Raw genomic sequence first — 69,303 nt, 5'->3', positions numbered from 1 at the left:
AAATGACAGCTGTGCAGTGTTGCTGCAATCGGTGGCCTCATCCACCATAACTGCGACAAACTTGGTGTTGTTAATCTCTTTTTTGATGGAATCATTTAGCACCTCAGCAACAGCATTTATGAGATCGCTCTGAAGTTTCGCCTATGTTCCCATTAAAACGGTGGCCATGGCAAGGTAGTGTTGCAAGTCAGCATCGTATTCTGATAGCAGAGACAGTAACTCCAAGTAATTACCTTGATTCAGGGACTCATTCCCCTCATCATGTCCCCTGAAAGACAATTCTTGCTGTCCCAAAAAGATGAAATAGTATGTCTCGGTTTTTCTTCACTCTCTCATTGTGCAGGCTTGTCTCTCGTCTCCACTGGTCATCCAGCTGAAAATCCACCCTGGACTCACCAAAGGTCTTCAAATGTACCACCGTTGTGAGGTGACGCTCAGATGCCTGGTGTTTGACAGCTGCCTTGAAGCTATTAAGGCTGTTAAAACCCATGCTGTTCCATGTTCCCTCACTTGTATTAAAAAGCAAACACGGCCAGCAAAATAGCTTGTTCCGCTCAGTGCTAGCTGTTAGCCAGTCATAATGGTCGTAGTTACCCTCAGTGAAGTGCCGCACAAAACCTTTTCCAGCCTTGGTCAGCCCATGTAGCTCAGGTGTAGATCTACCTTTTGAAATGATCTCTTTCTTCTCTCCAAACGAATGCCTTGAAAAAGACAAACGAAGGAGATCGAAAACGGGATCGGTAAGAGGTGTGAAGGCAGTGGCTCAGTTCACTGACATCGCTCACAAACGGTTGATGACATCAGCGGGGGCTAGCGCCGACACATCGCTGAGCCCCTGGGGCTTTCTGTCACTGCGCATCAAAACTTGATTGGCTAATTATACACGTCAGTCAAAGTTATGACCAAATGTAAAATGGCAGCTTCAACGGAAGGCTAGCTATACTAATAGTGCTGGTCCACGGAGTTGTGATGCGTTTAGATGACATACGGAAAATCCAGCTCAGCCTCACAAAAAAATAACCATATTCTTTCTGGAAATATAATCGTAAAAATTAAAATATATATTTTAGATTTTGACAGGGCCAGCAGAGAAGGCCTTGACAGCCCACCTCTGCATATACTTGGATATTTATATGAGCAATATCAAGCTCATTGCCATGCAAAATGGCTCTATATCTTTATCAGACGGGTTGCAACGTTGATTTTGTGTGCAAAGATTGTTTTATCGATAAAATTACACACTAATTTCACATATATTGTTGTTGAAAAAGTGCAAGCCATTAATACATACTTTTTTTAATAACTATGATTGTATTCGTCTGAAAGAAGTACCGTATGCCATATACACCTAGGATGCCTTGAGGGTGAGTAAATCATGGGCTAATTTTCATTTTTGGGTGAACTATTCCTTTAATAACCCCAATCCAGCCAGTACGGTTAGGCCCACCTGGGGGGCCTGTGGTGGTTAAGACAAGACTCGGCTGGACACTTCAAGGCCCAACCAAGTGCTTACCACAGCAGAATGGAACCCAAACATGTTTGTTCACCACAACACTCTCCCCATCAGCTGAGCTGCATCACAATGTGGAAAAGCTTTGGCAGCTCGACATCTTGCATACAAGAGTGAAAAGCTGGTGACAAGGTCTCGACAGGATCAGACTGCAATGGAACTCTTGCAGACGAAGACAGTTCGAGTGAACATAAACGGAGTTCAGCGATATGCCACACCTTTACTAAGGGTGCAGTCCATGCCAACTTTGTCTGCCTCACCAACTTCAGTCCTTGCCAATCTGTGGAGTACAGAGAAGCACCTCCTCTGGGATCCAGACCAAGCTTGAACAGGCTGGATACACCACAAAAGTGAGTCAAGAAATGTGGGAGTCATCTAGAGAGTCATGGTTCATCCCGCGTCATATGGTGACTCACAATGAGAAACAGAATTGTTCACCTGTTCCTTTACCCATCAAGCAAACAATTGTAATGAATTGATCCTGCCTGGTCCCAACTTAAAGGGATAGTTTGCCCAAAAATGAAAATTCTGTCATCATTTACTCACCCTCAAGTTGTTTCAAACCTGTATGAATTTCTTTTTTCTGCTGAACACAAAAGAAGATATTTTGAAAAATGTCGGTAACCAAACAGTTGATGGACCCCATTGACTTCCATAGTATTTTTTTTTCCTACTATGGAAGTCAATGGGGTCCATCAACTGTTTGGTTACCGACATTTTTCAAAATATCTTCTTTTGTGTTCAGCAGAAGAAAGAAATTCATACAGGTTTGAAACAACTTGAGGGTGAGTAAATGATGACAGTATTTTCATTTTTGGGCGAACTATCCCTTTAAGCTCTTCTCTGCTAGGCGTCCTGCTGTGATTCAGAGAACATTCCACAGCTGTCAGCAGTGACTTTAAAGGTATGTTTCATCAGGCGAGGCTACTCCCGAGGACAGACCACCCTTACGGTTCCTGTCGCGTGATATGCAGAGAGACAACCCTCCTAGTGTATACGAATGGCAAGTCCTGCCATTTGGGACAACTTGCTCTCCATGCTGTGCAACATATGCACTTCAGAGGCACGTCACTGATCACAGTCAAGAAGGAGATGATGTGTGGGATGCTTTTGAAAGACACTTTTATGTGGACAATTGGCTCCAGAGCTTCTCTTCCCCTAAATCAGCTAAAGCAGCAGTCAACAAGGTAAGTCTACTGGCTAGTGGAGGCTTTAAATTAAGGCAATGGGCAAGTAAAATCTTAGATTTCATAAGGCACCTTCCCCCAGAAATACTGTCCCAAGATAGTGACCATTGGCTTAACCAAAGTCAAATGGACCCACAGGTACCTGCTCTGGGACTACGCTGGAGGTGTAGGTCAGATCCCCCTGACATACAAGTCCCATCTGCAAGAAGCAAGCCCTACAACAATGAGAAATATCTACAGGGTGCTGGCCAGCCAGTATGACCCACTTGGGTTCATCCCCCCTTTCACAACAAGGGCCAAGATTCTTGTTCAACTGTTGTGGAATAATAAGAGATGATGGGATGACCCACTGCTCCCTGGTGTTATTCTTGAAGCTTGGAAAAGCGAACTCCAACATCTGGAAAAACTCAGTTTGCCTCACTATTATGTAAGCCTCAAACTAGACCACCCCAGCTGCAACAATGAAGTCCCCATCTTTTGTGATGCTTCAGAGTGGGCCTACAGGTGTGTTGTATACCTGTGTGCTGAGGATCCACGCGGCCAAGTTGAGGTGGCATTCATTACTGCCAGATCGCAAGTAGCTCCCAAGAAACAACTTTCAATGCCCAGGCTGGAGCTGTGTGCCGCCCTCACTGGTGCTCAACTTGCCCAATTTTTCCAGAGGGAACTAACAGTGAACATTGCCTAGATTATCCTGTGGACAGACTCAACGACTGTTCTTAACTGGCTCCAGTCTGATCCCAGCCGCTTCAAGGTATTTGTAGGGACACAAGTTGCTGAGATCCAGGAGCTGACTAATACCAGAAACTGGCGTTATGTTGACTCCTTGAACAACCCAGCTGATGACATCACAAGAGGAAAGACCCTAGTGGAGCGTTTCACAGATATAGTGAAGGCCACTGCAGAGTACCTACACAAGGTAACCGTATTCACAAAGTCCTACGGCTGAAACTTATCAGAAAGCAGAATTGGAGGTCCTATGAGCTGCTCAACGAGAGAGTTTTCCAGTCTTACTGTTGGTAAATCAGTATCATCATCACGCCGTTTAGCAATGCTGGCACCTGAACTTGAAAAAGAAGTGCACATCATTCGTGTTGGTGGCAGACTATGTAGATGTAACCAGTTGGAACCAGAAATAGTTAATCCGATTGTTCTGGTTTCAAAGCACTCAGTAGCTAGAATGCTCATTCAGCATGTTGACAATAACTTAAAACACCCTGGTTCTGAATGACTTTTGGGGAATTACGGCACAAGTACTGGATATTTCGGGCTTGTGAAGCTGTTCGGAAAGAGCAATGTGCCTGTCTGGAGTGCCAGAGATGGAGAGCCCACCCAGTCCTTCCTCGGATGGCAGATCTAACTCCTGCCCACCTCTGTTTGCAGTGCCCTGCATTCTTCTCTACTGAAATAGACTGCTTTGGCCTTTTCTTAGTTAAAAAAAGGTTGCCGCAACAAAAAGAGATGGGGATCCTATTTAAATGTTTAACTACTAGTCCACATTGTAGTCATGACCAGTCTAGACTCCTTTCTAATTGCATTGAGGAGGTTCATTTCTCGCAGATTCAAGCCTGCTGAATTACTGTCCGACCAAGGGACTAATTTTAGGTGAGCGAGAACTCCATGACGTTTTCAAAACCATGTACCCTTCATTGCAAACTCACCTGGCTCTGCACCCGATCAAGTTAATCTTCAACCCCCCTAATGCACCGCACTTTGGAGGTACCTGGGAAAGGGAGATGCGTTCCATAAAGACAGCTTTAAATGCCACCCTCAATGCCCAGATTGTGACTACGGAAATGATCATCAACATCCTTATTGAAATTGAGTGAATCCTGAATTCCAAGCCCCTACGCTATGTCTCCTCTGATGTGGTTGACCCAGACCCAATTACCCCAAATCTCCTTTTGATTGGGCGGCTAGATCCTTCATTGCCACAAACAATTTACCATGACTCCAATCTACTCGGTTGGTGGCGATGGAGGGCCTGTCAAGTCCTTGCTGACATATTCTGGTCCGAGTTCCTAAAAAACTACTTGCCTGCATTGCAAATCAGGGAGAAATGGCAAACAGACACAGATCCCCTGCAACCAAACACAGTGGTACTCATAGTGGACCTCAACTGCCCAGAGCACTATGGCCAATTGGACGGATTAGCACTGTGTTCGCAGGAGCTGATGGGCGAATATATACAGCAGAAGTTAAGGTGAATGACCAGAACTATGTCGGACCTGTCAGCCGTCTGATCCGCCTACCCATTATCTCGGATGATGGGGAAAAGAATCCCCAATAACTGCAAATTTGGGGGCGGCTGTTGAAAAGTAAAGTGCACAGCAGTCCAGCAGAGGGCGCTATTATCTGGACTGGATTATCAGGACTGCCTAAAAAAACTATTGCCCTCTTATGCGCAAGTCTTTTCATTTGTAGTGATGCAACAGGCAGAAGCAAACCAGGACTTTAAGTGTTGTTTGCAAAATTAATCTTGCTTTGGTGGATTTGTGCGTGCAGAATTATTGTGAGTACTATCATATTTACGCACTATATGTATATGTTAATGAGGATAAATGACCGTTTACTGTTTGCTGTTGAAGGACTGAATGACTCAGTCAGCACTTTTTGTTTACCGTTGAAGGATTCAAATTTAAGAATCTATTTCAAATATGCTTCCTTACATAACATCACGGTAAAGAATATTGTATTTAGTGTTTAAGGGTAAGATAATGATTCTGCTCAGCAAAGTTGCCTTTCCTGTTTTCTCCTCATTGTCTTTAATGGCTCTTTGAGTCTCAGTATCACTCAGAACTGATGGGATTAGCACACGAATGATTCACTGAGAATCTCACCTTTTGTTCTACAAATGGCTTTCAGACCCAAATGGCTCTTGGAGCCTTATGCTGATTGAATTAGGATTGGCTAGACCCTCAGTCTAGGGTGTTACCTTAACCTGTATACTCATTTACATGCTTTGTTTGAATTTGTCTCCACCCCCAAAAGTCCCTCCTCCTAAAATGCCTATAAGATACCATGTAAAGTTATGTTAGATTAGATCATGTTGGAAGTTTCTACAGCCGCGTAAAGTGGAGTTCTCAATAAAGAATAACTTCTGTTGAACGCGATCCCGACTGTCTCACTGGTCTCTGCTTCGATGAAAGAAAACTTTACAACACCGTCTGTTTGCCACGCATACAGTTAATGCTTACATTTAGGTTTTGCATTGCAATTGTTGGTAAGTAATAGCAACTTGATTGTTTGCTCTGTAAGTAAACATTATTTACCTTTATTATGATTATGGTTTATATTGAATTTTAGATTAATATAATGTGTGCTACTACAGCTCATTCTTAGTCATATCGTTTCCATATATTTTCTTTAAAAGTATATTATTGTCTTTTTGAATACTTCTACATTATAAGACATCTAATAACTATTTACTGTATTGTTATTTATGATTAATGTTTGTTGTGTCAATTCAAGCATTTTAAGCACCTTGTACGAACCCTGTGAAAGCGTTTGTGCAGAAGCATTGGATATTTCAGTGTGTGTTTTCTGTTACCTGCAGGCCCAGATGTGTGTGTGTGTGTGTGTGTGTGTTTTCTCTGTTACCCGCACGCCCAGATGTGTGTGTGTGTTTTCTGTTACCCGCAGGCCCAGATGTGTGTGTGTGTGTGTGTTTTCTGTTACCCGTACGCCCAGATGTGTGTGTGTGTTTTCTGTTACCCGCACGCCCAGATGTGTGAGTGTGTGTTTTCTGTTACCCGCAGGCCCAGATGTGTGTGTGTGTTTTCTGTTACCCGCACGCCCAGATGTGTGAGTGTGTGTTTTCTGTTACCTGCACGCCCAGATGTGTGTGTGTGTGTGTTTTCTGTTACCCGCACGCCCAGATGTGTGAGTGTGTGTTTTCTGTTACCCGTACGCCCAGATGTGTGTGTGTGTTTTCTGTTACCCGCACGCCCAGATGTGTGAGTGTGTGATTTCTGTTACCTGCAGGCCCAGATGTGTGAGTGTGTGTTTTCTGTTACCCGTACGCCCAGATGTGTGTGTGTGTTTTCTCTGTTACCCGCAGGCCCAGATGTGTGAGTGTGTGTTTTCTGTTACCTGCACGCCCAGATGTGTGAGTGTGTGTTTTCTGTTACCCGTACGCCCAGATGTGTGTGTGTGTTTTCTGTTACCCGCACGCCCAGATGTGTGAGTGTGTGTTTTCTGTTACCTGCAGGCCCAGATGTATGAGTGTGTGTTTTCTGTTACCTGCAGGCCCAGATGCGTGTGTGTGTGAGTGTGTGTTTTCTGTTACCCGCACGCCCAGATGTATGAGTGTGTGTTTTCTGTTACCTGCAGGCCCAGATGCGTGTGTGTGTGTGTGTGTGTGTTTTCTGTTACCTGCAGACCCTGTGTGTGTTTTCTCTGTTACCTGCAGACCCAGATGTGTGAGTGTGTGTTTTCTGTTACCTGCAGACACAGATGTGTGTGTGTGTGTTTTCTGTTACCTGCAGACACAGATGTGTGTGTGTGTGTTTTCTGTTACCCGCACGCCCAGATGTGTGAGTGTGTGTTTTCTGTTACCCACACGCCCAGATGTGTGTGTGTGTGTTTTCTGTTACCTGCAGGCCCAGATGTGTGTGTGTGTGTTTTCTGTTACCCGCAGGCCCAGATATGTGAGTGTGTTTTCTGTTACCCGCAGACCCAGATGTGTGTTTGTGTTTTCTCTTACCTGCAGACCCAGATGTGTGAGTGTGTGTTTTCTGTTACCTGCAGGCCCAGATGTGTGTGTTTTCTGTTACCCGCACGCCCAGATGTGTGTGTGTTTTCTGTTACCTGCAGGCCCACATGTGTGTGTGTGTTTTCTGTTACCTGCACGCCCAGATGTGTGTGTGTGTGTGTTTTCTGTTACCCGCACGCCCAGATGTGTGTGTGTGTGTGTTTTCTGTTACCCGCACGCCCAGATGTGTGTGTGTGTGTTTTCTGTTACCCGCACGCCCAGATGTGTGTGTGTGTTTTCTGTTACCTGCACGCCCAGATGTGTGTGTGTTTTCTGTTACCTGCACGCCCAGTCTGGACAGATAGCGGTTGCGCAGACCGAACGGGGACAGAGGCTTCAGATGCTCTCGATCCTCCATAGCCTCCTGATGGACACGCTGGACATCCCTGAGACAAAACTGCAGTTTCACTACACTGACATCTGCTACTCACACACACACACACACCTGAGACAAAACTGAGGTTTCAATACACTGACATCTGCCACACACACACACGCACACTGGACATCCCTGAGACAAAACTGCAGTTTCAATACACTGACATCTGCTACTCTCTCTCTCTCTCTCTCTCTCACACACACATACACACACACACCTGAGACAAAACTGAGGTTTCACTACACTGACATCTGCTACTCTCTCACACACACACACACGCTGGAGATCCCTGAGACAAAACTGCAATGTCACTACACTGACAACTGCTACACACACACCTGAGACAAAACTGCAGTGTCACTACACTGACATCTGCTACACACACACACACACACCTGAGACAAAACTGCAGTGTCACTACACTGACATCTTGCTACACACACACACACACACACACCTGAGACAAAACTGCAGTGTCACTAAACTGACATCTGCTACACACACACCTGAGACAAAACTGCAGTTTCACTACACTGACACATGCAATTTACACACACACACACACACACACACACACACACACACACACACACACACACACACACTCACCTGAGACAAAACTGAGGTTTAACTACACTGACATCTGCCACACACACACACACACACGCATGCTGGAGATCCCTGAGACAAAACTACAGTTTGACTACACTGACATCTGACACTTACACACACACAGGGTTAAAGACCTGAGGGGTCATCGGACACACACACACAAAAACAAACAAAAGAGTACATCTCATGTTTTTATTCTTATGAAATGATGTCGATAGTCTCGGTGCTGCACTGCAGCGCTCAGACTCAAACACCGTCACGAGCTGCGCTGGAGATCTTTGATCATTAGCTCAGAAACATTTATATCAAATAGCATTTCAAATACAGCATTACACGCTGAACGATGAAACATTACACAGATGAAGCTGAAACCATATAAATCATACTACAGAATATAAGATAATACATCTCGTGACACTGTCAACGACATGGCGGGTCATATTTTAGATTTCAACCCAAATAAGGTAAAAAAATTTGTTCATATTCCACTATATTTAAAGCAAAATGCATCACTTTCAAAATGTAATTGTACATAGATTATATATTTGAATCATGTAAACTCTTGAAATAGTTTTAACAATATCTGGCCATGTGAATGTATTTGGTCTTGCGGGACTAGATTATTAAGTTTGGACTCGCTACTGCTAATAGATCCACACTGTAAGATCTGCAGCATTAATGGACATTCATCAGTGCTGTATCAGATCTAGGCAGGTGGAGCTGGGGAGGAGGAGGGCTTCAGAGGAACAGCACACTATCCTACAGCGAACACTCAACCAGACTATTGAAATGCTGAGCAAGCCTCTCATTGGCTGCAGGATCAGCTGAGCCAATCAGCTGGTGCCATGCCATAATGATGTCAGGATTGCATGTAAAGGACCGTAAGCCTGCGCCATCTAGAGTTTTATGACTGAAGTAAATTACAAAGAAATAAAAAATAACGACAAATCTTCAGAAAAAAAAAGAAGCTTTTAAGTCAGTATGCCATTTACAATATCTCTGAGTAAGGGGCCGTTCACACGGAACGCGTTTCTCCATTCCACTGCGACACTTTTCCATTGTTTTTCAGTGTAAACGCACTAGGCGGACGTCTTTAACCGCTGCGCTCATTACACGGCATTCTAGGAACACGGCGCTCAAGTTAAAAGAAGCTCAACTTTAACAGCTGTTTTTAACAGCACAAACGCGTTCTGTGTGAACCGGAACAAAGACAGTTAATCTTGATAAACAGGCGGTAAATAGTCAGTTCTTTGGGGATAAAATCAATCAAGTGAATCCCATGTTACTGTGCAAACAAACAGAATTATAGAAATGATTAAAACTGTAAGTACAATACAAATAAGCCACGTAAAGACAGGAGCAGCTTCCAGTCTGAGTGATGAAGTGAACCCAGAGTCCAGTGACGGACAGTCGTCAGAGCCAGTCTCTGCTTCAGTGCTAAAGCGCTTCGACTCGAGGACGAGTGAGAACTGGTCAGTGGACCCGTGTGAAATCATGGACCCGGAGTATTTCTGGAATCGGCTTCTAGACACAGAAAGCTCTTCGATGTTTATAATGTTCGAGACGCTTCCCTGAGACATGGGCTGGACCTCATGAAGAAACGTGCCTCATGTTTCGTCCCGAAATGAAAAAGAAAGAAAGAGAGAAAGAGAGAAAGAAAGAAAAGGGGGAAGAATACATCAAGAATACTTTAGGACCTTGTGACATTATTTTCATTACAATTAACCCATTACTACAATAATACAGTGATTAAAATAATCCTACCCTGGCACGGTTTCTTTATTAAAATCATGAGTTAAAATCATAGGCACTACAGGGGGTAGTCATGTCATGAAGTATTATTAAAATTGTATATTACATTTTTTTTTTCGCATTACAGAAACAAGAATTTGATTTTTAAAACTGATGAGAATAATGTCACAAGATCATGTAAAAGGTGTTCTAGTAGTGGGTGTTGTGAGTCCATCTGTCCGGTGCTCATCTAAAGGATTGTGGGTGATGTGAAAGTGTTCAGTGAAGGTGAAGGACGCAGTGCAGAAGAGCCGTCACCTGAAACACAACAAACACAACACACACACACACACACACACACAGTGTAAACCAAACGCTCACAGCAATCGAACAGAAGTTCTTCACACACAGTTCATCCTCAGAGTTTGAAGGCCCATGATTAGGGCTGCACGATTAATCACGATTTGGCTCAGTGCGAATATGAAGGATTATTATAATGGATTATTACACTGTAAAACTCAACAAGTTAAGCTAACTCATTTCATTTGAGGAAACCGACTGCCTCAATTCAATTAAGTTTATAAAAACAATAGTTATGAGTACTCTGAACTTATTTCAGTTGAGTTTACTAAAAGTAGATATACATTGCAGTCAATAAATTAAGTGATTAATTAAGTGATTATTGAGCATTAGTGATTAACACCTGCTGTTAACGAGCAGAATCAATGAAGGAAAGAGAAACACAAGAACTACAACTGACTTCCAACCACAGCCTTAGATGAAATCAACTCAAGATAAAAGACGTTTAAATCTCTGAAGATCTCAGCAGAGGAGGATTAAACCACTACACAAACAGCATTACCAGCTTCACTTATTACTAAACAGTTTGACTTTTGTCATGTGTCTACAGAAGTTGTTATTGAGAATGAAAAGAGGGTTAGATGATAATGATTTATTGAGTTTTATTTAAAGACACCATGATAGTGATCCGTGTTTGCTTTAGTTGGGCTCTTGACCCTTGACTTTATAACACCAGTTTTCCCTCTGGCTGCTGTAACTGAGTGTTCATAAAACACATTTGTTATGGCACATACGCCAAAAGAAAATATGAGCATGTGGTTGTGTTAAGATGATAAAAATCATTTAGTGACTTGATTCTCTGATGTTTTCCAGAGCCTAATCTCTGATTAGACAGGTGATGTATTATTTGTATTATTCATTATAATAGAACTGATTCTGCTGTAAGGCCCATTGTTGTGATTAACAGATTTTAAAAACCTCTATGGTATTATGCTGACTTACACAGACATCAAGAATCAGCATATGAATCTCAACAATGGTGACCATTAAAAAATGATTTATGCCGCAATGCATGCTGGGAGCCATGGATAAGTTTTGTATTATGCTAGTACCCAGCATGCATCATTTTTTAATGGTCACCATTGTTGAGATTCATATGCTGATTCTTGATGTCTGTGTGAGTCTTAATAATGCAATACCTTTTCTGTGAAACTTTTTGTGCACAACTATTTTTTAATATCCTTCATATTATCTGATGGCCACAACATGGCTAGCTCTTATGCTGTAGAATCACAGTTTTGAGTGAAACTAATATGTTGCCCTTTTAATCAGAGATCAGACTCTGAATGAAATCAGTGAATCAAGTCACGAAATGATGATTGTCATCAACAATCCTGCACCATCAACACCAGATCAGACTTTTCCTTGGCTTTTGTGCCATAACAAATATGTTTTATAAACACTCAATTATAGCAGTCAAAGAAAATCTTAAGTGCAAAAGTCAAGGGTCAAGAGCTCAACTAAAGCAAGCGCTGATCTCCATCATGGTGACCTTAAATAAAACTCAAATCATCAACTTCTAAACCTTTGTTAATTCTAATAAGAACTTCTGTAGACGAATGGCAGTAATAAAGTCAAAGTGGTTAATAATAAGTGAAGCGTGTAATGCTGTTTGTGGAGTTGTTTAATCCTCCTCTGCTGAGATCTTGAGATATTTAATGTCTTCTTTTATCTCCAGTTGATTTTGCTGTGGCTGAAGTCAGTTGTAGTTCTTGTGTTTCTCTTTCCTTCAGTGATTCTGCTTGTTAACAGCAGGTGCTCATCACTAATGCTCAATCATCACTTAATTAATCACTTAATTATACAATTATCATTCTGGGATCTAGAAATGTTCTATAACTCATTCAGTTTGAGTTCTGTTTCAGTCATTCAAGTTTCGGTAATATTTGAGTGCTGTGAACTCAATTGTATTTAGTTAATATTACTGTTAGGTTTTACAGTGTAATGAAATAAATATATGCCCAGTGTGTTAGTGAAGAGCAGCTCTGTGATCAGTGGTAAATGCGAGTCGCTTATAACATGCATTTGAAGTTTGCCAGCACAAACTCGTAATGCGAAGCGTTCATAAACCTGTTTATGAAAAAAGACAATGTTTAATAACGTTTTTACTCCAAACTCACTTCATAACGTCAGCCGAGTGTTTAATATAACTTCTGTGCGCTGATGTGTCTTATCACAGAAAGAGGCAGACGGTCATAAGTCATATTCTCTGAGGCATTCGGCACTGTTTTGGGTAAAATAGGAAATTATCCTCATCGGTGAAGAAATGTAAACATGATAATCCATGTGTTCTTCTACAGTGTACAGGAGTGTTTTCATCCCCACAGTGGATTCATAAGAGACTCGTAGTTCATATTAAAGACATGCACCTCCTGACAAAAATTAAGAAATTATTGTCACAGATTTTTATCATGATAATATTTGATCATAAATCCTTAGACCTTTCTAATGATTTATAGTCATAGGCTGCCTGCATGTTCACAGGTAACCCTGCGTTTTTTCGTAAACAAAAATTATGTTAAATAAAAATATAATTATTATTTTCTAATTATTATATTGTTATTTATTCTTAAATATATATTTTATTATTTTATTTTTTATTTTATTTATTTTAAATATATATAATAAATGTGTTATTAAAATAGTGATATTTCTTGTTTGTTTCATAATTTTATTTAGCAATAATAATAATGATAATAATCATATATATTAATACTAAATAATTTGTAAGCCAAACATTTTGGGCCAAATTGTGCAGCCCTACAAACAAGCACAACAAATTTGGTGATCTTAATTTGTAAAAAAAAAAAAGAAACAAAAAAAGATATTTTAAATCTCAAACTGCAATTTTAACCAGAAAAAAAAAAATTATAAAACAACAACAACAACAACAACAACAAAACCTTAGCTTAACAGAGCTAAAACATTAAATAGTTGAATAGCGACACATGATTTAGAAGTAGGGCTGCCGATCCCTTGATTTAAGTCTAGTACTCGATTTAGAAAGATCCTCGATTGCAGTTTCCCCGTGTGGAGTAACCGGTAAAACACCGGAAGTGGCGCGTTCAACAGACGAGAATCCATGAGCCGCATTATTACACCGTTCTCTACGCGATATATTACACACCATTTACAGTCATAATATACAGTATATACTTTATTTACATGCAGATTACATGATAAAAGTCCCTCAGCTCCTCACAGTGAACGCTGCTCACACACACTCACGTCTCTGCATGCGGTGTGTGTGTTTCAGTGTCACTGTTATCAGTGTCTCGGGTTTGTCATGCTGTGAGTGTGTGTAGAACGTTCATCTGGGAACGCAGTGTGTGCCACTGCACAAGATTTGTAACGTCACTCATCTGTAAATCTACGCCATCACACGAGAACACATAAATATGTTTCTGAATATGCGAATTGTTGTTCATGGCGATGTCAATATAAAGTTTGTTGCATTTCTATCCTACAGAAGTGGCCAAATAGTAAAGGTTAAGTGGAATGTTGTTTGGCCGATATTAAAGAAGGATTTGATCATGTCAGTGTATCTACTAACACCAGCCGTTGTGCCTCTGCAGGCGTTTATTACAGTAATGTGCAGAAGTTATGTTTATATTAGTTATATCATTTATTTTAGGGCTGGGTATTGACACAAATTTCACAATTCGATTCGATTCGATTCAATATTGATTATTTTGGATATCAGGTACAATACATGGCAAACTTTCTCAAGGAAAACAAATCTCCTAACTAATGCTGTGGGAGTCAGTTGTAGCCTATAGGCTTCATTAGCCTACTATAATATTGAAGGTAAAAATTAACTGATTTGTATACAAACACTTGTAACACTATGTAGCTTTTCAACCTTCATAATATATTTCCAAGACCCTTGTGATGGTACATCGACTTACAATAGGTTGAATGACACGTCTGCCATAGCCTGACAGGGTCTGTATCGCTTTTACTGGCACTACGTAACTTCGGGGTTTGGGTAGTAACCCGAGCACAAAAAAACTACAAAATTCGACTGCTTTACGGCATACGTCACTTCCCCCACCACTTCCTCAAATTTGGACGTGAGCGTTTATATACTGTCTATGGACGTGAGAGGCCAACCAGCGTTTGTTTTCGGCTTTCGTGCGTATGTTTTTGTCATGGGGCTGTTTACACCTGGCCACTTCATGCGTTTTCTCAGATGGGATAGCTATCCGATCGTGAAAAGACCAGGTGTAAATGCCCTCCGGAACGCATTCAAGACGGATTTGAATCCGATCGCTCAAACCACTTCAGGAGGAGGTCTGAGACGCATTCCAGACGAAACTGGACAAGTGTAAATGCATCTGGTTGTTGAAACCACATGTAAATTGTACTCCTCCCAAAAATGTAAAAAAATAAATAAAATAAAAACGTGTGAGAGCGTGTTATAGGCTATATGTTATAGACAGATATGACGACGCTACTGGAACACGCATCACCGCAACTGAGCATCTATTCATCAAGCCAACGTGCAAACTATCGCAAATCAAAGTGAAAGTAAGTCGCAGACGCTTAACACACAATCATCATCATCATTAAAAGTAAAGAAATGAAATGATCTTCCAGGGCTGTTACTGCTCTCTCTTATTGCGGTCTTTGATTTTCAAATTTTAGCTGATGATCAATAAAATGCAGCTCATATCTGTTGCTTTCGGTGACGTGCACTCCATTAAATCTGCATACAGCGCGAGAATTGAAGATCGGATTTAAATCCGTTTCGCAAAAACACATTTATGACCAGGTGTAGATGGAGTCGTTTTGATAAATCAGAAATCCGATCTGAGAAAACGCACGAAGTGGCCAGTAAATAAATCTCTTATTTGTAAACTTGTTTGCATTCTATGTTGTATGTTGTTGCGTTTGCTTGTAGTATGTTTTTTTATATGCTGTTCATTCATCCATTGCTGATAATTAGACCAGTCCAATAATTTCCACATATGTCTAGCTAGCTTTCGATTATCAGAGCTGTTAACAGACAACAAACACTCGTTTCTCTTACGTGTTTTTTGCGTTATGTTTTATTGCCTAGCTTCCCTCACGAACTAGTCTGCCAGCTGAACTCCGGTGTTGTGAGGTGTATTTATCACGTAGTCCTGAGCAGGGTTCTTGCAGGTTTCAGCAAGTCAAATTTAAGACCTTTTTAAGACATTTTAAGACCATAAAGATTGAAATTTAAGACCTACCAAATCAATATTCAAATCAAAGAATTTATTTTATTTTAATGAATTCAGTAATTGAAAAAGCATTAATTTAATTTATAGATAAATCACATTAGTAACCTTCCACACCCAACAACGCGTGTCAGAAAAAAGAACAGAATCAGATATAGGCCTATATTTTTTTTTATAGAAAATTGCATATTATACTGTAAAAAACACATAATTAGTTGATTTTAGTTGATCATAGTTGATATGAAATGGCATGAACATTTAATTTTATTATTATAGTGACAAAAATAATCATGGTTATCGCAGAATCATGTTCAAAAAGTATTAATACTATACAATGAAATCAATTCACCAAGTTTTATGTCGAAAACCAGCAAATAACAAATAAATTTAGCATCAATATGCACTTTTTGTTTACATTAACATTAAAATAATACCATTAAAAATAAACATTTTTAAAGTGTCTTGCATGTTTTATACTAACATGTACAAGTTAAAATAAAGGTTTGACAAAAAAGGTTTTAGAAAAGGATAAACCTCACATATTTCAGACTTTAAATAATTTTTTATAAAAAGAATGAGTCAAAAAAGATAAATTACTGACATTTACAATGCACTTTAGCTTATCTTTTATTATTAATAGTAAAATTCGGTCCTATTTTCCCGTCTGGCGTCTGTCGTTGTTGCTATGCAACCATGCCCTGCGTCTCCACAACGACAAAAAGGTTTTAGTGGCTAATGGATTTTCCACCACCGAAAAACGCTTGCTGTAGCTCTGCTACAAGATTTATTTACGGAGAAGAGAAAAACACCCGTAGTGTTTGGGTGCACCCGCATCATTCCTGTTGACTGAGCTTTCAGACAGCGCCTGGAAAAAAACGAGCGCGTCGCTTCAATTATGAGCACACTTACCGCGCGCCTACATTTGAACGAACTTGAGCGCGCAAAAGACGCGATATGTGAACGGCCTCTTGGCGAGCTACCTCCAATCAGGCCGCGAGCGACGTGTTGGAGACCCTGCTCTAGAGCTCCGCTTTGTAGGCTACGACTCGATACTTTTTTGCTACTTTGTAATAACTTTCTGCGGCCAGCGTTTCTGGAAATAAACGAGGGTAAACCCTTTTTAAGACCTGACTAAATTAAATTTAAGACCGCGGATGAAAATCTGTCCGTTTTTAAGACGTTTTAAGGCCTTAAATTTAAAGTTCAGAATTTTAGACTTTTTAAGACCCCGCGGGAACCCTGCCTGAGGGATATCAGACGACGCTGATGACGTTGATTCTTGCGATTCATGAGATTCATGAGAACAGTTTTCAATATCTCACATAAATATCAAGACATAAATAAGCCTAACGTAGAGGTGGGGGGGGGGGGGGGTATTTAAGACAGTGAAAGTATTCCACAGCGACTCTAGGGGTCGCTGTTTGACAAAAACACAATTTCTCCACAGTGTGCCTTTAAATTACACTTATTTATTTTTATAATAATAAAGTTATATGAAATTATATAAAAATTTAAATGGTGGCTGTCATAAAAACCTGCCAGATTTATTCAAACATGCATTAAATATTGAAGAACATTAAAAATTATAATGAATATGGTGCATATATTTAGCAAAATGCTCCTCTCTAGAGTTAATTCTTCTCGCTGACTGACGAGTTTATGGTCACTGGATATGGTTTTTCTGAGGTAAATGACGTTACATGACATTGTTTACAAGCTGTTTTACTGACGTCTTTCCACGGGTGAAACACTGATCGAGCGATTCCATGTCACATGATACAGATTTCGATAAGTTGTACTCTACCTTTTAACACACTTTCAGATGCTCATTCATGTTTATTTCGCGCTGTAACTGGTGTTATTAAGGCGGAAGAGAAGATCATGTGCTTCTCAGAGCGATCTCACGCCACAGCGACAAAACGGTATTTATGTTTTTGAATTTTGTAAGAAAATGGCTGTAATTTGAAATCTGAGACTTTGTTTCATATCAATAGTAACAAAGCACTAAGATTATTGTGAGTTATTGGATGGGATGCGCGCTACGTTACATTCATTCATCAACTGAAAACAGGATGACTAATCGATTCTTGGGATTTAAGAATCGATATCGGTTCGTAAAAAAAAAAGAGAATCGATTAAAATCGAGAAATCGATATTTTTTTACCCAGCCCTAATTTATTTTACAGTGTTGTTCAATAAAATGCGTATGATTAATTACTTAGAACCAATTATTATTGCTTAAAGGCTATTGTTCACTTGGATCTATTTTTTTAACACAATTTTTTTTTTCTTCAGATTAATCGATTAATCGACTGAATAAATTGTAGATTCCTCGATTACTAAAATAGTCGATATCAGCCCTATTTAAAAGTCTGGACTGTTCTTGGATTCGCTGTAGAAACACACAGCAGCGCCAAACAATATCTGGACACTCAAGTCACACTTAAAATGAGAAGTTAGGGGTTAAACACACAATTCAACTGTTCAGGGTGACATATGGATGACGTGTGTTCTCGACAGACTGTGAGATTCACCCTGACTTTTCCTCCACAGTTTCTGTTCCAGCAACGCTTCGGTGTGTTTGTGTGTGTGTCTGGCTAACGAGAGCTCTTTCCTGACACTGAGGAGGTGAAGGAAGGGTGTGTACTCACTCAGATTTGAGTCGCTGGGCTCGTGTCGAGGCGGACAGGTTCAGCTCTCCCTCTGAGGACAGAAGCAGAGGAAGTGTGTGTGAATGACGGCCCGTTACAGGCTGAGTTCATGAGGAGCGAGCGCTGAGCTTACCTGTGTAATAATCATACAGATACAGCACCACCACAGCGAGCAGAGCCACTGAAACACACAGCACATCATCACACACACACTTCAGGAGGAGGACAGAAGTACATCTTAAAGAAACTACACAAAATGGGCCAGAACACACAGTTTAATCGAAATAATTACACTACTGTACTGAACAGAGCAAGAAAAACAAGAACACAGGATATCACATGTGGTGTAAGTCCAGCTTTTGCTGTAGTGTGTGTGTCTGAGGCCTCGCTACACCGCAGGTCTTGATGCCCAGTCCTGATCTGACCGTCCGCTTTACACACTCTTTCAATTGTGACCAATATCAGATTCATGTGTTTTCACATAGACTACTATCTGACATCATGATGATGTAACTGACGCGGTGTGTGTGTGTGTTAGCTTATCCAGTTTACAGCAGGTGCAGGTGCGAAAACCCTCTCAGGTGGAGGCAACAACCGTGCAACAACACACTTGACCAAACCTGCACATCGGTCAGAGCTGAGTGTGTGTGTGTGTGTGTGTGTGTGTGTTCATCAGCTGAAACACTGTCAACAGAAAGCGCTCAGAGTGTGTGTGTGTGTGTGTTCATCAGCTGAAACACTGTCAACAGAAAGCGCTCAGCGTGTGTGTGTGTGTGTGTGAGAAAGCGCTCTGAAAGCGTCTGGTGTTTTTGATGATCAATATGTAGATGTAGAGAGTAGAAGTGAGTGTTTCTGAATGGCAGTTTGCTGTTGTGTGTTCGTGTAGTTCATTACGCTGTGTGTTGAAGTGTGTTTTCTCAGGTTACTGATGCACGAACACAGTTTTATGCACTATTGTAACCTAATGTTCCTCGCATGCACATTAAGGAAATTATATTTTATTTAAGAACAATTGTTTCAAAAGGTAATGCACTTTATAAAGTGAATGTCATTTCATTTCAGTAAAAGATGCGATGCTTGATTTGGTTTACTTTTGCATATTGCGCTCACTTGCGCCCTCTTGTGGACATAGGAGACAATACAGTACTTTTTTAAAGTATTGCCTTTAGAATATGAATATAATTAGAATTTTGCTAATATTTAAGAAAGAAATTCAAATTTAGCTTTTCAGCCGTTTTGGCAGCCCTAGTGTGCAGAGACTCACGGCACAGGCAGGCGATGAAGAAGACCTCGAGGAAGAGGTAACCCTTGTTGTCCAGGATGCTTCCCGCAGCCATCGACATGAGGGCCAGACCCAGGTTCTGGATGGACTGCATGCTGCACACACACACACACACACACACACACACACACACACACACACACACACACACACCAGAGCGTCAGAAACACCTGCATGATCTTCAGCAGAGGATGAGGAACATCAGAGGAAAGAGACTTACAATCCGTACGCCGTTCCCAGCTGATGCTCCGGCACCACAAACGCCACCATGGGCCACAGCGCACAGGCCAGCAGAGAGTACGACAGGCCTAGGAGACACTGACACACACACACACACAGAGTTAAAGACCTGAGGGGTCATCGGACACACACACAGGCCAGCAGAGAGTACGACAGGCCTAGGAGACACTGACACACACACACACACAGAGTTAAAGACCTGAGGGGTCATCGGACACACACACAGGCCAGCAGAGAGTACGACAAGCCTAGGAGACACTGATACTGACACTGACACTGACACACACACACAGGGTTAAAGACCTGAGGGGTCATCGGACACACACACATACACACACACACACACACTCACACACATAGGGTTCAGGACCTGAGGGCTCATCGGACACACACACACACACACACACACGGCGTCAGGTTACCATGGCGATCCAGGGGTTCCAGAAGGTGAAGGCCAGCATCATGTGAGAGAGGAGTGTGGTGACGACGGCCAGCAGAACCCAGAGCACGTTATGCCCGGTCCGGTCCACCAGAAACCCCAGCAGAGGAGACGCCGGCGCCGAGATGATGTACACGATACTGCACAGTTAAAGACCAACGGTGTCACACATGCACTTTCAGTCGCTAAAGCAAATAAAAATGACTGTGACTGTACTGTTTTGAGCTCATGTGTGAACAGGGGGTAAATCACTAGTTGAATTAGAAGTTGCAGCACTACCGTCAACACGACTGCTCTGGGCCGATTACAGTAATGCTACAGTAAAAGATCTGACAGACAGTGAAACTAAAGCGCTTCTCCAGATCTGGGTGGATGAAGGAAAGCAGCGAAGCTTTTAAACATCATGTCCAGTGACTGACATCACTGAGTTTACTGCTGTAAACTCAGACTTGACTCAGACTCCAGTGATAAAGACTCCAGACTTGGCTCAGACTATAGTAATAAAGACTCCAGACTTGGCTCAGACTCCAGTGATAAAGACTCCAGACTTGACTCAGACTATAGTAATAAAGACTCCAGACTTGACTCAGACTACAGTAATAAAGACTCCAGACTTGACTCAAGACTCCAGTGATAAAGACTCCAGACCTGACTCAGACTCCAGTGATAAAGACTCCAGACTTGACTCAGACTCCAGTGATAAAGACTCCAGACTTGACTCAGACTCCAGTGATAAAGACTCCAGACTTGACTCAGACTATAGTAATAAAGACTCCAGACTTGACTCAGACTCCAGTGATAAAGACTCCAGACTTGACTCAGACTCCAGTGATAAAGACTCCAGACTTGACTCAGACTATAGTAATAAAGACTCCAGACTTGACTCAGACTACAGTAATAAAGACTCCAGACTTGACTCAAGACTCCAGTGATAAAGACTCCAGACCTGACTCACACTCCGGTGATAAAGACTCCAGACTTGACTCAGACTCCAGTGATAAAGACTCCAGACTTGACTCAGACTATAGTAATAAAGACTCCAGACTTGACTCAGACTACAGTAATAAAGACTCCAGACTTGACTCAAGACATCAGTGATAAAGACTCCAGATCTGACTCAGACTCCAGTGATAAAGACTCCAGACTTGACTCAGACTCCAGTGATAAAGACTCCCGACTTGAATCAGACTCCAGTGATAAAGACTCCAGACTTGACTCAGACTCCAGAGATAGAGACTCCCGACTTGAATCAGACTCCAGTGATAAAGACTCCAGACTTGACTCAGACTCCAGTTATAAAGACTCCAGACTTGACTCAAACTATAGTAATAAAGACTCCAGACTTGACTCAGACTCCAGTGATAAAGACTCCAGACTTGACTCAGACTCCAGAGATAGAGACTCCCGACTTGACTCAGACTCCAGTGATAAAGACTCCAGACTTGACTCAGACTCCAGTTATAAAGACTCCAGACTTGACTCAAACTATAGTAATAAAGACTCCAGACTTGACTCAGACTCCAGTGATAAAGACTCCAGACTTGACCCAGACTCCAGTGATAAAGACTCCAGACTTGACTCAGACTCCAGTGATAAAGACTGCAGACTTGACTCAGACTCCAGTGATAAAGACTCCAGACTTGACTCAGACTCCAGTGATAAAGACTTCAGACTTGACTCAGACTCCAGTGATAAAGACTCCAGACTTGACTCGGACTCCAGTGATAAAGACTCCAGACTTGACTCAGACTACAGTAATAAAGACTCCAGACTTGACTCAGACTACAGTAATAAAGACTCCAGACTTGACTCAGACTCCAGTGATAAAGACTCCAGACTTGACTCAGACTCCAGTGATAAAGACTCCAGACTTGACTCAGACTATAGTAATAAAGACTCCAGACTTGACTCAGACTACAGTAATAAAGACTCCAGACTTGACTCAAGACTCCAGTGATAAAGACTCCAGACCTGACTCACACTCCGGTGATAAAGACTCCAGACTTGACTCAGACTCCAGTGATAAAGACTCCAGACTTGACTCAGACTATAGTAATAAAGACTCCAGACTTGACTCAGACTACAGTAATAAAGACTCCAGACTTGACTCAAGACATCAGTGATAAAGACTCCAGATCTGACTCAGACTCCAGTGATAAAGACTCCAGACTTGACTCAGACTCCAGTGATAAAGACTCCCGACTTGAATCAGACTCCAGTGATAAAGACTCCAGACTTGACTCAGACTCCAGAGATAGAGACTCCCGACTTGAATCAGACTCCAGTGATAAAGACTCCAGACTTGACTCAGACTCCAGTTATAAAGACTCCAGACTTGACTCAAACTATAGTAATAAAGACTCCAGACTTGACTCAGACTCCAGTGATAAAGACTCCAGACTTGACTCAGACTCCAGAGATAGAGACTCCCGACTTGACTCAGACTCCAGTGATAAAGACTCCAGACTTGACTCAGACTCCAGTTATAAAGACTCCAGACTTGACTCAAACTATAGTAATAAAGACTCCAGACTTGACTCAGACTCCAGTGATAAAGACTCCAGACTTGACCCAGACTCCAGTGATAAAGACTCCAGACTTGACTCAGACTCCAGTGATAAAGACTGCAGACTTGACTCAGACTCCAGTGATAAAGACTCCAGACTTGACTCAGACTCCAGTGATAAAGACTCCAGACTTGACTCGGACTCCAGTGATAAAGACTTCAGACTTGACTCAGACTCCAGTGATAAAGACTCCAGACTTGACTCGGACTCCAGTGATAAAGACTCCAGACTTGACTCAGACTACAGTAATAAAGACTCCAGACTTGACTCAGACTACAGTAATAAAGACTCCAGACTTGACTCAGACTCCAGTGATAAAGACTGCAGACTTGACTCAGACTCCAGTGATAAAGACTCCAGACTTGACTCAGACTCCAGTGATAAAGACTCCAGACTTGACTCAGACTCCAGTGATAAAGACTCCAGACTTGACTCAAACTATAGTAATAAAGACTCCAGACTTGACTCAGACTCCAGTGATAAAGACTGCAGACTTGACTCAGACTCCAGAGATAGAGACTCCCGACTTGACTCAGACTCCAGTGATAAAGACTCCAGACTTGACTCAGACTCCAGTTATAAAGACTCCAGACTTGACTCAAACTATAGTAATAAAGACTCCAGACTTGACTCAGACTCCAGTGATAAAGACTCCAGACTTGACCCAGACTCCAGTGATAAAGACTCCAGACTTGACTCAGACTCCAGTGATAAAGACTGCAGACTTGACTCAGACTCCAGTGATAAAGACTCCAGACTTGACTCAGACTCCAGTGATAAAGACTCCAGACTTGACTCGGACTCCAGTGATAAAGACTTCAGACTTGACTCAGACTCCAGTGATAAAGACTCCAGACTTGACTCGGACTCCAGTGATAAAGACTCCAGACTTGACTCAGACTATAGTAATAAAGACTCCAGACTTGACTCAGACTCCAGTGATAAAGACTCCAGACTTGACTCAGACTCCAGTGATAAAGACTCCAGACTTGACTCAGACTCCAGTGATAAAGACTCCAGACTTGATTCAGACTACAGTAATAAAGACTCCAGACTTGACTCAAGACTCCAGTGATAAAGACTCCAGATCTGACTCAGACTCCAGTGATAAAGACTCCAGACTTGACTCAGACTCCAGTGATAAAGACTCCCGACTTGAATCAGACTCCAGTGATAAAGACTCCAGACTTGACTCAGACTCCAGAGATAGAGACTCCCGACTTGAATCAGACTCCAGTGATAAAGACTCCAGACGTGACTCAGACTCCAGAGATAGAGACTCCCGACTTGACTCAGACTCCAGTGATAAAGACTCCAGACGTGACTCGGACTCCAGTGATAAAGACTCCAGACTTGACCCAGACTCCAGTGATAAAGACTCCAGACTTGACTCAGACTCCAGTGATAAAGACTCCAGACTTGACTCAGACTCCAGTTATAAAGACTCCAGACTTGACTCAAACTATAGTAATAAAGACTCCAGACTTGACTCAGACTCCAGTGATAAAGACTCCAGACTTGACTCAGACTCCAGAGATAGAGACTCCCGACTTGACTCAGACTCCAGTGATAAAGACTCCAGACTTGACTCAGACTCCAGTTATAAAGACTCCAGACTTGACTCAAACTATAGTAATAAAGACTCCAGACTTGACTCAGACTCCAGTGATAAAGACTCCAGACTTGACCCAGACTCCAGTGATAAAGACTCCAGACTTGACTCAGACTCCAGTGATAAAGACTGCAGACTTGACTCAGACTCCAGTGATAAAGACTCCAGACTTGACTCAGACTCCAGTGATAAAGACTCCAGACTTGACTCGGACTCCAGTGATAAAGACTTCAGACTTGACTCAGACTCCAGTGATAAAGACTCCAGACTTGACTCGGACTCCAGTGATAAAGACTCCAGACTTGACTCAGACTCCAGTGATAAAGACTCCAGACTTGACTGGGACTCCAGTGATAAAGACTCCAGACTTGACTCGGACTCCAGTGATAAAGACTTCAGACTTGACTCAGACTATAGTAATAAAGACTTCAGACTTGACTCAGACTACAGTAATAAAGACTCCAGACTTGACTCAAGACTCCAGTGATAAAGACTCCAGACCTGACTCAGACTCCAGTGATAAAGACTCCAGACTTGACTCAGACTCCAGTGATAAAGACTCCAGACCTGACTCAGACTCCAGTGATAAAGACTCCAGACTTGACTCAGACTATAGTAATAAAGACTCCAGACTTGACTCAGACTCCAGTGATAAAGACTCCAGACTTGACTCAGACTCCAGTGATAAAGACTCCAGATCTGACTCAGACTCCAGAGATAGAGACTCCAGACTTGACTCAGACTCCAGTGATAAAGACTCCAGACTTGACTCAGACTCCAGTGATAAAGACTCCAGACTTGACTGGGACTCCAGTGATAAAGACTCCAGACTTGACTCAGACTCCAGTGATAAAGACTCCAGACTTGACTCGGACTCCAGTGATAAAGACTCCAGACTTGACTCAGACTCCAGTGATAAAGACTCCAGACTTGACTCAGACTCCAGTGATAAAGACTCCAGACTTGACTCAGACTATAGTAATAAAGACTCCAGACTTGACTCAGACTCCAGTGATAAAGACTCCAGACTTGACTCAGACTCCAGTGATAAAGACTCCAGACTTGACTCAAGACTCCAGTGATAAAGACTCCAGATCTGACTCAGACTCCAGAGATAGAGACTCCCGACTTGACTCAGACTCCAGTGATAAAGACTCCAGACTTGACTCAGACTCCAGTTATAAAGACTCCAGACTTGACTGGGACTCCAGTGATAAAGACTCCAGACTTGACTCAGACTCCAGTGATAAAGACTCCAGACTTGACTCGGACTCCAGTGATAAAGACTCCAGACTTGACTCAGACTCCAGTGATAAAGACTCCAGACTTGACTCAGACTCCAGTGATAAAGACTCCAGACTTGACTCAGACTATAGTAATAAAGACTCCAGACTTGACTCAGACTCCAGTGATAAAGACTCCAGACTTGACTCAGACTCCAGTGATAAAGACTCCAGACTTGACTCAGACTACAGTAATAAAGACTCCAGACTTGACTCAAGACTCCAGTGATAAAGACTCCAGATCTGACTCAGACTCCAGTGATAAAGACTCCCGACTTGACTCAGACTCCAGTGATAAAGACTCCCGACTTGAATCAGACTCCAGTGATAAAGACTCCCGACTTGACTCAGACTCCAGAGATAGAGACTCCCGACTTGACTCAGACTCCAGTGATAAAGACTCCAGACTTGACTCAGACTCCAGTGATAAAGACTCCAGACTTGACCCAGACTCCAGTGATAAAGACTCCAGACTTGACTCAGACTCCAGTGATAAAGACTCCAGACTTGACTCAGACTCCAGTGATAAAGACTGCAGACTTGACTCAGACTCCAGTGATAAAGACTCCAGACTTGACTCAGACTCCAGTGATAAAGACTCCAGACTTGACTCAGACTCCAGTGATAAAGACTCCAGACTTGACTCAAACTATAGTAATAAAGACTCCAGACTTGACTCAGACTCCAGTGATAAAGACTCCAGACTTGACTCAGACTCCAGTGATAAAGACTCCAGACTTGACTCAAGACTCCAGTGATAAAGACTCCAGACCTGACTCAGACTCCAGTGATAAAGACTCCAGACTTGACTCAGACTCCAGTGATAAAGACTCCAGACTTGACTCAGACTCCAGTGATAAAGACTCCAGACTTGACTCAGACTATAGTAATAAAGACTCCAGACCTGACTCAGACTCCAGTGATAAAGACTCCAGACTTGACTCAGACTCCAGTGATAAAGACTCCAGACTTGACTCAGACTATAGTAATAAAGACTCCAGACTTGACTCAGACTCCAGTGATAAAGACTCCAGACTTGACTCAGACTCCAGTGATAAAGACTCCAGACTTGACTCAGACTCCAGTGATAAAGACTCCAGACTTGACCCAGACTCCAGTGATAAAGACTCCAGACTTGACCCAGACTCCAGTGATAAAGACTCCAGACTTGACTCAAGACTCCAGTGATAAAGACTCCAGATCTGACTCAGACTCCAGTGATAAAGACTCCCGACTTGACTCAGACTCCAGTGATAAAGACTCCCGACTTGAATCAGACTCCAGTGATAAAGACTCCAGACTTGACTCAGACTCCAGAGATAGAGACTCCCGACTTGACTCAGACTCCAGTGATAAAGACTCCAGACTTGACTCAGACTCCAGTGATAAAGACTCCAGACTTGACTCAGACTCCAGTGATAAAGACTCCAGACTTGACTCAAACTATAGTAATAAAGACTCCAGACTTGACTCAGACTCCAGTGATAAAGACTCCAGACTTGACTCAGACTCCAGTGATAAAGACTCCAGACTTGACTCAGACTATAGTAATAAAGACTCCAGACCTGACTCAGACTCCAGTGATAAAAACTCCAGACTTGACTCAGACTCCAGTGATAAAGACTCCAGACTTGACTCAGACTATAGTAATAAAGACTCCAGACTTGACTCAGACTCCAGTGATAAAGACTCCAGACTTGACTCAGACTCCAGTGATAAAGACTCCAGACTTGACTCAGACTCCAGTGATAAAGACTCCAGACTTGACCCAGACTCCAGTGATAAAGACTCCAGACTTGACCCAGACTCCAGTGATAAAGACTGCAGACTTGACTCAGACTCCAGACTTGACTCAGACTCCAGTGATAAAGACTCCAGACTTGACTCAGACTCCAGTGATAAAGACTCCAGACTTGACTCCGACTCCAGTGATAAAGACTCCAGACTTGACTCGGACTCCAGTGATAAAGACTTCAGACTTGACTCCGACTCCAGTGATAAAGACTCCAGACTTGACTCGGACTCCAGTGATAAAGACTCCAGACTTGACTCGGACTCCAGTGATAAAGACTCCAGACTTGACTGGGACTCCAGTGATAAAGACTCCAGACTTGACTCGGACTCCAGTGATAAAGACTTCAGACTTGACTCAGACTCCAGTGATAAAGACTCCAGACTTGACTCGGACTCCAGTGATAAAGACTCCAGACTTGACTGGGACTCCAGTGATAAAGACTCCAGACTTGACTCAGAGTCATGATAAAGACTTGTGAACATCTGTGTGTGTGTGTGTGTGTGTGTGTGTGTGTGTGGTGTGGTGTGTGTGTACGTGTGTGTGTGTGTGTGTGTGTGTGTGTGTGTGTACCTGTTGATGGCTCTGGCCTGGACAGTAGTGAAGTCGAACTTCTCGATGAAGAAAACTCTGTTTGTAAAGACAACATCATTCAAACCCATCCATCGTAATCTCATCATAATGATGTGCAGATGATTCTCTTCTGTTTATGTCAAGTTTTACACTCATTTTAAATAGTTTACTCTTGATTTTTGTTTATATGAATATTCAGCTGGACAGAAACTCACTGGCCCAGTCCAATAAAGGGGAAGATGGCCACGTAATACGCCACACAGATGATGAAGATGAGCCAGAGAGAGAAGGGAAAGTCCTTGACATCAGTCAGCTTGATGACTTCCCCTACACGAGCCACACACACACACACACACACACACAGACTTCTGTAAAACACACTCTGCTGAAGAGCTGGATTCTCTGAGATCACAGTCAGGATCATCTCACCGGTTTTGCCCTGCTCCTTCTTTAGGATCTTCTCTGCCCGTCTGTCCAGGAACCCCAGAATCAGAGCGCATGTGAGCGAGAACAGACACGTGGACGCCGCTAAACACACACACACACACACACTCAGGTGTTGTCTATAAGGGGGTGTAAACTTTTGAGCATTTCAGTTCCTCTCATTCCATGAGAAATCCTTTAAATGTGATATTCTGAGCTGAACATTAAAGAAGAAATCTATCGTTGAAACAAACAAATTATAGTGACATTCATTATAAACAACAAGTGAAACTGTGGGAAACACACTAGTCAAACTCTCATTCGCCACTGATGCAAATGTTTCTATGCTTGGTGTTCATTTCAAAAGAAGAGTTGTGTGTTTCAGCAGGAAGGCTTTCGTCAGGGTTAAAACACGTCTATCTGGAACATGAGCTGTTACTCCAGAGAGGAGAAGAAACACTGGAGATTCAGTGAGAGAGGAAGGAGAAGTGAAAGACGAGGCACATCAGGGTGTGTGTGTGTGAGTGTAACTGATCATCTGATGTGTGTGTGAGTCAGGACACAATCTGCTGAACTCAGTTTATAGATGCTCAACTCACACATTCTAGCTTGAAAACAACTGGAGAAAATGTTTAATGAAGGAACAGTGTGACTGGTTGAGATCAGACTCATTTCCAGGCTCAGAGGTTTAAAGCACAGTGATATTTGTGATATCTGATATGATATATATATATATGATATTTGTGATATTCTGTGATACTCACCGATCATGAGTGTGATCCCGAGAGTGGAGTGTCCCGCTGATCCCGTCAGAGACTGAATACGGCCATACACCCAGCCGATCACGTTCATGTTCACCGTGCTGCCCTGAACACACACACACACACACACACACGTCAGTCATGTTCACTGAGATCACACTGAAATAAACCTCTCCACTGATTTAGGATGGACGTGTAACACACACACCTTTCACACATCGAATTATCACCAAAACTTCATCGAAAGTTTCACAATAATCCACCAAATTGAGTTTATATATATACACACACACACACATATACACTACTGTTCAAATGTTTGTGGTCAGTAAGATTTTATTTGAATAAATTAATAATTATACTATGCAAGGACGCATTAAAATGATCAAAAGTGACAGTAAAGACATTTACAATGCTGCAAAAGATAATAAATGTTCTTTTGAGCTTTATATTCATATAATAATCCTGAAACATAAAATGTATGACGGTTTTAAATATGGACTGATAATAATCATAAATGTTTCTTGAGCATCAAATCATCATATTAGAGTGATTTCTGAAGGATCATGTGACACTGAAGACTGGAGTAATGATGCTGGAAATTCAGCTTTGATCACAGGAATAAATTACACTTTACTGTATATTCACATAGAAAACAGATGATTTACATTATAATAATATTTCACTGTGTTTACTGTATTTTTGATCAAATAAATGCAGAACTTGGTGAGTGTTTAAAAAAAACGAACACTAAATGATCTCATCAAACCCAAACTTCTGAAGGGTAGCGTTTAATAATGACACTGTCATAGAGATATGAATACATATTTTTCTTTAATAAAATGCAGAACAGATTCACGTCAAGAAATATTTATAACCAGTAAATTGTCTAAATTGTTCACTGGGCATTGATAAGTTTTATGTCAACGATCATTTTAAACCCAAGAATGAAGCTCATTCACAAACACATCGACTCTATTCTGTCACTGAACCGACATGAACAAGCTGTTCTCACACACACACACACTCACCAGTCTGGCCATGCTGAGCTGCAGGCCGAACACCAGGTTGAGCTCTTTCCCTTTAAACCAGTTGACGGCATACGTGTTCTGCGCCACGGCCAGAGACTCTCCTCCGATGCTGCACAGCAGAGAGGATCAGCGTTCACACACACACACACACACACACACACACACACACACCACAACTACAGGCTTTTAATCAGGAGACACGCTCACCCAAACACAAACCGACCCAAGTTCATCAGCCAGAAGTGATTGGCCAGAGCGCCGGCCGCGAATATGATCTGCAAAACAACCGTACAACTCATGAACACACACACACACACACACACACACACATCAGTCAAACTGGGTTGTGTGAGTGTTGAGGATGATTGACATCACTAATGTGAGCAATAGCAGAAGAGTTTACATGTGATCTATGCATTGGGTAGGGTTTTAAAATTAGCGATCGCAACAGACACAACTGAACAAAGAAACGACTGAAATAAACAGTGTTTTAAGATTTTCAGTATTCAGGTGTTCAGAAACTAATCATGTAAAATAACACTGCAGTTAATAAATAAAATATACATTATAAATATAGTTACAAAAGTTATTCAGTCAAGAGCGAGTGGATTCTGTCTCTGTCTCTTGTTTGAGTGTTCTAGAGACGCAGGAATATTAGTGCTGTCACTTTAAGAGCTGCTCAGTAGAGTTACACGTGTGTGTGTGTGTGTGTGCACAGTGTGTGTGTCTGAACACAGTAGAGTTACACATGTGTGTGTGTGTGTGTGTGCAGCGCTGAACACAGTAGAGTAAACGTGTGTGTGTGTGTGTGCAGCGCTGAACACAGTAGAGTTACACATGTGTGTGTGTGTGTACAGCGCTGAACACAGTAGAGTTACATGTGTGTGTGTGTGTGTGTGCAGCGCTGAACACAGTAGAGTTACACGTGTGTGTGTGTGTACAGCGCTGAACACAGTAGAGTTACACGTGTGTGTGTGTGTGCAGCGCTGAACACAGTAGAGTAAACGTGTGTGTGTGTGTGCAGCACTGAACACAGTAGAGTTACACATGTGTGTGTGTGTGTGCAGCGCTGAACACAGTAGAGTTACACGTGTGTGTGTGTGTGTGTGTACAGCGCTGAACACAGTAGAGTTACACGTGTGTGTGTGTGTGCAGCGCTGAACACAGTAGAGTTACACATGTGTGTGTGTAGCGCTGAACACAGTAGAGTTACACATGTGTGTGTGTGTGTACAGCGCTGAACACAGTAGAGTTACACGTGTGTGTGTGTGTAGCGCTGAACACAGTAGTTACACGTGTGTGTGTGTGCAGTGCTGAACACAGTAGAGTTACACGTGTGTGTGTGTGTGTGTGTGTGCAGCGCTGAACACAGTAGAGTTACACGTGTGTGTGTGTGTGTGTGTGTGTGTGTGTGTGTGTGTGTGTGCAGCGCTGAACACAGTAGTTACACGTGTGTGTGTGTGTGTGTGTGTGTGTGTGTGTGTGTGTGCAGCGCTGAACACAGTAGAGTTACACGTGTGTGTGTGTGCTGAACACAGCGCCAGTCGTCTCACGATTCAAGGCTTTAAAGTCATATTGAAATGTTCACAAAGAAATCGATAAGAGGAATCATAATTTTTATTTTATAACAAGTATCTGATTCCTGAACTCAAGTACTCAGTTCAATTTTCGATTCCCAGCCCTATCGATGTGTGTGTGTGTGTGTGTGTGTGTGTGTGTGTGAGATAACCTACCTGCCCCACTAACACAAACAGAGCAAAGATTACAGTCCCCAGCCTAGAACAACACAAGAGTTAGTCAGCGGACATTCAAGAGCGCATCACACTCTCAGTCCAGCAGAAGTGATGAGATACGAGTGAAGCGGGAGTGTGTCTGAGGCAGAGGAGAGTGTGTGTGTGTGCCATATGAATAAAGAAGATGTTATGAGTGAAGCTGGAGTGTGTCTGAGGCAGAGGAGAGTGTGTGTGCTGGACTGGACCTGATGCCGAAGACCCGGTCCAACAGAAAGCCTCCCAGGAAGCAGAGGAACACGTTGGGCCACGAGTACCAGGCGTATAACTGCATGAAGGAGGCCGTGTTCAGACTCATATCCTACACACACACACAGAGAGAGAGACAGAGAGAGAGAGAGAGAGAGAGAGAGAGAGAGAGAGAGAGAGAGAGAGAGAGACAGAGACAGAGAGAGAGAGAGAGAGAGAGAGAGAGAGAGAGAGAGAGAGAGAGAGAGAGAGAGAGAGAGAGAGAGAGAGACAGAGAGAGAGAGAGAGAGAGAGAGAGAGAGAGAGAGAGAGAGAGAGAGAGTCAATCAGTGACAGCAGAACACACTCTTTCAGCTGATGCTTTATTACACATTCAGTCCTACTAGACTCAGGTATTTTCTGTAATAATCCGAATGCCAATGAAAAATCCAACTGGGTTTTTGTGGAGGGAACCGGGTGAACCTGCAACTCTCCATGTATTAAAGAGCTGATACAAAAACAGCAAGCCAAGAACCATCACACACACACACACATTACCTTACTGTAGCTGTAGACTTACAGGATTTATTATATTTCTGAATGCTTTCTCAGAGGACATGAACTGACTTTAAATCCACACACACCTGTATCATTTGAGTCTGAAGCGCAGCTGGATTATCATAACAGAAGTAACTGCCTGCAACAGAGACAACAACACAGTAAACATGGTAAGTTTCACTTTCACATGAAATCTGACACCACTGAGCTCAAACATGGTATCAACAGAGTAAGACCACGGTACTCTGACTGTGAATGACACTCTACCATGCGAATATAACGCGATATGGATATGAATATGTGGATGGTGTGTGTGTGTGTGTGTGTCTTGTGATTCGTCGTCGGGATTGATTGTGTTCTTCTTACCGAAGCCCAGAAAGCACATGAAGACCAGCACCAGGATCCGGTGGAGCAGGTGCCTCGGGTCACACAGCGGGCTCAGGTGCCGAGACCCCTCATCTTCTTCAGCTTCATCATCTTCATCTAGGAGACGCCGGTGCTCCTCTCTGTCTGCCATGTTCAAACTCGCGCAGTCATGTGACAGGCAGCTGAGGGTCACGTGATCAATAGGGAACACTACCGTTTTCTCTAACTTGGACAGTCTCGCATTTCCTGACCGCATGGTATATGTTTATATATTTTTTTCTTGTATTTATCAGTGTTGTGTGTGTTATTCTCACAATTAAATTCGTGTTTAAAAACACAAGTTTGTTTACACACGCCAAACAGAAGCGGATGACCGTTGGAAACGCGTTCAGACTATCTGTTGTTGATTCGGTTCAAACACTCGAAACTGATTCAGCGATTCGTTTTAAGTGGTTGAAGTCATTTAGTTTGGTGGTTTTATTTCACCATGAATCAATACCTCATATTTTACAAAAACATGTGAATTATGACTTTACAAATTGATTAATATAAAAACCATTATATTATTATTAATGTTATATGCAAGTAGCCTACATAATAGCTAAGATCACCTAAGTGGGACCAAAATGAAGGTTACATTCTAAATTGAATTGCTAATTTAGAATGTAACCTACATTATTTTTTTTATTATTATTGTATTTAATTTCAGATATATACGTAAATGTATTAATATTGTGATACATAAACACGCAAAACCATTAAATTAGTTTATGTCTGTCAAACTCCAGTTTATGCCATAAATCACATGACCTGCTAGACGTGACATCATTTCCTTGGAGGGAAAGCAACCCCAAGAACAAAGTAAGTGTCAGTCATAAACTTTTCTCTCTTTTTATCATTTCTAGAAGACTCTAATGGCGTAAAACATCCCATGTCAACCCTGTTGTGTTGAAAATGTTTCTTTTCTTCCTAAATGTTCTTTAAATCTTCTGCTAGCATGTTGTTCTATAGCTTCAATAGCCCATTACACATGGTAAAAGTGGACAGATTTCCTCAACCACACAAACACTTTGGTCTTATTATCATACTTTGGTCCAGCCTCCAGCTGTTTTATTGTGACGCTACAGTCAGATGATATATGGATCACTTTAGCCTACTGTTTATTATGCATGATTTCCTGAAGCAGAGCACAAAATATTATCTTTGAGTAAACAATCCGTGTCCTCAATATCACTTTCCATCATTGTATTCTTCTGTGAAGTCTCTTGAACTTGAGCCAGCTCCTCTTTGGCATCATCTCACAGGAAGTGACATCATTGTGGAGGGAAAACAGCAGCACAAACATCAGTGGACTGATGAATTCTGAGATGTTTTGTGTCGTGAACTTCCTGTGTGTCTGAGCTTACGCAGATTTGGGTGAAGCCGTGGCGAGAGTTTGCTGCAGTGCGTCTGGATCTGTGTGAGGAGAGCGTCAGTGTTGTGTAACTGATCTCAGCTGTATAAACAGGACTGAGGATGATGGAGGTGTTCTGGCTGCTTCTCTCTCTCTCTCTGCTTGAGCTCAGTGTGGCTCTACCCGTCTCTCACTCCACGGACCCAGCGCCGATCCAGCCCCAGGTAAACCAGTGCTCGTTACGATGTGCTGTTTCTCCATGAGTGACTGTGTTTGCTGAGGTTATTCTGTCTGGCGTGAGCATCTTCAGGGTTGTTGTGGTCCAGAAAGCAGCATTTGAAAGCTTCGACGGCTGATTTGTGTCATGCGATGATTTCTGAGGAAGCTTAATGGTCTAATGAGATACAATAACTAAGTGAACATTTAATTACTACAATATTATTTCTCTTTACCTTCATAAAGTGGAAAAACTGACCACCGACTGCTACTTTCAGACGCCATTTTGATTCTTTTAGCTCAAGTGTCATGGAATCGAACACACAGGATTGTGGGATATCATAAGCAGCGACGGACACGTAAGCCAATCAGATGAAGGGATCTCAGTAGACAGGAAGTGACACGATCACTGGATACAGACGTGCTTATCTTTTAATCAGTTTTTTTATGATTGTGAACAATAATTATTGTTTGTTTGATATGAAAGATTGGTTGAACAAAAAAGAAACAGTCTGTTTGCAAAGTCTGAATGTTTATTTTTCTTTTTCATTGATGAGCTTAAACATTATTTTGTAGTCATAGGTGAAGTGAATATTGTTGATCATCTCCTAACAAGGCCTCATATTAAAGTCCCCCTGTAGTCTCATTTTTTTAAACATCAAAATGACATATTTAAACGTTTTTACCTTTTTACGTTTAAAAAAATGTCTTCATGCCTTAAAATATCTTGACTGTAACTCGACACCCTTGCCTCATTTAGTATGTGCGATTCTATGAATATGCAAATGAGCCCCGCCTCCACTCACTCACTCAGAGATCCACTGGTTGACGATCACACGTTGATCTGATTGGTTACAAGGTAGTTTGTGACGTCAGAAACACCAGCGATTTCAAAGCGTGTTTTTGAGACTGTCTTTGGTTCACTGCAGTTTTAAGGAGGAAATACTCAGCAATGCTGTCGACTTATGAATTTACACATGGTTTGTCTTAAAGCACATTAAAAACACCACATAGACACATAAACAACATTAAAAGCTGGATTTCACCACAGGGGGACTGGGTAGATTAGATGGTAATCACTGTTCTGGCTCATCAGTGTGTGTTGTCAGGTGAGATGCATCACATATGTATTTATTTTAATACATTACAAAGAAAGATTCCCGCTGAAAGATGAGTGTAAGTTATGGGGTTGGCTGTGTGTAAACTGACCCGGGTATGTGGCGTAACATCCCTGCGCTCTCTACATATGGCTCATGTTTCTCCGTCACAGCAGGGAATCATGTTCTCGTGTGTGTGTGTGTGTGATAGGTTAGGTGAGGTGTTACGGCGTTCCCAATGCGACTCGAGACACACAGATTTAAAACAGATCATCATTTTATATTAAATCACCACATTTGCAACTATTTGCTGTACAAAGACATTTACAATGTATAAGCAAACCCTTCCAGAGGCGATCTCTGCAAACCACCCGTGACCTTCTTGACATGTTCACTTGTTACAAACGTCCGTGTGTGTGTGTGTGTGTGTGTGTTCAGTTCTTCCACTTGCTCTTCTTGGTGGGCATCTGTCCCGTGGCCTCCAGGTGTTTGTTGACCAGATCTTCCTGAACGCTGGGCAGACAGGGCTGATATCTGCTGTAGTCCATGGTGTACTCGCCTTTACCCTGAACACAACACACACACGAGAACCACAGATGAGAGCAGGAACATGCGTCTCTACAGTCTTCAGTAGTGAGTGTGTGTGAGTGTGTGTGTGTGAGTGTGTGTGTGTGAGTGTGTGTGTGTGTGTTACCTCAGTGCAGGAGCGCAGCTCTGTGGAGTATCCAAACATGTCATTCAGCGGGATCTGAAACAACATCATGATCACAATCATAAGGGTTTTGAGTTTAATCTCACACACAACTACAGAAACAGAAGCAAGAACACACTGTAAATGTGTGTCATTCACACACAAGCTCATTCACGTTACTACTGCACACTGAGTCTGAATGGTTTCCTTTTCAGGGATTTTTTTTTTGTGCAATTTCCAATCACTTACTGTAAAAATAACTTGTGTAAATACAGTTAGACTTTATGTTAAGGTGTCCTTGTTACAGTGTAGTGCTGAGTAATATTAATCAACAACATGTACTTGTATAGTCTTACTATAGTTAGTAAGTATGTGTAAAATGTAACAAGGACACTGTAAAATAAAGCGTTACTGTAATACATATTTTGTGCTTCACAGTAAATCACATATTGAGATTTTGCCCCAGGAAATGAGAATTTGGACGTGTGAAACGATTAAAAATAAAATGTTGTGTTTATGTAATGTGTGTATGTGTAGTGTGTATATTTAAATACACATGCATGTATATATTTAAAAAATATTTGCATGTATATCTAAAAATATATATAGTATATACATGCAAATTTCTTAAATATATACATGCATGTGTGTGTACTTTATATATATATATATATATATATATATATATATATACACACAATAATTATACACACACATATGTAAACACAAACTTTTATTTTGGATGCGTTTAATCGTTTCACAGCCCTAATTTGGACAGAAAAGTGCTGAATTGTCAAAAGTATCAAAATGCAAGGAATCTCGAGTGTCTTAAAATAGACTTTCTTTAAACTAGCGATGCACAACAGATATATGTTCATTTTTTTATGTCATCATTATCGACTCAATATGTTAAAGCCGATAAATAATGTATTATCTCCTTCAGCTGAGACACTTCAGATGCACTGCTCAACATGATGCTTCTGAATTGATTGAAATATGACTGGAGTCACTTTGAGGAAAATGTCATATAGGCGACATAAAATGACAAAAAACAGGCTATATATCTGAAGTGTTTGGCTCATGGCTTTTAATAGTGAGTTTTGCTTTTGAAATCAAGCTCTCAAAAACTATGTTTGGATTTAGATTTATCGGCCAATATATCGGTTATCGGCTTTCAAATATAAAGAATTATCGGCCCATATTTTCACGTCGTTGAAACTATCCTGTGGCCTTTGTGTGGTCTGTGGTGATCCAGCGGTGTGAGAGAGACAGATGCAGAGCTGAGTTACTCACGTCAGCGTAGAGTGTGAAATAGCCCTCGGCCCCGTCCTGTCCCGTGATCACGCCGTGCCTGCGGTTGACCCCTGCGATGACGACCCCCTGGAACTCGTTAGGAGCCACGATCTCCACTGACATCACGGGCTCCAGGATCACCACACTGGCCTTCTCCAGCGCTGAACACACGGCACACACACACACACACACACGTCAACACCGGCAGGACACCGCACCGAGAGCAAGAGAAGAGGAGATGTGGAGCTCATACCCTGTCTGAGAGCGCCCTCTCCTGCCCGGATGAAGGAGATCTCGTTCGAGTCCACCATGTGATGCGCTCCGTCGTCCAGCACGAACCGCACGCCGGAGATCCTGTGTCCCGTCAGAGGACCCTTCTCACTCGCCTCCCTGAAGCCCTGAGGACAGAGGAACAGCTTCAACCAATGCTCTGACCAGACACGTTTATATTAATGAGCCATAAATCATAATAATGCGCCTTTAATAGCCTATATAAAATATGTATAGCCTAATCAGTGCACAAATTCAAACAAAGCTTGCCACCGCGCACCAGCAAACATAATGATTATGAGAGTCTCGTGAGAAAAAACAGAAACAGAATGAGACTGTCTAAACACTTTAATAATTTACTGGTAATGTTTTCTGTGTTTTTGACTGCAGAGATTAAGAAACGATGCCGACTCGTCATCTTCGCCGTTTCATACGGATTACATAATCGAAGAATATATATTTTTTCCATTGGAATCTGTTCATTCAAAAGTAGACACTTCAAGCTTTCTATAGACATATTTCTCATGTCTGAGTTTCAGCTCATTTGTGTGATGTGCTCGAGTTCACTGAGACCGAGACGGCAGAAAGCGCCATTATTTTACACAAACACGTTTTGTTGTTATTGTGAGTTTTCAAAAATAAAAGTAGACCCTTTATAGTTTGCATTACTGTTATCTGAATGAGCAAACATGAGGGGGTATTTTAAGGTAAATGCAGAGATTGTGCCTGTAATAATGCAGTAAACAGGCTCTCCGCACTAACACTTAGATATGCACCTAATAATAGCGCACATGTTTCTAGGTTAACATTAGACAACGGAGCTGCTGCTCACATGTTCCTGGTGATGAGCCATATTTGAGGTCGATGAATTAATGATCTCTCCTTTACAGCCTGCGGATTTTGCCACTTTTTTTCTGCGACTAAACGACTAATACAATTTTGGTCGACTAAGCCTTGACTATTAGGGAGCAGCCCTAACCTAAAGTGAACCAAAGTTCAACCGAAAACGATCATTCTGACATCATTCACTGACCCTCATGGCGCTCCAAACCGACATGACTTAAAGAAGATCCTCTCCGCTCTTTTCCGTGTGAAAGTGAACGAGGAACGAGTGTTCTCAAGCCCACGAAAGAAACGAAACCTTAAAATGACTCATTTCTGAACTCATTTTATGGAGTTCTGTCTCTGATTGGACCGTGCGAGTGAGGAGAAATCTGCTGCAGTTCTGCTAGTTTCATCCACACACTTTGATGACATATTTAAATGTTTTTTCCTTAAAAAAAACTTCACGCCTTAAAATATCTTGAATGTAACTCGACACCCTTGCCTCATTTAGTATGCGCGGTTCTATGAATATGCAAATGAGCCCCGCCTCCACTCACTCACTCAGCTCAGAGATCCACTGGTTGACGATCACACGTTGATCTGATTGGTTACAAGGTAGTTTGTGACGTCAGAAACACCAGCGATTTCAAAGCGTGTTTTTGAGACTGTCTTTGGTTCACTGCAGTTTTAAGGAGGAAATACTCAGCAATGGAGTCGACTTATGAATTTACACATGGTTTGTCTTAAAGCATATTAAAAACACCACATAGACACAAACAACATGAAAAACCATAATTTCTCTATTTTATTCTTTGTATCGGTTCATGTAGCTCTAGAAACCATGTGATGTATTTGGGAACTAATGCCACAGACAGTTTCTGTTTTCATGTTTCAGTGAATTTTGTGTATTTACTACGTATGTTTGCACTGATTGCATGGCTATTTTAGCCTGTACTTCTCTGAACAGTGGCTTTAACTCATCATCACATGCTGATGATGAAGTCTACGATGTCGCGATGATGATAACGCCTGTGGATTGTGTTGCGAGGCTCTCCTGAGGTCTTGTCTCACCTTCTCCACGGCGGGCACGAACTGCCTGGGGATGTTGGTGCCCACGGTCTGGTCACTGAACTCCAGCTTGGTGTAGTTCTCTGGCTCCAGCGGCTCCAGGACGCCCACCACTTTACCGTACTGACCCGAGCCTCCAGACTGCTTCTTATGGGTGAAGTCGAACCTGCAACACACACACCTGCGTCAGTGCTGGAACACACATCCAGTGTTCTCAATACACTCGTTCTCTGTGGATGCTGATGTGGAATTAACCAGCAATATTGTGATAACATATACATTTTTGAGTGATGATGCAATATCTGTGTGTATACTTTACCCTCTGGTGCTCTACGGTCAACAAATTAATTATTTTTTGTGGGAATTTTTTACTTCATCGGAATGGTATGAAATTTGGTAGAGGTTTTGGCACTTGCTGTGTGAACACACAAAAAGAAATCATGAACATGATTGGAACAGGTTAAATGGTCTTAAACAATAGTCACACTTGTGCTCCTCGCGGTCAAAAATGAGCGCATTGGAAATGAATGAGACGAGTTTCCTCTAGTGGAAGCGTTTGGTACTGCAGCCGAACACACTCTCACTGAAAGCTCGTTTTTTGAGATATCAGGCTCACATTTTGTACACAACTTGTTTGGATTTATGGCTTTATGGATTTATGGCTCACAGTTTTAGAGTAAAACATATTTTTGAAAATATATATTTCATATAAAAATTTAAAATGGTATTTTTGCAAATTTTTCATAAACGTAAAATTCTATAACTTTTTTTAAAAACTTTTTTCACTTCAGCAATAATCTGCCAAGTGTCGTCTTTAAAAAAAGATCAAACTTCAGTCTGTCACTCTAAAGCAGTGGTTCCCAAACCTGTCCTGAAGGACCCCCAACACTGCACGTTTTCTTTGTCTCCCTAATCAAACACACCTGATTCAACTCATCAGCTCATTAACCCATGTGATAATGAGCTGATGAGTTGAATCAGGTGTGTTTGATTAGGGAGACAAAGAAAACGTGCAGTGTTGGGGGTCCTTCAGGACAGGTTTGGGAACCACTGCTCTAAAGCATTCAAGATTTACGAACGTTTAAGTTGGAAATTTAATTTTCAGGTCTATGCTCAAAAAGTGAATACATGGATTATAAATACAGCGTAAATATATTTTAGTACCATAAAATACTAAATATTAAATAAAAAACATTATCGAACTAAAATATAGACCATTATTTCACTGAAATAAAATTTCATTTTTGACTGACATGTGAAGAACACCAGAGGGTTAAAATGCTTCTGTGATGTATATAAACTGATTTGTTTATTAATTGTACTATATTATTGTTGATAAACACATTCACACACACACAAAAAACAATAAAATGTACTGTATATGAAATTTAGTGCAAAACATGCATTGATTACATAAACTGTATTTTACTTCTTGATAGATGCACTTATGGACTTCAAAATAGAAACAGCCATTCACTGCCATTATAAAGCTTGAAAGAGCATGGCATTTTTAATGTGCTGATAGAGAAACTGTGCAGTGTCTCTTTAAAAGAGGGCGGGGCTACAGCACAAAACAGGAAGTGCAGGGCTCTCATCTCGCAGAAACTCTTTCAAGCAGCTTCTACAGTTCTGCTTGTGTCTGAACACTTGAGTATTTCTTCATCTCCTCGTTTTGACAGTGATCACATGCTCTTGTTACGCAACTGTTAGAGACTCAAAGTCCAGTGTAAGCCACACACACACCCTGTGAGTGAGGTGTGTCTCAGTGCTTGTGTGTGTCTCTGCTCTCTCAGACACAGACGATGGCCACAGGAGATCTGGTTCCCACACACTTCCCAGCGCGGCGAGCGGCTCAAGTGGCCCTGCATCACCTGAACACACACCACGGCTCGCCCTTCAGGGTGTTCGGCCTGCAGCGGGTGCACACGGCCACGGCGGAGGACCAGGTGAGACGAGCTCAGAGACACTTCAGCTCAGACACTGCAGAGACACTCGTGAGGGGAAAAGAGAAGCAGAACTCCAGAGCACGTAGATGTCAATTTGAGAAAACATACAATAGTCACAAACCTGTATTCTGAATTAGAAGTTGCAGACAAGTAGTAACATGTTAGGTTTGCATCTATTATATTGTGAAAATAATTGCAAAAGTCAAGGTGTGAAATATGAAATGGCAGATTTGAGAAGTTGCAAATGCCTAAGTGAGGTTGTACGGCGAATGTGAATGAAAGGATAAGAGTGCAAATATGTATTACAAGTTTGTGTCTGTCATTGTATTTCCATGAGTGGCATTTTAACACATTTGTAACTGCTTGTCTGCAGCTTCAAATTCAGAATACAGGATTGTGACTATTGTCTGCGAGTGCAAATCTCAACATTCAACTTCAGATTTGTATTTTATAGGTTGTCACATTGGAGCTGTGAGTGTAAATGTTAGCATACAAGTACGAATATCTATTGTACAAGTTCTCTATTCACATCTACATGCTCTGGAGGAGGAGTTTTGCTCCTCCCTTACCTTTAGCGAGACTCGGCCTGAGTGTTTGCTAAAGGACTGCTAACTCTTGCGTTTGCTAAAGGACTGCTAACTCTTGCGTTTGCTAAAGGACTGCTAACTCTTGCGTTTGCTAAAGGACTGCTAACTCTTGTGTTGACAGGTCGTGGGAACCGTAGGGAGGAAGTACAGCCTGGATTTCTCCGTGACGGACTATGGAAGCTCGGTACGTTTCAGATCCATTACAGACGAGGTGTAAAACCAGTCAACAACACAACTCACTCTGACTCACTCCTGCCAAACCAGCTGAATGAAAGAGCTCTAGTTTAATACTAAATCAATGCATAAACTTCTGTCATTGTTAGAGAAGAGAGTATCTGTTACAACTTCAAAACTGGCTCTGACAACGATTTGATCAAGATTATCATCAATAATTTTTTGACCACGATAACAATAATTTGATTTTGGTATGATTCATAATTCTTTTAATTATGTTTTCAGTAACACTTTACAATAAGGTTTGTTAGTTAACACTTGGTAATGTTAATTTCAACATTAACTAATACTTTATTAAAATCTTGTTAACATTAGTTAATGCACTGTGAACTAACATGAACAAACAATGAACAGCTGTATTTTTATTAACTAACGTTAAGAAAGATTAACAAATACAGTAATAAATGTATTTCTCATTGTTAGTTCATGTTAGTTACATTAACTAATGTTAACTAATGAAACATGTTTTCAAATATACATTCACCAGCACAAGAAATGGACCGATGCCTTCACATCAATCCGTGTCAGTGAATTAACTACCATCAAAGAAGGCATTTAAAGCTTACGAACATCAAGATTCACCATACATATTTTAAGTTGCATTCTCTACATCCATCTTTGTCCTCTGCTTTGTGCAAACTATGGGCGTAACTTCCCGACTTACATAAACATTTTGTAACATTTTGTAACAGCGTAACATCTTTCTCACTCCTGAGCCATCTTACTTAAAAGTATAAGAGTATTAAAGTGCCCCATTATGCTATTTTAAAGGTTCCTAATGTTGTTTTGGAGTCTCCTACAACAGGTTTACATGCAGCAAAGGACAAAAACACTTTAATTCTCTCATATCCAATCCATCAAGGATTCAGTCTATTGAAACCGCGCCAAGTCTAAGTTATGTAACACGGATGTTGTTTCATTAACTAAGTGCTTTCTGTCATTTTGACATAAGTATTGTGTTTCTCCCTGCTTTAGAAACATGCCTGAAAAGCCACAGATATTCCTGTGATACTGACGTCTGATTAAAACACCAAGTCTTCCATTGTTTTCCTGATGGATAAAAACGTCCAGCTCATTCAGGCAAACTGATGGATCAGGATTATTTGTGTCATTTTGAGTGGCAGGAAGTGCCAGCCATACTTTAAAATTTGGATATTCTCCAAATATTCCATTATATAAATTATATGGGTATTATAGTAACAGCAATATATATTAAAAGTAATGTAATATTATTAAACTCCTTAATCGATGCATTACATGTTCATTGACAGCCAAAAGTTTGGGTCAGCAAGATGTTTTTTAAAGAAGTCTCTTCTGCTCACCAACTGCACTTATTTGATCAAAAATACAGTAAAACAGTGAAATATTATTCCAATATAAAAACGACTCGGTTCCCTGAGATAAGGGAACGAGTATTGCGTCTGCTAGACGCGATGGGGAAAACTCCTTTTTCTCTACATGTGCACAATCATTTTCCTTGGTAAAGAACGCTTTCTGTGTATTCTGTGAGGTCTGAAGATCGTCGCTGAAGGAGATTAAATTTGATGTTATTTTATAAAAGGCATCAGAATTCGGAGAAAAGGGAGTTTTCCCCGTCGTGTCTAGGAGACGCAATACAACTGACCGTTCGAAAGGGAACAGCTGTTCTCTATGTGAATATACAGTAAAGTGTAATTTATTCCTGTGATCAAAGCTGAGTTTCCAGCATCATTACTCCAGTCTTCAGTGTCACATGATCCTCATGAAATCACTCTAATATGATGATTTGATGATTATCAGTGTTGAAAACAGTTGTGCTGCTTCATATTTCATATTTTATGAATAGAATGTTCAAAAGAACAGCATTTAATACATTTTTGTAACTATCCTCTTTCAGAATAAATATCTTTATAATGAAAAAAGGTCTTGCCGACCCCAAACGTTTGAACAGTGACGCATGTGATCGAGTGAGTCGACTGAAGCCCAGGTTTTCCATCATAACACGTCTCTAATGTGTGTGTGTGTGTGTGTGTATGTGTATGTGTGTGTCAGGGCTCAGTGTTGCGCTGCTCAGCGGAGGTGTTGTTCCCCCGGACGGAGACACACACACACACTCCTCCGGAGGTGCATCTGCGCTGTGAGGATCTGACACACATCAGCAGCTCGCCGGAGGAACTCGCTTTCTACCAGAAACACACAGCGCCTCACAGCGCCGTCTCTGCGCACGACCTGCCAGGTGTGTGTGACACACACCAACACACCTACACTGCCAGTCAAACGTTTGTGATCGGAAAGATTTTTAATGTTCTTAAAAAGAAGTCTCTTCTGCTCACCAAGGCTGCATTTACAACTTTAAAAATCTTCCCGACCCCAAACTTTTAAACAGAAGTGTCATCTCACACACACACACACACACACACACACACACACGGCTCAGCGCTGAACTCTCTCTCTCTCTCTTTGTGTGTGTGTGTGTGTGTGTGTGTGCAGACAAATTTGGGAACATCAGCCAGGACATGCAGCCGTTCTGGCATCTGGCTCGTGTGGCTGCGTCCTTCATCATGCTGAGAGAGTCCAGCGAGAACACGGAGTATAACATGGCACAGGTGGCCAGCCTCACACAGCAGGTCAGAGTTCCACACACACACTCCACACACACACTCCACACACACTCCTCCACTGGGAAGGAGATCTCGAGGCCGGAGCTCTTGGACTTTATTTAAACCCCTGCTTTAAAGTGTTGTAAGTGATTGCCGCATGTTACGAGAGGCTGAAGAATAACGTCCTCTATCTTAGGAGACGAGCGAGAAGCAGCTGATGCTGAAGTACCACGTTCTGCTTCATGACATCGTCTCACAGGTGAGAAACACAGATCATTAAAGCAGAGCGAGGTCTCGCACAGAGGAAGAGTGTGTGTTAACATCATGATCTGTGGTGCAGGAGATCATCCACTGGAAGCTGTTATGCTCCTGGTCTCCTGAGGGGGGCGTCAGAGTGCTGGAGACCGAGTGGCTTCCCAAGTGCCCTCATGACACCGGACCGCCAACAGCAAACTGAGCACTCACACACACACACACACACACACACGTCTCCTGAGGGGGGCGTCAGAGTGCTGGAGACCGAGTGGCTTCCCAAGTGCCCTCATGACGGACCGGACCGCCAGCACACACACTCACTCACACGTGCACACACACACACACTGCTGTCTGATCACGCATCAACGCTAATAAACAGAGAAATACCGCTGGCTGCAGTTCATTCATCAGAGAAAACCCCTGATTCACTGCTGGACACATGCAAACATAGAGCTAATGATTCACTATTATAGTTTTTGACATTTTTTTAATTAGATTTTATATTTCCTGTGTTCAATTCAAGGCAGTTAAAGTTTTATTAGGCTTTTTTAATGCAAATTAGACTTAATTTTTTTTTTTTTTTTTAGTTCATGTTTACTTCATTTCAAATGATTTTGGTTAAACTATTTTAATGTTTCCTTTTAACAGTTCAAGTCTACATTTAAGTACTGAGTAATATTCATTAACAACATGTACGTACTTTATCATTAGGGTTAGGGGTTTGATTAAGGGTTAGTTGTAATTATGCATAATTTATAGTTATCACTACTACGGCTGTCAAAATGGCTGAAAAGCTAAATTAGATTTTTTTTCTTAAATATGAGCAAAATTCTAATTATATTCATATTCTAAAGGCAATACTTTAAAAAAAGTGTCTCCTATGTCCACAAGAGGGCGCAAGCGAGCGCAATAAACAAAATCAGATCAAGCATCGCATCTTTTATTGAAATGAAATGAAATGAAATTCACTTTTTAAAGTGCATTTACTTATGAAACAATTGTTATTAAATAAAATATAATTTCCTTAATGTGTATGCAAGGAAAATGAGGTTACAATAGTGTATAAAGCAGTGTTCGCACATGAGAACACACACTTCAACACACAGCGTAATGAACTACATGAACACACAACAGCAAAGGTTTGGTCAAGTGTGTCGTTGCAGCTGCTCAATATGTGGATACACACACTTTTAAGATGTTTTGGTGCAAGCAAGATTCTCTCACTCTCTTTTTCCACCATTTTTCCAATTAACAAGGCGGCGCTGTATTCTGGATAAACTCGAGACACATTTTTATTTTATTTTTATCAACAAATATTCAAAATTAATTTTTTATTTGACAGCCCTCGTCACTGCAGTACCTATATGTGTATACGTGTAACCACTGTAAAATAAAGAGTTATGGTGATTTTGGACTGAGTTGAGGATAATGTCTGTGTTCAGGATCAGATCTTCATCCATCAGATGATATGAACATGATTTCCTCATGTGTGTGTGTGTGTGTGTGTGTGTAAATGCAGGACTTACGGCACAGCGCTGGTCACGGTCTCTCTGAAGGCCACCTTTGGTTTCCCCATCACACACGGACAGTTATATTCCCTCTCCATCCTCTATAACACACACACACACAAATCTCGCGTGTGAATCGTGTGTGTGTGTACCTGTGAGTAGATCTCCAGATGCAGCTCTAAGGTGTAGGTGTGTGTGTGTGTGTGTGTGTGTGTGTGTACCTGTGAGTAGATCTCCAGATGCAGCTCTAAGGTGTGTGTGTGTGTGTGTGTGTGTGTGTACCTGTGAGTAGATCTCCAGATGCAGCTCTAAGGTGTGTGTGTGTGTGTGTGTACCTGTGAGTAGATCTCTAGATGCAGCTCTAAGGTGTGTGTGTGTGTGTGTGTACCTGTGAGTAGATCTCCAGATGCAGCTCTAAGGTGTGTGTGTGTGTGTGTGTGTGTGTGTGTGTGTGTGTGTACCTGTGAGTAGATCTCCAGATGCAGCTCTAAGGTGTGTGTGTGTGTGTGTGTGTGTGTGTACCTGTGAGTAGATCTCCAGATGCAGCTCTCCCATGCCGGAGATGATGGTCTCTTTGCTCTCCGTGTCGAAGTGAACTCTAAACGTGGGATCTTCCCTGGTGAAGCGGTTGATGCCCTTGGAGAACTTGTCCGTGTCGTTCTAGAGGACAGAAGAGGAGGATGATGATCACACACTCTTATAGATGAGGACAGAGAGAGAGAGCGAGCGAGTCCTTCAGTGATTCTGTACCTTGTTGGAGGGTCGTATGGCCATGGAGATCACAGCCTCAGGAACGTGGATGGACTCCTGAGAACACACACATTATTCCTCACATCACTACACAGATGTTCTTAACACGTGTTCTGGATCAATCTCACACACACACACACACCCACCCACACACGGGGTCATGTTTCATTTCACGCCACATTTGAAAGAAAAAGAATTCCAATAATACGTAAAGAAAATGAATTCTCATTTTCACTATAACACAGTATAACAAATGACTGTACGACGACTTAAATCAGTTCCAATACCACAACAAACAGAATGGTGTTTACTGCACATTTACTGCACAAGAGTGAGTTCTGAATGAAGCCAGGTCTCAAATTCAGACAAAATGGAGTGTGCAAATGAATTAAAATGAATCAAAACAATCATAACTCAATAATAATAATAAAAAAACACTATTTCAAATAAATGCTGTTCTTTTGAGCTTTCTATTCATCAAAGAATCCTGAAAAACTAAGTGTATGACGATTTCCACAAAAATATGAAGCAGTTTTCAACATTGATAATCATAATAATAATCATAAATGTTTCTTGAGCATCAAATCATCATTTAGAATGATTTCTGAAGGATCATGTCTGACAACTGGAGAAACCCAGCTTTGATCACAGTTTACTATAGATGAAATCTCTTATTTTAAAGGCAGAGCTCTTCTACGGTTAGATAACGGCATGAGCTTCACGAGTCAGTCGATGTACCAGGACACCGCATCCAATGTCATTCACAGGCCCACTGAATACCCACTGGTCTCTTTATTTTCACTTTTTAGAATATTTTCTTCATTTTTATGTGTTGCAATAGAATGGGATCGGGGAAAAGCGGATTCAAACTCGCATCAACAATTAAAACCACTCTCCGTTTGCCGCTGTTACTGTTACCACACGGGTGGATGTTGAACAATCGGGTTGCCATTTTTCAGATGCGGAAGTAAAATTCTATCACAAAAACGACTCCAGAAGCCTTGATAGTGCATTTCTAAGTATATATTTAAAGAACATCTAGTTCCTACATTATTTTTCTATACATTGACTCGCTGGGGGCTCTAAGCTGCAATATGCCCTTTAAACTGTACTGATATTTCACACACCACTGATTTCCCTGTGTTTCTGAGCAGGTTCAGGGTGTGTTGTTCTCGGTTGATCACGTACCATGGAGAGGTTGGCATTCGTGCGGGCAGTGAACGTGTCTCCGCTGGCACAGTCGATGCCAAACAGGGCACAGATGTCTCCAGCAAACACCATCTCTACGTCCTGAACAACACAAGAAACACAACACACACTCTTGAACAGTCTGATTCAACACTCTCACTGGCTACGTTTACATGCACAACATTTGTTTCAGTCAGACTGAATTCATTCTGATTGATGAATCTGAATGTAGTGTTTACATGAACGCTAAACGTGATCGGGTTGATGTGTGTGTTTATATGTCACAAGCTTAAAATCGGAATATATTTTTTGACATGTGCACTGCACAAATATACAGAGTTTCCCGCTGTTGGCGCATAATAACCATTCTCCTACATTGGTTCTTTATTTGTTTTAACAGCAGACTTAATATTTATCCATTTCTGTTCATAATTTGGAGACATGAGCATATGAACCGTTGTGCCGCTGCTAATATTGATCACGCAGTAAAAATGGCCAAAACCGTCGTCTGTGGATGAGAATCTGAAACAAGGACTGGTGGGACGTTGTCCTGCTCCACTTCACACACACTGAAGAGTGAAAGGAGAATTTTAGGATGACGGGACACTCATTAATAAGACTTTATTCAACAGGAAGAACAGCTCGTTCCGCGCGTCATTCGTCATTACGCTATTTCTACGTCATTGCACATGCGCAGTCCTTTCAGTTTCGGTGTTCACTCTGATCAAGTGTTTACATGTGCTCTCGATCGGATTAGAAAAGGAATAAACCACCCCTTTCATTCTGATCATTGGGATCGAGCTCATTCGGATCGATTAAAGTGTTTACATGAAGTTTTTCAGTCCGATTGAGCCGTTAATCCAATTACTAACGGATTATTTGGTTGCATGTAAACGTAGCGAGTGAGAGAGAAACGCGTGGAGTCTCACCTCCAGCTGAAGAACTGAACAGTCTCACTGAGAGGGAAACATGTCTCACCTCCATCTGGTCTGCGTGGAGTCGCACGAGCCTCTGAACTCTCACCCTCTTCGTCGTGCGGGTGTTATAGATGTACTCGGTCTTCCTCAGACAACCCTGATACACACGCACGTATGTCAGCTGACCGAAGCGCCCCGCCTGCAGAATAACACAGGTCAAACACAGGTCAAACACAGGCCAAACACAGGCCAAACACAGGCCAAACACAGGCCAAACACAGGCCAAACACAGGGGAAACAGGCTAAACACAGGTCAAACACAGGGGAAACAGGCCAAACACAAGGGAAACACAGGTCAAACACAGGGGAAACAGGCCAAACAGGCCAAACACAAGGGAAACACAGGTCAAACACAGGGGAAACAGGCCAAACACAGGTCAAACACAGGGGAAACAGGTCAAACACAGGCCAAACACAGGCCAAACACAGGCCAAACACAGGCAAAACACAGGCAAAACACAGGCAAAACACAGGCAAAACACAGGCCAAACACAGGCCAAACACAGGCCAAACAGGCTAAACACAGGTCAAACACAGGGGAAACAGGCCAAACACAAGGGAAACACAGGTCAAACACAGGGGAAACAGGCCAAACACAGGTCAAACACAGGGGAAACAGGCCAAACACAGGGGAAACAGGCTAAACACAGGTCAAACACAGGGGAAACAGGTCAAACACAGGGTAACACAGGTCAAACACAGGGGAAACAGGCCAAACACAGGCCAAACACAGGGGAAACAGGCTAAACACAGGTCAAACACAGGGGAAACAGGCCAAACACAAGGGAAACACAGGTCAAACACAGGGGAAACAGGCCAAACAGGCCAAACACAAGGGAAACACAGGTCAAACACAGGGGAAACAGGCCAAACACAGGTCAAACACAGGGTAACACAGGTCAAACACAGGGTAACACAGGTCAAACACAGGGTAACACAGGTCAAACACAGGGAACACAGGCCAAACACAGGCCAAACACAGGCCAAACACAGGCCAAACACAGGCCAAACACAGGCCAAACACAGGGGAAACACAGGGGAAACAGGCCAAACACAAGGGAAACACAGGTCAAACACAGGTCAAACACAGGTCAAACACAGATCAAACACAGATCAAACACAGGTCAAACACAGGGGAAACAGGTCAAACACAAGGGAAACACAGGTCAAACACAGGTCAAACACAGGTCAAACACAGGCCAAACACAGGGGAAACAGGCTAAACACAGGTCAAACACAGGGGAAACAGGCCAAACACAAGGGAAACACAGGTCAAACACAGGGGAAACACAGGTCAAACACAGGGGAAACAGGCCAAACAGGCCAAACACAAGGGAAACACAGGTCAAACACAGGGGAAACAGGCCAAACACAGGTCAAACACAGGGGAAACAGGTCAAACACAGGCCAAACACAGGCCAAACACAGGCTAAACACAGGTCAAACACAGGGGAAACAGGCCAAACACAAGGGAAACACAGGTCAAACACAGGGGAAACAGGCCAAACACAGGTCAAACACAGGGGAAACAGGCCAAACACAGGGGAAACACAGGGGAAACAGGTCAAACACAGGGTAACACAGGTCAAACACAGGGGAAACAGGTCAAACACAGGCCAAACACAGGCCAAACACAGGCTAAACACAGGTCAAACACAGGGGAAACAGGCCAAACACAAGGGAAACACAGGTCAAACACAGGGGAAACAGGCCAAACACAGGTCAAACACAGGGGAAACAGGCCAAACACAGGGGAAACACAGGGGAAACAGGTCAAACACAGGGTAACACAGGTCAAACACAGGGGAAACAGGCCAAACACAGGTCAAACACAGGGGAAACAGGCCAAACACAGGTCAAACACAGGGTAACACAGGTCAAACACAGGGTAACACAGGTCAAACACAGGTCAAACACAGGCCAAACACAGGCCAAACACAGGCCAAACACAGGCCAGAAACAGGCCAAACACAAGGGAAACACAGGTCAAACACAGGTCAAACACAGGTCAAACACAGGTCAAACACAGGTCAAACACAGGTCAAACACAGGTCAAACACAGATCAAACACAGGTCAAACACAGGTCAAACACAGGGGAAACAGGTCAAACGCAGGTCAAACGCAGGTCTAACGCAGGTCTAACGCAGGTCAAACACAGGTCAAACACAGGGGAAACAGGCTAAACACAGGTCAAACACAGGGGAAACAAGTCAAACACAGGGTAACACAGGTCAAACACAGGGGAAACAGGCCAAACACAGGTCAAACACAGGGGAAACAGGCCAAACACAGGTCAAACACAGGGTAACACAGGTCAAACACAGGGTAACACAGGTCAAACACAGGTCAAACACAGGCCAAACACAGGCCAAACACAGGCCAAACACAGGCCAGAAACAGGCCAAACACAAGGGAAACACAGGTCAAACACAGGTCAAACACAGGTCAAACACAGGTCAAACACAGATCAAACACAGATCAAACACAGGTCAAACACAGGGGAAACAGGTCAAACGCAGGTCAAACGCAGGTCTAACGCAGGTCTAACGCAGGTCTAACGCAGGTCTAACGCAGGTCAAACGCAGGTCAAACGCAGGTCAAACACAGGTCAAACACAGGGGAAACACAGGGGAAACACAGGGGAAACACAAGGGAAACACAGGGGAAACACAAGGGAAACACAGGTCAAACACAGGTCAAACACAGGGGAAACAGGTCAAACACAAGGGAAACACAGGTCAAACACAAGGGAAACACAGGTCAAACACAGGTCTAACACAGGCTTAACACAGGCTTAACACAGGCTTAACACAGGCTTAACACAGGCTTAACACAGGCTTAACACAGGCTTAACACAGGTACACGATGTGGCTCACACGACTTGACTTCAGAAGTTCACCTCGAGTTTGAAGGCCAAGCCGACAAAAGGCTGAGCGTCGTCTCTTGTCGGATCCATCAGAATCTTTGAGCCTTCTCGAGCCTCCCTGTAAACGACACACACACATTAACACACCTGTATCTCTGTCTAATGGTGTGTTTCAGTTAGCTGCAGCTCCAGCACTCACTCCTGGTTGAGGATGGCGTAGTTGCTGACTTCAGTGGGGTTAGGCAGATACTCCAGCACAGCGTCTAACAGGGGTTGAACTCCTTTGTTCTTCAGCGCACTGCCCACCAGCACAGGAGTGAACGCACGCTTGATCGTCACCCTGCGCACGGCCGCCTGAAACATCAGCATACACACACGCTTTCAGACCCCTACATACACAGCAGGACTACAGATAGTGCTACAAACACAGGTATAGGAACATCAAATCATCCAATCAACTGTGTCGCTGAGATACTGAGATATAGTTTCAAATCTGTCACTTACGAGGTTCAATCTTAGATGAGGATGCTGGGTAACACTATGTCTTCGTTACACACGTTAAAAATACTTAATACAGTAGTGGTGCAATGGATCACACATATATAAGTGCTGGGCAACGATTAATCAGGATTAATCGCATCCAAAATAAAAGTTTGTGTTTACGTAATATATGTGTGTGTGTACTGTATAATTATTTTGTATATATAAATACACACACATGCATGTATAAATTTAAGAATATTTCCATGCATATACTATATTATATATATATATATATATATATATATATATATATATATATATATATATATATATATACAGTGAGGAAAATAAGTATTTGAACACCCTGCTATTTTGCAAGTTCTCCCACTTGGAAATCATGGAGGGGTCTGAAATTGTCATCGTAGGTGCATGTCCACTGTGAGAGACATAATCTAAAAAAAAAAATCCAGAAATCACAATGTATGATTTTTGAACTATTTATTTGTATGATACAGCTGCAAATAAGTATTTGAACACCTGAGAAAATCAATGTTAATATTTGGTACAGTAGCCTTTGTTTGCAATTACAGAGGTCAAACGTTTCCTGTAGTTTTTCACCAGGTTTGCACACACTGCAGGAGGGATTTTGGCCCACTCCTCCACACAGATCTTCTCTAGATCAGTCAGGTTTCTGGGCTATCGCTGAGAAACACGGAGTTTGAGCTCCCTCCAAAGATTCTCTATTGGGTTTAGGTCTGGAGACTGGATAGGCCACGCCAGAACCTTGATATGCTTCTTACAGAGCCACTCCTTGGTTATCCTGGCTGTGTGCTTCGGGTCATTGTCATGTTGGAAGACCCAGCCTCGACCCATCTTCAATGCTCTAACTGAGGGAAGGAGGTTGTTCCCCAAAATCTCGCAATACATGGCCCCGGTCATCCTCTCCTTAATACAGTGCAGTCGCCCTGTCCCATGTGCAGAAAAACACCCCCAAAGCATGATGCTACCACCCCCATGCTTCACAGTAGGGATGGTGTTCTTGGGATGGTACTCATCATTTAATCCTGATTAATCCTCATTCTTCTTCCTCCAAACACGGTTAGTGGAATTATGACCAAAAAGTTCTATTTTGGTCTCATCTGACCACGTGACTTTCTCCCATGACTCCTCTGGATCATCCAAATGGTCATTGGCAAACTTAAGACGGGCCTTGACATGTGCTGGTTTAAGCAGGGGAACCTTCCGTGCCATGCATGATTTCAAACCATGACGTCTTAGTGTATTACCAACAGTAACCTTGGAAACGGTGGTCCCAGCTCTTTTCAGGTCATTGACCAGCTCCTCCCGTGTAGTTCTGGGCTGATTTCTCACCTTTCTTAGGATCATTGAGACCCCACGAGGTGAGATCTTGCATGGAGCCCCAGTCCGAGGGAGATTGACAGTCATGTTTAGCTTCTTCCATTTTCTAATGATTGCTCCAACAGTGGACCTTTTTTCACCAAGCTGCTTGGCAATTTCCCCATAGCCCTTTCCAGCCTTGTGGAGGTGTACAATTTTGTCTCTAGTGTCTTTGGACAGCTCTTTGGTCTTGGCCATGTTAGTAGTTGGATTCTTACTGATTGTATGGGGTGGACAGGTGTCTTTATGCAGCTAACGACCTCAAACAGGTGCATCTAATTTAGGATAATAAATGGAGTGGAGGTGGACATTTTAAAGGCAGACTAACAGGTCTTTGAGGGTCAGAATTCTAGCTGATAGACAGGTGTTCAAATACTTATTTGCAGCTGTATCATACAACTAAATAGTTAAAAAAATCATATATTGTGATTTCTGGATTTTTTTTTAGATTATGTCTCTCACAGTGGACATGCACCTACGATGACAATTTCAGACCCCTCCATGATTTCCAAGTGGGAGAACTTGCAAAATAGCAGGGTGTTCAAATACTTATTTTCCTCACTGTATATATATATATATATATATATATATATATATATATATATATATATATATATAATTTATATTTAAAAAAAAAACTTAAATATACACATGCAAATGTATGTGTTTATATATACAAAATAATTATACAGTACACACACATATATTAGGTAAACACAAACTTAATGTAACTTTGCTTTTCATTTATTAGTTAAAGCTCACTTGAAGTACATTGATACTGAATCAAAAACTACTAGCCTAACTGATAAAGTTCAAACATTATTAAAGACGAAGATTAAAGTGAACAGTCAATAATAAAATAAGAGCAAATACACAAATTACAAGCAGAGATGAAACTAAATAAGGTCTAACAGTAATATTCCGGTACAGAAAGTAATAATTAAGCCTAAATGTAAAATAACACTATTTGTTCAGTGTAGAAATTAAATACAGTTTCATCTTTGTTAAAGCTGTATTTTGTTGTTTTATTAGCATTAATGACACAGGCAACCGTAGGAATATTAGCCTGCTGTCACTTTAAGACCGAATAAACTGACAAACATCTGATTTCTTTCTCAACTGTTCACTCATGACAGAACCGAGAGAACTCTTGCCGAGACGGATATTTAGACATAATTTTGTGCGTATGTGTCCGTTCAAGGGCAAGGAAACTCTCTCTCTCTCTCTCTCTCTCTCTCTCTCTCTCTCTATGTAAATTGACAAGACAAAACGCGTCCAAATGACAAACTTTCACTCTATGACGGTTAGATTTAGCAGTTAATTAATAAATTAAGCAGTTAAACATGGGGCAGCTGATCCGTACGGGTCACGATCAACTGCGATCACCCCTACATAACAGTAAATTATGCACAATTACAAGCTTATCTCAACTAACCTAAACCTTAGCATTACTTGTCAATCACACTGTAACAAGGACACATTAAAGTAAAGTGTGTGTAGGAAGCAGACAGACCTTGAGGTCGTCCACAGTGGGAACTCTCTCCTCCAGAAACATCTCTCCGAGTATCTCGTCGGCGTTGGCCACACACTCCACCAGCTCCTGTCTGCGGTCGGACGCCTCGGACCGCATCTCCGCCGGGATCTCGGCAAAGCGGATGCTCTGGCTTCAGCCAAACGAGAAACACACAGATGATGAGAAACCATGTGATCGGCAGCACGTCTCCAGTTGTACAACACCAAACTCATGCTCTACCCGAAAGGGCCGTCGAATAAGATGCTGCGCTCCTCGATCAGATCCACGATGCCTTGCAGATTTCCCTCCAGCCCGATGGGAATGTTGACAAACGCTGCATTTTGATTCAGTTTAGTCCTGCAGGAGAAAATAAAACAACCTTACTGAGAGCCTGTAAGATCTGCAGCATTAATGGACATTCATCAGTGCTGTATCAGATCTAGGCAGGTGGAGCTGGGGAGGAGGAGGGCTTCAGAGGAACAGCACACTATCCTACAGCGAACACTCAACCAGACTATTGAAATGCTGAGCAAGCCTCTCATTGGCTGCAGGATCAGCTGAGCCAATCAGCTTGTGCCATGCCGTAATGATGTCATTGCTTGCAGAGTGCATGTAAAGGACCGTCAGCCTGCGCCATCTAGAGTTCAACGATAAGGATTTTTTCTACTGGCCCCACCACAAAAAAAGGAATAAAAAATAAATAGGCTTAGTTATTGTCTTTTTTGTGTTTTTGACCCATAACCTTGATTAATAAGGTTGTGACACCAAAAACTACTAATCTAACTCAATTAACTAAACATCAAATATTGTTAAAGACAAATAAACTGTCAGTAATAAAATAAGAACAAAATCAAATTACGAGCAATAGCACAAAAACAGTAGAACAAACATACAAATAAAATAAACACTGCTTCTCATGTTTCTAAGGTAAGTCTAACAGTAATAGGTGGAGAAAATGAACAAATGTAAAATAGTAATGCGTGATCTTGACTGTATAAATTAAACAGATGAATCCTTATTAAAGGTGAAAGTTTTTCAGCCAAAAGCTGTGAGTGATTTTTTTCTTTGTCCTTTGTTGTTTGATCATTACATCAAATCACAATATTTTTTTATATTTTGGATCCATGCAACAGGAATATTAGGCTGTTGTCACTTTAAGAGCTAATGCATGGATCCAATAGACTGTTACACACGCATTTTATTTCTCAACTATTTATTTTCACTCAAGATATAACAGACTGTGTTTACTAGGATCATTTTGTGTAAATATGTCCGTTCAAGAGCAAGAAGATGTGAAAGAAAGCTCAATTAATATATTATCATTATGTACATATATGTGTGAGTGCAGTATATATATATATCCATCTGTTTGAGTGCCGAATTAAATTTACTCGCCATTATTTCCTTCAAAACCCAAGACTTTTGTTCATCTTTGAAACGCAAATGCACAGATTTTTAATGGAACCAATAAGGTTTGTTCTCGTGCGCCCCAAGCAATACGTTTGAGCTTCTGTTGATCATATCTGATGTGCTTTATATATGTGCTACGATCAATTTTATACGCGAATAAAAGCCTAAATTAAAGTTTTGGGTGAATAGACCTTCGTAAGCGGGACATAAATCTCTCAGGTTTCATTAAATACATCTTCATTTGTGTTCTGAAGATGAAGGAAAGCTATATGGGTTGGGATGACAGAATGTTCATTTTACACAAGATCTGTCCGTGACCTGTGACCTGTGACCTGTGACCTGTGACCTGTGACGGCGCATCACCTGAGCTGCTGCAGCGCTCGGCCCGGATTGGCCCCCTGCCGGTCCAGTTTGTTGATGAAGGTGAGGAAGGGCACGCTGTAGCGCTTCATCTGCCGGTTGACGGTCATGGTCTGACACTGCACCCCCCCGACCGCACACAGCACCAGCACGGCCCCGTCCAGCACACGCAGGGCCCGCTCCACCTCGATGGTGAAGTCCACGTGACCTGGACAACACACACACACCAAACGCTATCACCACAACCTGGGTTTGAGATTAACACCCCCAAATGCGGGTAAAAGTCAACTATGGCGGCTAACGCTGTCAAATCAAAAACGCTTGTTTTTATATAGTTTATATTTGAGTTCCTCTGTTCTCTTTTCTAAAACATGTTATATAGGAGATTTCTCTTTTTGTAGTCCTTTAGTGATCCAGGGTTGGGCTTCATACTTTGACTGCTTTTGCATGCGCACAGGACAATGTTTGCTGAATAGGTGGATAAAAATAGACAAGAATTTATCATCAGATTCATTAGGGTCGTTAGTTGAGTAAACTTCTGTATGTTTAATTCTCGTTTTAAGGCTTTTATGGATGTTGCTGTTTTGAGTCATTTTAGACTATATGCTTCTTGTTTCTTTGTATCTTTATTCTGAGAAAGTGTTGCAGTGTAGTGAAGACAGGGAGATGATCACTCATCTCGTTTAGGAGTAGTTTATTATCTTTCTATTCTGCTGTCAACTGCATTTGTAAAGATATTGTCAATGAATGTAGAACTATTGGCTGTGATTCCTGATGGTTTGAAGAGAGTGGGGAAAAGACCTAAACTAAACATAGTATCTATAAAGTCTATCAATACATGATCCTGGAGCCCTATATAGGCTTTCCTGTGGCTCAAACAGTAGAGCGCGGGCGCTTGCAACGCCAAGGTCATGGGTTCGACTCCCAGGGAAAGCAAGAACTGATAAGAATGTAAATGTGTGCCTTGAAATGCAGTGTAAGTCGCTTTGGATAAAAAAGCATCTGCCAAATGCATAAATGTAAATCTATATATACAGCTTACCAGGATCTTTGTGATTTTTTGTAACACATTCAATAATATTATCTATTTTAATTATTAATCTTATTTACTAATTTACAGTTAAACCCACTACACACATGTAAAGCTACACCACCTCCTTTCTGTTAGATCTGTTCACATTAAACAGGTATAGTAGACGTTCTGCCAGATCTGAATGGCCAGTAACCTTAAAATTTGGTCCGATGAGTAAAAAAGTTAATTTCATATTCTATGAGCAGAAGTGTTTCAGATGGCAGGAGCGAGTGTGTTCTCCTAGCTAACATGAGCCCTGCTCCTCCTCAGTGACGGCGGGTCACCTGGCGTGTCGATGATGTTGATGTTGTGATGTCTCCACATGGTGAAGGTGGCGGCGGACTGGATCGTGATTCCTCTCTGTCTCTCCAGCTCCATCGAGTCCATGATCGCCCCCACTCCATCCTTCCCTCTCACCTGACAGGAGGACACGTTATGGAGACGTTACAGGCAGAAGGACACTTCTGGAGAACCTTGTAGAGCGTCCTGAGAACATTCTCAGCTGCATTTAAAGGGGACAGATCATGAAAATCTGGCTTTTCTGTGTGTAAGTGCTATAATCGGGTCCAGAGAACATGTAAAGTGAAACCCGTAACTGTGTTTAGGCAAGCCTTTCTCTGCAAGCATGTGAAAAAACAAGCCGAACTGATTTCGCTCTCCTTCTGGCGTAGCAAGAGGATCTTATTATAACATTACCGGCCCTTAATCTGCACATTTACACACACCGCGACGCCATTTGGTTTCGCAAGCGACAACAGAGACCAAATGCAGAAATGTTTCCACTAATCATTCAGAAACGTCTAAGAGTGAAACTCTTCCTGAGTCTCTCCGTAAAGCTGCGCTCGCTACTGTTATTCTGAGACTCTGGAGGAGTGTGTGTTGTTATTGCTGGAGTATCTGAAGCTCGTGTAAAGACTCCGCCCTCTTCTGAGCGGAGGCGGAGCTGAAGCTGAGATTCTGCAGATCATTTGCATTTAAAGGGACACACACACACAAAAACTACGCTTTTTTGGTCACACCCATTAAGCGGCAACTTTGACAAGCTCTAATAAATGATCTGGTATTTTGAGACACGTTCTGGAGACACCATAGATGTATATTACATCAGGGGCGTGATGTGTGACCTGTAAAGACAGCAGGGTGTTTAGCGAGGCTCACCTCGTGCATCTCCGCGATCCTGCCGGTGTAGTACAGCACGCGCTCGGTCAGCGTGGTCTTCCCCGAGTCGATGTGCGCAGAGATGCCGATGTTCCGGATCCGCTCGTTCGGCGTGAAGCCATTCGAGCACGAGCGACAGCAGCGGATCAACACCTGAGACACACACACACACACATGATCAGAGACACACACACACACACAGAACACAGCAGCGGATCAACACCTGAGACACACACACACACACACACACACACACACACAGAACACAGCAGCGGATCAACACCTGAGACACACACACACATGATTAGAGACACACACACACACACACACACACAGAACACAGCAGCGGATCAACACCTGAGACACACACACACACACACATGATCAGAGACACACACACACACACACAGAACACAGCAGCGGATCAACACCTGAGACACACACACACACACACATGATCAGAGACACACACACACACACAGAACACAGCAGCGGATCAACACCTGAGACACACACACACACACACACACAGAACACAGCAGCGGATCAACACCTGAGACACACACACACACACACACACACACAGAACACAGCAGCGGATCAACACCTGAGACACACACACACACACACACACACACACACACACACACATGATCAGAGACACACACACACACACACACACACACAGAACACAGCAGCGGATCAACACTTGAGACACACACACACACACACACAGAGACATGATCAGAGAGAGAGAGAGAGAGAGAGAGAGAGACACACACACACACACACAGAGCACAGCAGCAGATCAACACCTGCACACACACACACACACGCACAGAGAGAGAGAGAGAGAGAGACACAGACATGATCAGTCAGTCAGACACAGAGACATAATCAGAGACACACACACACACACACACACACACACACACAAGATCAGAGACACACACACACACACACACACACACACACACACACACACAAGATCAGAGACACACACACACAGAGCACAGCAGCAGATCAACACCTGCACACACACGCACAGAGAGAGAGAGAGAGAGACACAGACATGATCAGTCAGTCAGACACAGAGACATGATCAGAGACACACACACACACACACACAGGCGCGCGCGCGCACACACACACACACACACACACACACACACACACACGATCAGTCAGACACTGACAGCTAATATGCAGCTGAATATAAGTGTGTGTGTGTGTGTGTGTGTGTGTGTGTGTGTGTGTGTGTGTTCATACACGCACCTGTTTTACAGTGCCGTGTCCGGGCTCGTGCGGGTGCAGTCGAGTTAAAGCCGTCGCTGCTCTCAGAAGCCGCATGTTGAGTTACAGTAGATGTGTGTGAGTAGTGTGTTTACTCTGGTGTCACACACACATGAGCTCAAAGTCACGCCGACCGGCTGCTTGTGAAACAGCTTGCTTCCTGTTCTACGGCGAGCCGAGAGGGACAAAACTAGATTTCCGAAACGCGCTTCCTGAAGCTTCGAAGCCTTGAATCATGTTACTCGGATCCAGTGATTCGGAGTCACGTGGTTTCAGTAAACGAGTCTTCGTTGCCTCATAACTGTTTCGTTTATTTTTAATTATCTATCTCTTGTTAGCATTATTTCGCTGGAGAAAATGTATGGTAGGTTACCTAACCGTTTATCTTTTGTCTTTTACTTTTATTTATCCTCTTCGTATGGATAAATTTACAAACTCAAGGGAACAATAATATGCATGTGAAATATAGGCCTACACAAATAACATGTAATTAAATCTCCACTATATAAGACTATGCCAAACCAATAAACAACAGCAAATTTAGTATAATAAACAAAAGCATAATCTTCAAACAGTTATGGGTTTGCAACCTGCAAGGAGAGAACAAATAAATAACATTTAAGCATGTACAACATCTCAGAAGGAAGTATTTAATGGATACTAGATCATTTTTACATTCATGTTTAAAACAAGTTAAAGAAGGTTTACTGTTATTACACTTGCTTTTATATAAATGATTGTATATTTACTCACAGTAATAATAACAACGTTTGACATCAATGACATGTTTTTTGAGCGACCATCTTCATAAATTAAAACCTGAAATAAGTTTAGTGAAGGAATTTCAGTATATTCATCTGTAAAGATCCTGCCAGAACTGGCGAGAATGGGAATCTTTCCCGTAGGATTTCAGCAGCTGGATAAACATTATGATTATAAACTGAATGTCCTTTATTTTAGGTACAATTGGCCATTTAAGATTATAACAGTACCTGTTTCTAAATGTTGCATTAAACATTTTAACTTTCTCTGGTGTGTTGAAATCGTAGAATAATTAATATTTTAGTACATTTCCCATTTCTTTGTCATTGCACTTTTTATCCCAAAAGTACACTTCTCCAGTCTTCAACTCGGGCAGTTTAACAAACACACATTTCTCCATGAATGAATTATATATATAAATTGAACAGCTTCATGTAATAAATCCACAACATATAACCCTTTTCTCTCATGCCACTCTTGTTTGAATAATGTCTTCATACTCATTGTGATGCTCTGTTATTCCACAGGGTGGAGCCGCATGTTAATATCATTTCCCATAAGTGTGGAAATCTGAACGCACTTTAACCCTTGTGTGGTGTTCATATTTTTGTTACTCAGCCAGTGTTCGTGGGTCTGGTGGACCCGCTGCATTTTTGGGTTTTTAATTCATCACAATCAAAAATGTTATGTTAAAATACTCAACAGATGTTTACTTCATCCCAATTACAAGCAATATAAACAGCATTTATGGTTAATATTTTCTCTTTACCTTTGTTAGATCACATTTAACAATTGCAACCTCGTGTGGGAATGGCAGGAGTAGAAACACAAAACTCACTCTTGCACTCTTTCACACTTACACACAATCTCTCTCTCACACGCACGCACACACACACTCATGCACACACATACACACACCCACAACACACACACAGACACACACAAAACACACACACACACACACCCACCCACACACACACACACACACACACACACACACACTTGGATATGTGGTGTACGGTCACTCTTCATAGGCATAATGGTTTTTCTACTGTACAAACTGTATAATCTATCCCCCTACACTAACCCTACCCCTAAACCTACCAATCACAGAACTTTTGGCATTTTTAGAATTTCAAAAAACACCATTTAGTATGTTTTAGTATGAGGACACAGATGTCGTCATAAACCATGTTTACGTTGTAATACCCATGTCATTATACACATTTGTGTCCTCATAAACCATATACAAGAACATACACACACTAACAGCAGGCCCTGACAGGAGGAGGACAGAGTAAAGGTACACAGGACCTACAATTTCCACACTTTTATTAGCCCCGGGTCCAGTGGACCCGAACATCCTGTGTGTAATATAAATGTGTAGGGGGGGTGTACAGTGTGTGGTCATTGAAAATGTGTTCTGATATATATTCCTCACAGAAAATGAGCCAAGGCCAATGAGTCTCAGTTTGAAAAAATAATGAATTGTATCATTTTTCTTTTGATAAAAAATGAAAACGGGTCCAACAGACCCGAACACCATACAAGGGTTAAAATCACATTTCAGCAAAAAGTCTAATCCTCCGACTCTCTTGGAGACACACTTTGGTATATGAAACCATCCTGAGCTAGACTGTGTTAAATATGATTTTATCCAGTTCAGTTTGAGTTCTCCAATCAGTTTGAGTTTTGTTTTCCATATAACATTAAACGGTAACACTTTACAATAAGGTTCATTAGTTAACTACATTAGTTAACATTAACTAATAATGAACTGCACTTATACAGCATTTGTTCATCTTTGTTAATGTTAATTTCAACATTTACTAATACTTTATTAAAATCTTGTTAACATTAGGTAATGCACTGTGAACTAACATGAACAAACAGCTTTATTTTGATTAACTAACATTAACAAAGATTAACAAAAACAGTAGTAAATGTATTGCTCATTGTTAGTTCATGTTAGTTAATACATTTACTAATGTTTAATAAAGGAACCTTATTGTAAAGTGTTACCCATTAAACATTATAGAGTTAACCTTTTTGATCAGCCGAGGAGAATCATAAACAGAACAGAATAGTTTAGATATTTCTTCTGCTTTGCTCATAAGGATTCTGCCCATAATAGACAGATCTCTCATAAGCGAGTTTTCATATCACTTTGAATCTTTAGATATTGATAAACCAAAGTGTTTCACTTCAGATTTAATCAGGAATGGACTCTGTGCTTTCCTCATCACATGAACACAGAGGAAACATAGACATAACTCTTGACAAATCTTTTAAAAATATTACTGTCATCAGCAAACTGACTAATTCGATACTCATAATAACATGGTTATTAATTTTAGTTGAGGATAGTTGACAATTATAGCATATAAACAATTTTGGAGAAATTGAACAACCCTGTCTAATTCCACGTTAGATTTCAATTCCAGGATCGAGGGATATAAAACTATAAATATTATTATGTAACATTTTAATAACCTTGCAAAACTCTTCCCCAAAAGCAAACTTTTCAAATGTATGTTCCTCGGTATCGAATGCTTTAAAGAATAAATAAAATAAGGCTCTCTGATCGTCTCACTGGCTGATAATCGATCATATCCAGGATTAGTCTCATATGATTTGGGATTTCTTAATGAACGCTGACTGAAACTGCTCTACAAGTTTTCCAAGTCGATTAAACCAGTGTCACTCAGAATGGGCTCATAATGGAGTTACTGGTCTCCAGTTATCTGATGACAGCAGATGTTTCTGGGGTTTCGGCAGCAAGGTTATCAATCCTGTTTTTGGATATTATCTCTAATATTTCCAAATGAAGAATCACAATCTGCCTTTTTATATTTAGATTTATAAAGGTTATGATAAAAAAGCCAAATTTCAACGTTAGGCTATATCATTAATCTCAAGCTCATACGTTTTGTTTTTTTCTGTGTTTGTCTCTGTTTTTTAAGGCCGAATATGATGAACTTGGTTCTCCTTTTTCAATCCACCGGGAACGGATATAAGCTCCATCTGCTTTTTCTGAGTCCAACTCATCTAACTGAGATTGAGATGTGGTTTCAGTTCATGTGTGTCAAGCCAGTTTAGAAATCCCGAGTGGACGATGTTTGACGGCCATGTCCAGGACGAAGAGTGTGTGTGTGTGTGTGTGTGTGTGTGTGTGTGTGTGTGTGTGTGATGTAGACTATAAGAAATAAACCCATTCTTTGGTCATGCAAGCTGTCGCGACTCCTGTGTCTCCTTCAAAGCAACGCCCATTAATCTAAAGTTTGCATATTTAGAGAAAAACTGATGCATTTTCTTGAGTAAACTTTATTTATCATGCTTTAGTTTTGATAGCTAGCTAGTGCCAGAGCATTACTTTCAGAAAGCATTTATATAGCCATCATTATAGTGATGCGCTGGTGGTTCAGGGACTATATACGCAACTTGCAACCTTATTTTGCAACGTGGAGTTTAGCTATTTTCTGTGAAGGTGAGAGACTTCCGATACCACAACATTAAACCACTGACAGGTGAAGTGAACAACATTGATTAAATCATTAATGGCACCTGTAAAGTGGTGGGATATAATAGGTAGCAAGTGAACAGTCAAACATTGGGTTAAAAACAACCCAGTTAGCGCATATAGAAGTCTACAGAGCACCATGAAAGCAGTGGGAAGGTTAGATGGCTCCTGATGATGATGATGATGATGATGATGATGATGAAGTTTAGACGTCTCTTTATTGACAGTGGGATGTCGTCCTCATGACTTCAAGAAGTGTCCTCAGAAGTGTACACATTTAAAGAAAAATGGTTGTGTAAATGTAAAAATCAAAGCTCTAATACACTCTTGACAAAACATGGCACATTATGTGTAAACCTGATGTAAACGCTTGAGGAAAACCATTTATTAAATATAATCACACATTTCATAAAAGTATGGTGATCAATAAAAATATGATTTGAAAACCTACCAGGCGAGTCTTGGATATACTCCCCAAGGGTCCTGTAGAGCCGTGTGTATGTGTGATAGGATGGATATCGATCTATCATATCTCTTTACGAAAGACTAAATGACTACAGTCACAGAAGTGTCACATGAACCACATAACACTTCATTCCAAGGGATTCATCAGTACAGGAATCATGCCTGCTTATCAGGAGACTCCAGGACAGTTTTCATCTCATCTGCAAGGTCTTGATTCTCTGCTTGATACATTTTGATGATGAGTTGCTATGTTTGTTAAAATATTTATGAAAGCTGTTTTGCTATTTTGATGTCCACACAAGTGATCCTTTGGCAGTGCCGATCCTCCTTATACGCAAACTAACCACCAGAGGGCCCTCTTGCTCATCTGTAAACATGACGTAATTTACCGTAATGTGAATATTTCTATATAACATGCAAATATAGGTGTGGCGTCTACTAACATTTGCGGAATGTATTCGTGGATCATGTGGAAATATTTTTAATAATGATTTATATTTATTTAGTAACTGTTTTGGACAGCTTGCAGTGTGGCAGATAATAAGTCTTTACATGACTATGGCTGCAAAACTACACTATCCTTCTGGAACGGAAAAAAAGTGCCAAGAATGAAGAAAGTCTGTATTTTTGTAACGTTTAAATGTCTTATATAGTTTTGACAAAGTAATAAATTCATGAGCAAGTCATAAACCAATAACTCCAGTCCAGGGGCCTCATTTATAAACGTTGCGTACGCACAAAAGAAGGCGTACGCCGCTCTCTACGCAATAATTGGTATTTATAAAAAGCAAACTTGACGGGAAAATGTGCGGTCCTTCACGCAAGCTCTGACCCAGGCGTACGCTCACAAACGGGTGAAATGAGAAATGGCGACACCGTCGGCAGATGGAAGAAACACGTGAAAGTGTGTGAAACTGTAGACCGTTGTGTAAAAGAAATGGCAATACTGCCTCTCATAAATAACATGAAGACTTTACAAAGCAAGTCTTACAATTAACAGCCTACACGAACACCCGTTTGATCGATCTGCAGTGTAAAACAAACAAAATCAAACGAAAATTACAACAGAAATGCAAATTAACACATATTTGCAAAAAGAAAAGTGAAATATGTTCTGCAATAATATTGGCATGTTATGCAATTCATCCTCATAACACATCTGCAGCTTGTCAGATGCAATCAAATGGATGGTAATAAAATGCCATGATGCCATCACAATGCGTAATGACGCACAATGGCTGATCTTGCGCTTCACGCTTGCGCGTGAGTGAAGTTACGTTTCTTGGTTTTCCTCTGTGTTTGCCATGATTTCGCAATCGATGAATATTAACTTGTGGGCGTTTCACGGACTATTTATGGGCAACTATGGGCGTGACATGAAGCCGCAAAAGCTGCGCTACATTTAGAATTGATTGTGATTTATTAAGGGAAAACTGCGTAGGATGTGCGTGCGCACGGTTTTATAAATCCGAATATTTCTGTGCGTACGCACGTCCTATGTTTCATCCGTACGCCACTTCTGACGCAAATCCTACGCAAAGTTTTATAAATGAGGCCCCTGGCTCCAGCGGGTTTCGCTAGAAATGCCCCATGATGAAATGTAACTTTCAGTTTGTGTTGGTACTCATCAATAATCAAAACGTTCTTATGCGTGGTTTAATGTATAAGAAATAAACATTCCTATTTGTGTGACTCAGGTACTTTAAAAACAATGCTTTAAAATGAGCTAATTTTGAGAATTATTGATGTATTTTCGTGTTGACCTAAGCCTTCTTCACTCTAAAAAAACTTAACCTATTTTAACCCAACCTGTTTTAACCCAGATTTGGGTCAGAATTGACAAACCCAACTGTTTGGTTTGTCCATGTTTGACCCAAATTTGGGTTGAAACAACCATGCCTTTGATTTATTTATCATGCTGTAATTTCGTTAGTAAATTGTGCATTTAGAAAGCCAATTCGGCTGTGTTAGTTTTCCTGACAGCTAGAGAGTGCCAGAGCATTACTACTGAAAACACATTTATTTAGCTGTCAATGAAAAGTTGGTTTTAATTTTACTTACTGCCAATTTAACGAGTTTCAACAGGTTTCCCTTTGCATATTTATATACAATTCCATTAGCCTATTGCAAACTGGCAGTGCACATTGCATACTGAAAACCCTTTTAATTATTACATAAGTTGGCCAAAACATCATGTCTCTTTATACAGAATAATGTTTTTAGCTTAAGGCTGTCATTAGTCTGCCAAATTAATCATATTTTGTCATTAACGTGATGTTCTCTGACATTTGCCACTTTTCCTTTCAAATCATAGTGCTTTAATGTCAAATGTGTCGCTCTTTCTAATGACGGAAACAATACAACATTTATAATGATAGCAGTGTTTTATTGATCAGTGATGTTTCTCTTAAAAGCAGGGTCAGACATTATCGGGAGTCAAAACTCAAGAAATGAAGGCAGAATGGCCCAGGTGTGAATATGAAATGCTCCTCTCTCTGCTTCAAACACACCATCTCTAGAGAAGCATCAACATTAACCTAATAAAGTGACAAATACAGTCCACCCCGGGCTTCCCGTGCGTTTTGTAATACCCACCTTCTGAGTTCTCCGACCACGGAAACCCCGGGGATTGTTTTTTTTCCCGGGGATTTGAAATTAAGGCAAATTGTGTGTTTTTGTGCAAAGAAAGATGATACAAAAACATAAACGGCTCTTGAAAAAGCTTACCCAATGTTTTGAACAATCAAAAGTATGACATAAATTTATTTAAGTAGATAGTCTATGGTTCAAAGATAATACAAAGTCTTTTTCATTTAAAAAATCGCTATTTTAATAGCATGAAAATTAAGTTTC

General features: G+C 41.6%; 3 protein-coding genes across 8 annotated transcripts; 1 reads left to right on the top strand and 2 right to left on the bottom strand.

Moving 5' to 3' along the window:
• Nucleotides 1-8,613: 8,613 nt before the first annotated feature.
• On the bottom strand, nt 8,614-33,458 carry mfsd1 (major facilitator superfamily domain containing 1). Its single transcript, XM_084127218.1, has 16 exons — nt 33,273-33,458; nt 32,993-33,045; nt 32,369-32,481; nt 32,124-32,166; nt 30,598-30,665; nt 30,391-30,499; nt 29,363-29,465; nt 28,605-28,703; nt 28,391-28,502; nt 28,176-28,232; nt 20,332-20,488; nt 19,890-19,987; nt 19,652-19,764; nt 18,521-18,568; nt 18,388-18,439; nt 8,614-10,490 (listed from the first exon to the last, which is right to left on the bottom strand). Exons 1-16 carry the CDS (start codon nt 33,421-33,423, stop codon nt 10,487-10,489), a joined length of 1,380 nt encoding a protein of 459 aa, XP_083983344.1. The 5' UTR covers nt 33,424-33,458; the 3' UTR covers nt 8,614-10,486.
• Nucleotides 33,443-47,144, top strand: lxn (latexin). Of its 6 annotated transcripts, none has more exons than XM_084127221.1 (9): nt 33,443-33,529; nt 34,061-34,133; nt 34,534-34,889; nt 41,919-42,071; nt 42,780-42,842; nt 44,924-45,107; nt 45,362-45,498; nt 45,668-45,730; nt 45,812-47,144. In XM_084127221.1, exons 3-9 carry the CDS (start codon nt 34,788-34,790, stop codon nt 45,926-45,928), a joined length of 819 nt encoding a protein of 272 aa, XP_083983347.1. In that variant the 5' UTR covers nt 33,443-33,529; nt 34,061-34,133; nt 34,534-34,787; the 3' UTR covers nt 45,929-47,144. The 6 variants fall into 6 exon arrangements, with proteins under 6 accessions (XP_083983347.1, XP_083983348.1, XP_083983350.1 ...); XM_084127222.1 differs by having other exon boundaries at nt 33,447-33,529; nt 34,683-34,889; XM_084127219.1 differs by having other exon boundaries at nt 33,454-33,529; nt 34,780-34,889.
• On the bottom strand, nt 36,238-61,947 carry gfm1 (G elongation factor, mitochondrial 1). The gene is made up of 18 exons (XM_084127217.1): nt 61,686-61,947; nt 60,411-60,563; nt 59,537-59,669; nt 58,184-58,388; nt 56,651-56,767; nt 56,411-56,561; nt 53,216-53,370; nt 53,050-53,134; nt 50,151-50,288; nt 49,173-49,274; nt 47,985-48,041; nt 47,757-47,894; nt 47,253-47,335; nt 40,129-40,291; nt 38,216-38,360; nt 37,963-38,123; nt 36,673-36,726; nt 36,238-36,544 (listed from the first exon to the last, which is right to left on the bottom strand). Exons 1-18 carry the CDS (start codon nt 61,758-61,760, stop codon nt 36,413-36,415), a joined length of 2,247 nt encoding a protein of 748 aa, XP_083983343.1. The 5' UTR covers nt 61,761-61,947; the 3' UTR covers nt 36,238-36,412.
• Between the last annotated feature and the right edge of the window lie 7,356 nt (nt 61,948-69,303).

The sequence above is a fragment of the Abramis brama genome (genome assembly GCF_963993115.1).
Source record: "Abramis brama genome assembly, chromosome: 10".
In the NCBI taxonomy this organism is placed as follows: domain Eukaryota; kingdom Metazoa; phylum Chordata; class Actinopteri; order Cypriniformes; family Leuciscidae; genus Abramis; species Abramis brama.
Note: the sequence above shows the minus strand (reverse complement) of the source record. Positions and strands in the feature narration are given on the sequence as shown.

Bases quoted from the DNA above. Each gene is read 5' to 3' on its own strand.
- mfsd1 (XM_084127218.1), bottom strand. From the start codon at position 33,423: ATGGCAGACAGAGAGGAGCACCGGCGTCTCCTAGATGAAGATGATGAA. The intron at 33,046-33,272 runs GTAAGAAGAACA...TCTCTGTTGCAG, and splicing joins CATGTGCTTTCTGGGCTTCG to GCAGTTACTTCTGTTATGAT. The intron at 30,500-30,597 runs GTGAGCGTGTCT...TCTGCTGTGCAG, and splicing joins TTGGGTCGGTTTGTGTTTGG to CATCGGAGGAGAGTCTCTGG.
- lxn (XM_084127221.1), top strand. From the start codon at position 34,788: ATGATGGAGGTGTTCTGGCTGCTTCTCTCTCTCTCTCTGCTTGAGCTC. The intron at 42,843-44,923 runs GTACGTTTCAGA...TGTGTGTGTCAG, and splicing joins TGACGGACTATGGAAGCTCG to GGCTCAGTGTTGCGCTGCTC. The intron at 45,499-45,667 runs GTCAGAGTTCCA...CCTCTATCTTAG, and splicing joins TGGCCAGCCTCACACAGCAG to GAGACGAGCGAGAAGCAGCT.
- gfm1 (XM_084127217.1), bottom strand. From the start codon at position 61,760: ATGCGGCTTCTGAGAGCAGCGACGGCTTTAACTCGACTGCACCCGCAC. The intron at 49,275-50,150 runs GTGAGACATGTT...TGTGTTGTTCAG, and splicing joins TCCACGCAGACCAGATGGAG to GACGTAGAGATGGTGTTTGC. The intron at 36,545-36,672 runs GTAACACACACA...TGTTGTGTTCAG, and splicing joins AGCTGCGCTCCTGCACTGAG to GGTAAAGGCGAGTACACCAT.